The 71,456-nt window shown below is 41.9% G+C and overlaps 3 protein-coding genes and 1 long non-coding RNA gene across 6 annotated transcripts; all 4 read left to right on the top strand.

Moving 5' to 3' along the window:
- Positions 1-13,096: 13,096 nt before the first annotated feature.
- LOC111079104 lies at positions 13,097-52,091 on the top strand. Of its 3 annotated transcripts, none has more exons than XM_022374122.2 (5): positions 13,097-13,358; positions 13,419-13,953; positions 50,631-51,451; positions 51,514-51,731; positions 51,788-52,091. In XM_022374122.2, exons 2-5 carry the CDS (start codon positions 13,644-13,646, stop codon positions 52,005-52,007), a joined length of 1,569 nt encoding a protein of 522 aa, XP_022229814.2. In that variant the 5' UTR covers positions 13,097-13,358; positions 13,419-13,643; the 3' UTR covers positions 52,008-52,091. The 3 variants fall into 3 exon arrangements, with proteins under 3 accessions (XP_022229814.2, XP_041450224.1, XP_041450225.1); XM_041594290.1 differs by lacking the exons at positions 13,097-13,358; positions 13,419-13,953 and adding exons at positions 21,207-21,284; positions 21,367-21,654; XM_041594291.1 differs by lacking the exons at positions 13,097-13,358; positions 13,419-13,953 and adding exons at positions 21,269-21,284; positions 21,355-21,654.
- LOC121404589 lies at positions 14,987-15,723 on the top strand. The gene is made up of 3 exons (XR_005968089.1): positions 14,987-15,120; positions 15,271-15,322; positions 15,389-15,723. It is a non-coding gene; the product is annotated as an uncharacterized LOC121404589 (long non-coding RNA).
- Positions 52,092-56,093: 4,002 nt separating the features above from the next.
- On the top strand, positions 56,094-57,043 carry LOC121404608. The gene is made up of 4 exons (XM_041594336.1): positions 56,094-56,197; positions 56,334-56,465; positions 56,590-56,783; positions 56,854-57,043. Exons 1-4 carry the CDS (start codon positions 56,094-56,096, stop codon positions 56,901-56,903), a joined length of 480 nt encoding a protein of 159 aa, XP_041450270.1. The 3' UTR covers positions 56,904-57,043.
- Positions 57,044-57,393: 350 nt separating this feature from the next.
- LOC121404607 lies at positions 57,394-58,612 on the top strand. The gene is made up of 5 exons (XM_041594335.1): positions 57,394-57,494; positions 57,588-57,791; positions 57,873-57,919; positions 57,985-58,393; positions 58,488-58,612. Exons 1-5 carry the CDS (start codon positions 57,394-57,396, stop codon positions 58,570-58,572), a joined length of 846 nt encoding a protein of 281 aa, XP_041450269.1. The 3' UTR covers positions 58,573-58,612.
- The last annotated feature ends 12,844 nt before the right edge of the window (positions 58,613-71,456 follow it).

Below are 71,456 nucleotides of genomic sequence, written 5' to 3'. Positions count from 1 at the left end.
ATGATATATATTTTTTTTTCTATGGCAGAACTTTTTTTTGAAGAATTTTTGAAGTCTGGTATTTTTTTTTAAATCCTTTTTTCAGAGGTATCGCGTGTTTTTTTCACATAAATCTAGTATCTTACGTCTGGTTGTAAAGAACTTTGCTATTTTGAAAAGATAATTAAAACAGCTAGAAGTTAAGCCTAAACACTTTGTGATTACAGCTTACCGTCTGGGAAATATAAAACATTGAAATGCAAAAATGATGATTTTTGTGCGGTATTTTTTACGAAATTTTGACTTTAAAAACTCAGGAAAAGTCGAAAAAATCGAAATTATATCCTGTGTCCTCTATTTTTTTGTGTATAGGTGCATTAATTTGGCGTCGTTTAAGGTAACGCTCATTGAAGTCTATGGAGAGACTTTGGAGCTAAAATTCGTTAACTAAACCTAAAATATGGAAAAAATGAACAAAAAATACCTTTTGGAAGGTTGCGAGCTCAACTGCCCATTGGGAATCGGGATCGCGATCAGGTACCAAATGTACAACCCTTTTTCGTTTGCTTTGTTCCCAATTGGGCCCGCAACCTTCGAAAAGGGGTTTTTCGGTCTTTTTATACCCGTACTCAAAAAAAGAGTTAAGGGGTATATTAGATTTGTGGTAAAAGTGGATGTGTGTAACGCAGAGAAGGAAACGTTTCCGACCCCATAAAGTATATATATTCTAGATCAGCATCAATAGCCGAGTCGATATAGTCATGTCTGTCTGTCCGTCTGTCTGTCTGTCTGTCTGTCTGTCTCGATGAGCGCCTAGATCTCAGAGACTATAAGAGCTCGGGCAACCAAATTTGGTTTCCAGACTCATGTGATATCCCACTGCTACAAGTGTATTCAAAATTTCGCCCCGCCCCCTTCCGCCCACACAAAGGACGAAAATCTGTGGCAGGCACAATTTTAAAGATACGATAAAACTAAAAACACAGTATTGTAGAAAATTATCATATCTACCAGATTGCCGAATCTGAAACAGATCGGATCATAGTTATAGCCAGAATGAAGAAATTAATTTTCAGTTGCTTCCCCTGTCCACCCTCCAGCAAACGACAACGCAACTCATTTTCCTTCTCGCTCGCACTCTGCCGCGTTCAGTGCGCGACAACCCCTAGCGGAGGAGATGAAGAATCTAAATGGTACTTGTATAATCTACATGTTAGATGTATAATATACATAATATATGTAGATGTAGATAACAGATGTAGCAAAAAAATGTAAAATGTAAAATTTTTTTTTTTAATTCTAAAATTCTAAAAAATCATATGCTCAAAAATGTATATACAGACTGAGTACGGGTATAATAGAGAGTCGCGTCCCCAGAAGCGACTCGCATGTTCCTTCTCGTTTTGGATTGGATTTTGAATTTTTTAAATCTGGTATTTTTTTGTAAACCTTTTTTCAGAGGTAGCGCTTCTTTTTTTCACGTAACTCTAATATCTTACGTCTGGTTGTAAAGAACTTTGTTATTTTGGAAGCAACTTTGGAAGGTTGCGGGCCCAACTGCCAATTGGGAATTGGGATCGCGATGAGGTACCAAATGTACAACCCTTTTTCGTTTGCTTTGTTCCCAATTGGGCCCGCAACCTTCGAAAAGGGGTTTTTTTGTCTTTTTTTTATTTTTTAGGTTTGGTTAACGAATTTTAGCACCAAAGTTTCTCAATAGATTTGAATGAGCAATACCTTTAAAGACGCCTAATTAGTGCACCCCTAAAAAAAAATTAACGTCACAGAATATAATTTTTATTCGACTTTTCTGAGTTTTTAAATTAAAAATTTCGTTAAAAATAACACACAAAAATAATCATTTTTGCAATTCAATGCTTTATTTCCTATTTCCCCGAGGCTAAGCTAAAATCACAAAGTGTTTCGGCTTACCTTGTAGCTGTTTTAATTATCTTTTCAAAATAGCAAAGTTCTTTACAACCCGTACTCAAAAAGAGTTAAGGGGTATATTAGATTTGTGGTAAAAGTGGATGTGTGTAACGCAGAGAAGGAAACGTTTCCGACCCCATAAAGTATATATATTCTTGATCAGCATCAATAGCCGAGTCGATAGAGCCATGTCTGTCTGTCCGTCTGTCTGTCTTGTTGAGCGCCTAGATCTCAGAGACTGTAAAAGCTAGGGCAACCAAATTTGGTTTCCAGACTCATGTGATATCCCACTGCTACAAGTGTATTTCAAAATTTCGCCCCGCCCCTTTCCGCCCCCACAAAGAACGAAAATCTGTGCCAGGCACATTTTTAAAGATACGATAAAACTAAAAACGCATTATCGTAGAGTATGATCATATCTACCAGATTGCCGAATCTGAATGAGATCGGATCATAATTATAGCCAGAATGAAGAAATTAATTTTCAGATGCTTCCCCTGCCCATTCCAGACGACGACAACACAACTCATTTTCCATCTCGCTCGCACACTCTGCTGCGTTCAGTGCGCGTAGCTACCCCTAGCGGAGGAGATGTAGAATATAAATGGTACATGTATAATCTACATGTTAGATGTAGAATATACATAATATATGTAGATGTTGATAACAGATGTAGCAAAAAAATGTAAAATGTAAAATTTTTTTTTAATGCTAAAATTCTAAAAAATCATATGTTCAAAAATCTAAATACTGACTGAGTAGAGTCGCGTCTTTAGAAGCGACTCACACGTTCCTTCTCGTTTATAACCAGTTTTATGCTTGATGGCACGGAATCTATTACATTATTACATATCTTCATTCCACACTTTTTCAATTATCTTATCCAATTCTGACAATGTTTTGGGTCTCTGCTTCGTAATGAAAACCTTCATAGCGTGCCAAAGGTCTTCGATCGGTTTGAGATCAGGACTATTTCCTGGCCACTCCAACGACGAAATTCCCACTTCTTTTAATTAATTTTTTATCTAAAAAAAACCAATTGGTGAAAAATTAAACTTTTTTTATAAATCAATAGACAATTGAATAACAAAGTTAAAACAAATATTACTTATCAATTTTGCACGGTGGCAAGGAGCAGATTCATCCTGAAAGATGACACAGTCGGTATGAGAAAATTGTTCCTCAATTGAGGGTATGAGGTTTTCTTCCAAAATGGCTTTGTATTAAACCGCGTTTACAGATCCGTTAACACTAGTCAACACGATTTTTCCTCAAGGAACAAAACGAACTTTTTCTTAAAGATTTGGGGCTTAGAAATGGTTTGATGATATATATTTTTTTTTCTATGGCAGAACTTTTTTTTGAAGAATTTTTGAAGTCTGGTATTTTTTTTTAAATCTTTTTTCAGAGGTAGCGCGTGTTTTTTTCACATAAATCTAGTATCTTACGTCTGGTTGTAAAGAACTTTGCTATTTTGAAAAGATAATTAAAACAGTTAAGCCTAAACACTTTGTGATTACAGCTTACCGTCTGGGAAATATAAAACATTGAAATGCAAAAATGATGATTTTTGTGCGGTATTTTTTACGAAATTTTGACTTTAAAATCTCAGGAAAAGTCGAAAAAGTCGAAATTATATCCTGTGTCCTCTATTTTTTTGTGTATAGGTGCATTAATTTGGCGTCGTTTAAGGTAACGCTCATTGAAGTCTATGGAGAGACTTTGGAGCTAAAATTCGTTAACTAAACCTAAAATATGGAAAAAATGAACAAAGAATACCTTTTGGAAGGTTGCGAGCTCAACTGCCCATTGGGAATCGGGATCGCGATCAGGTACCAAATGTACAACCCTTTTTCGTTTGCTTTGTTCCCAATTGGGCCCGCAACCTTCGAAAAGGGGTTTTTCGGTCTTTTTATACCCGTACTCAAAAAAGAGTTAAGGGGTATATTAGATTTGTGGTAAAAGTGGATGTGTGTAACGCAGAGAAGGAAACGTTTCCGACCCCATAAAGTATATATATTCTAGATCAGCATCAATAGCCGAGTCGATATAGTCATGTCTGTCTGTCCGTCTGTCTGTCTGTCTGTCTGTCTGTCTCGATGAGCGCCTAGATCTCAGAGACTATAAGAGCTCGGGCAACCAAATTTGGTTTCCAGACTCATGTGATATCCCACTGCTACAAGTGTATTCAAAATTTCGCCCCGCCCCCTTCCGCCCACACAAAGGACGAAAATCTGTGGCAGGCACAATTTTAAAGATACGATAAAACTAAAAACACAGTATTGTAGAAAATTATCATATCTACCAGATTGCCGAATCTGAAACAGATCGGATCATAGTTATAGCCAGAATGAAGAAATTAATTTTCAGTTGCTTCCCCTGTCCACCCTCCAGCAAACGACAACGCAACTCATTTTCCTTCTCGCTCGCACACTCTGCCGCGTTCAGTGCGCGAGCAACCCCTAGCGGAGGAGATGAAGAATCTAAATGGTACTTGTATAATCTACATGTTAGATGTATAATATACTTAATATATGTAGATGTAGATAACAGATGTAGCAAAAAAATGTAAAATGTAAAATTTTTTTTTTTAATTCTAAAATTCTAAAAAATCATATGCTCAAAAATGTATATACAGACTGAGTACGGGTATAAGTAGAGTCGCGTCCCCAGAAGCGACTCGCACGTTCCTTCTCGTTTTGGATTGGATTTTGAATTTTTTAAATCTGGTATTTTTTTGTAAACCTTTTTTCAGAGGTAGCGCTTCTTTTTTTCACGTAACTCTTATATCTTACGTCTGGTTGTAAAGAACTTTGTTATTTTGGAAGCAACTTTGGAAGGTTGCGGGCCCAACTGCCAATTGGGAATTGGGATCGCGATGAGGTACCAAATGTACAACCCTTTTTCGTTTGCTTTGTTCCCAATTGGGCCCGCAACCTTCGAAAAGGGGTTTTTTTGTCTTTTTTTTATTTTTTAGGTTTGGTTAACGAATTTTAGCACCAAAGTTTCTCAATAGATTTGAATGAGCAATACCTTTAAAGACGCCTAATTAGTGCACCTATAAAAAAAAATTAACGTCACAGAATATAATTTTTATTCGACTTTTCCTGAGTTTTTAAATTAAAAATTTCGTTAAAAATAACACACAAAAATAATCATTTTTGCAATTCAATGCTTTATATTTCCCAGAGGCTAAGCTAAAATCACAAAGTGTTTCGGCTTACCTTGTAGCTGTTTTAATTATCTTTTCAAAATAGCAAAGTTCTTTACAACCCGTACTCAAAAAGAGTTAAGGGGTATATTAGATTTGTGGTAAAAGTGGATGTGTGTAACGCAGAGAAGGAAACGTTTCCGACCCCATAAAGTATATATATTCTTGATCAGCATCAATAGCCGAGTCGATAGAGCCATGTCTGTCTGTCCGTCTGTCTGTCTTGTTGAGCGCCTAGATCTCAGAGACTGTAAAAGCTAGGGCAACCAAATTTGGTTTCCAGACTCATGTGATATCCCACTGCTACAAGTGTATTTCAAAATTTCGCCCCGCCCCTTTCCGCCCCCACAAAGAACGAAAATCTGTGCCAGGCACATTTTTAAAGATACGATAAAACTAAAAACGCATTATCGTAGAGAATGATCATATCTACCAGATTGCCGAATCTGAATGAGATCGGATCATAATTATAGCCAGAATGAAGAAATTAATTTTCAGATGCTTCCCCTGCCCATTCCAGACGACGACAACACAACTCATTTTCCATCTCGCTCGCACACTCTGCTGCGTTCAGTGCGCGAGCAACCCCTAGCGGAGGAGATGTAGAATATAAATGGTACATGTATAATCTACATGTTAGATGTAGAATATACATAATATATGTAGATGTTGATAACAGATGTAGCAAAAAAATGTAAAATGTAAAATTTTTTTTAATGCTAAAATTCTAAAAAATCATATGTTCAAAAATCTAAATACTGACTGAGTAGAGTCGCGTCTTTAGAAGCGACTCACACGTTCCTTCTCGTTTATAACCAGTTTTATGCTTGATGGCACGGAATCTATTACATTATTACATATCTTCATTCCACACTTTTTCAATTATCTTATCCAATTCTGACAATGTTTTGGGTCTCTGCTTCGTAATGAAAACCTTCATAGCGTGCCAAAGGTCTTCGATCGGTTTGAGATCAGGACTATTTCCTGGCCACTCCAACGACGAAATTCCCACTTCTTTTAATTAATTTTTTATCTAAAAAAAACCAATTGGTGAAAAATTAAACTTTTTTTATAAATCAATAGACAATTGAATAACAAAGTTAAAACAAATATTACTTATCAATTTTGCACGGTGGCAAGGAGCAGATTCATCCTGAAAGATGACACAGTCGGTATGAGAAAATTGTTCCTCAATTGAGGGTATGAGGTTTTCTTCCAAAATGGCTTTGTATTAAACCGCGTTTACAGATCCGTTAACACTAGTCAACACGATTTTTCCTCAAGGAACAAAACGAACTTTTTCTTAAAGATTTGGGGCTTAGAAATGGTTTGATGATATATATTTTTTTTCTATGGCAGAACTTTTTTTTGAAGAATTTTTGAAGTCTGGTATTTTTTTTTAAATCTTTTTTCAGAGGTAGCGCGTGTTTTTTTCACATAAATCTAGTATCTTACGTCTGGTTGTAAAGAACTTTGCTATTTTGAAAAGATAATTAAAACAGCTAGAAGTTAAGCCTAAACACTTTGTGATTACAGCTTACCGTCTGGGAAATATAAAACATTGAAATGCAAAAATGATGATTTTTGTGCGGATTTTTTTTACGAATTTTGACTTTAAAAATCCAGGAAAAGTCGAAAAAGTCGAAATTATATCCTGTGTCCTCTATTTTTTTGTGTATAGGTGCATTAATTTGGCGTCGTTTAAGGTAACGCTCATTGAAGTCTATGGAGAGACTTTGGAGCTAAAATTCGTTAACTAAACCTAAAATATGGAAAAAATGAACAAAAAATACCTTTTGGAAGGTTGCGAGCTCAACTGCCCATTGGGAATCGGGATCGCGATCAGGTACCAAATGTACAACCCTTTTTCGTTTGCTTTGTTCCCAATTGGGCCCGCAACCTTCGAAAAGGGGTTTTTGCTTTTATACCCGTACTCAAAAAAGAGTTAAGGGGTATATTAGATTTGTGGTAAAAGTGGATTTGTGTAACGCAGAGAAGGAAACGTTTCCGACCCCAGAAAGTATATATATTCTAGATCAGCATCAATAGCCGAGTCGATATAGTCATGTCTGTCTGTCCGTCTGTCTGTCTGTCTGTCTGTCTGTCTGTCTCGATGAGCGCCTAGATCTCAGAGACTATAAGAGCTCGGGCAACCAAATTTGGTTTCCAGACTCATGTGATATCCCACTGCTACAAGTGTATTTCAAAATTTCGCCCCGCCCCCTTCCGCCCACACAAAGGACGAAAATCTGTGGCAGGCACAATTTTAAAGATACGATAAAACTAAAAACACAGTATTGTAGAAAATTATCATATCTACCAGATTGCCGAATCTGAAACAGATCGGATCATAGTTATAGCCAGAATGAAGAAATTAATTTTCAGTTGCTTCCCCTGTCCCCCCTCCAGCAAACGACAACGCAACTCATTTTCCTTCTCGCTCGCACACTCTGCCGCGTTCAGTGCGCGAGCAACCCCTAGCGGAGGAGATGAAGAATCTAAATGGTACTTGTATAATCTACATGTTAGATGTATAATATACATAATATATGTAGATGTAGATAACAGATGTAGCAAAAAAATGTAAAATGTAAAATTTTTTTTTTTTAATTCTAAAATTCTAAAAAATCATATGCTCAAAAATGTATATACAGACTGAGTACGGGTATAAGTAGAGTCGCGTCCCCAGAAGCGACTCGCACGTTCCTTCTCGTTTTGGATTGGATTTTGAATTTTTTAAATCTGGTATTTTTTTGTAAACCTTTTTTCAGAGGTAGCGCTTCTTTTTTTCACGTAACTCTAATATCTTACGTCTGGTTGTAAAGAACTTTGTTATTTTGGAAGCAACTTTGGAAGGTTGCGGGCCCAACTGCCAATTGGGAATTGGGATCGCGATGAGGTACCAAATGTACAACCCTTTTTCGTTTGCTTTGTTCCCAATTGGGCCCGCAACCTTCGAAAAGGGGTTTTTTTGTCTTTTTTTTATTTTTTAGGTTTGGTTAACGAATTTTAGCACCAAAGTTTCTCAATAGATTTGAATGAGCAATACCTGTAAAGACGCCTAATTAGTGCACCTATAAAAAAAATTAACGTCACAGAATATAATTTTTATTCGACTTTTCCTGAGTTTTTAAATTAAAAATTTCGTTAAAAATAACACACAAAAATAATCATTTTTGCAATTCAATGCTTTATATTTCCCAGAGGCTAAGCTAAAATCACAAAGTGTTTCGGCTTACCTTGTAGCTGTTTTAATTATCTTTTCAAAATAGCAAAGTTCTTTACAACCAGACGTAAGATACTAGAGCTACTAGCGCTACCTCTGAAAAAAGCTTTAAAAAAAATACCAGTTTTCAAAAATTCTTTAAAAAAAGTTCTGCCATAGAAAAAAAAAATATCATCAAACCATTTCTATGCCCCAAATCTTTAAGAAAAAGTTCGTTCTGTTCCTTGAGGAAAAATCGTGTTGACTAGTGTTATCCACAAACAGTTGCGAGGGTGGAGCTTGCTGGTTCGAGGGCATTTCCTGCTGACCTCCTCCTAGACTGGTGCTATGTGAGCCCAGATTTCTCCTATCCACATCACTGGGCGTTCGCTCCACTTTTAGAGAGCCTACCACCGCATTTATCTGCTTCATAAATTCTAGCATGTCGGCTTGCATCGAGGCTCTGAGCGCTTCCATCTGTTGGCCCAAAGAAGCTCGGTATGTTTCCTGAGCCTGCGCTATCGCTATACTTACACCTGTTCTCAACTCGCTGGGTAGCTCGCGGTCCACCCGAATTGCATGGCCGTCTACTGCCCCGACCTCTGGGTCATCCAGGCCCATAAGCATAGCGTTGTCGTGTCCTGGCACCTGCGACGCTCGTTCCGGCCCACTGCCAACTTTCCCGTCCTGGGACCTAGTCGTCGGCACTCCGTATGGCTGGTACCTCCTCTGCACTTCAGGGCTTCTCCTAGTTTTTCCCGACCCTTTAAACACTTCCGGGTCACTCATCAACCAATATATGTTTCCTTTACCTACTACCTAGTCACCTATGCATCAATATATGTATGTAAACTCAATCTACGTGTATATGTGTTGGTGCTAACTCAATTATCCTACCAAAAACCTAAATACATTAATGGACGACGAGAGAATAAATAAATAAACAGTATAATATATTAATACACGAACACTCACACAAATGTTTAAATAAATAAACACCTACGTAAATAACACTACTCGACAAAATCCAACTTTTTTTCTTCAAGGATCCAAACCGACTTTTTCTGATAGATATGGGACTTTGAATTCTTTTAAAGAATTATGGTTTTTTTTCTATGGCACCACTTTTTTTTTAAGAATTTTTGAATTCTGGTAATTTTTTGTAAAGCTTTTTTCAGAGGAAGCGCTTTTTTCACAAGACTCTAATATCTTACGTCTGGTTGTAAAGAACTTTGATAATTTGAAAAGATAATTAAAACAGCTACAAGGTAAGCCGAAACACTTTGTGATTTTAGCTTAGCGTCTGGGAAATATAAAGCATTGAATTGCAAAAATGATTATTTTTGTGTGATATTTTTAACGAAATTTTTACTTTAAAAACTCAGGAAAAGTCGAATAAAAATTATATCCTGTGACGTTAATTTTTTTTTATAGGTGCACTAATTAGGCGTCGTTTAAGGTATTGCTCATTCAAATCTATTGAGAAACTTTGGTGCTAAAATTCGTTAACCAAACCTAAAAAATGAAAAAAAAGACAAAGAACCCCTTTTCGAAGGTTGCGGGCCCAATTGGGAACATAGCAAACGAAAAAGGGTTGTACATTTGGTACCTGATCGCGATCCCAATTCCCTATTGGGCAGTTGGGCCCGCAACCTTCCAAAAAGTTATTTTTTGTTCATTTTTTCCATTTTTGGTTTGGTTAACGAATTTTAGCTCTAAAGTCTCTCCATAGATTTTAATGAGCGTTACCTTAAACGACGCCAAATTAATGCACCTATACACAAAAAAATAGAGGACACAGGATATAATTTTTTTTCGACTTTTCCTGAGTTTTTAAAGTCAAAATATCGTAAGAAATACCGCACAAAAATCATCATTTTTAAATTTCAATGCTTTATATTTCCCAGACGGTAAGCTGTAATCACAAAGTGTTTAGGCTTAACTTCTAGCTGTTTTAATTATCTTTTCAAAATAGCAAAGTTCTTTACAACCAGACGTAAGATACTAGATTTATGTGAAAAAAACACGCGCTACCTCTGAAAAAAGATTTTAAAAAAAATACCAGACTTCAAAAATTCTTAAAAAAAAGTTCTGCCACAGAAAAAAACCATAATTCTTTAAAAAATTTTAAAGCCCCATATCTATTAGAAAAAGTCGGTTTGGATCCTTGAGGAAAAAAAAAGTTCGATTTTGTCGAGTAGTGTAATTAATGGCCCATTTGATCCTTTTTTTTTTTCGCATTTTTAGTGTTAATAGTGGTCATATTGCTGGCCCAGGACCGTTAAGTCATGTCTCCTGAAGACGCCGCCGTTTATCTTTGGTGCTAAAATCGATACCTACCGATTCAAAAAACTCTCTTCTAATATCTTATATCATTTTGAACCGATCTTCGACGCCCAATCGTTTACGAATATGATCCTACTTTGAAGGTCCTTTGGGGTGGTCTTCCTCTTACTTCCTGAGGCGGGTAGTCGTGTTACCGAACAGAATTTTTAGAAATCCTTTAGGAAATTGTGTCTTGAGGACTTACTCATAGTAAATTTAGTGCTAATAGCGCCAAAACTAAAATTATTTGACCGCAAAAATGGCTGCCTTCTCAGTTTCAGTTTTTGAATGTATCTATGCAATTAAAATATTTCCCGACTGACTTAGATGTTTTTGAATTCTCGCCATCGGCTTAAAGTTAACTAACATGAGTGTCCACATTTCAATGTCCGCTACTGTATATATATTCTTGATCAGCATCTATAGCCGAGTCTATGTCTGTCTGTCCGTCTTGATGAGCGCCTAGATCTCAGAGACTACAAGAGCTAGAGAATAAAGAATAGCCAGAATAAAGAAATTAATTTTTTAACCTTTGCGGAGAAGATGTATAATCTATATTGTGTATGTATAATTTGCATTTTATATGTGAAATCGACATTGTAGATGTAGATAACAGATGCAGCAAAAAAATGTAAAATGTAAACTTTTTTTAAATTCTACATAAATCATAAGCTCACATATTTATATACTGACTGAGTACGGGTATAAAAGTGCGACTCTCCACAGAAGCGACTCACACGTTCCTTCTCGTTTACATTGGCAATGTATGGTGCTTCATCAATAAAAGTTTGATCTCTGCATGTGGTAGGTGAAAGAAAAGGATCTCCTGATTCAAGTATAAGGCGACACGAGTAAGGTGGCAAAAGTAGGGTTTCATCTTTTTTAGTCTTACTTACAGATTTCGGGAATGTAGTGATCACAGGCTCGGCCACGAGGTCTTCCTTCAGGGTCTTCGGCCCGTACGTGGCTACTCGATGCGTGCTGGTCGATGGGGTCCGTCTTGGGATACGGTATCGGAGGATAGTGCGCTCCGATAGACGTAAACGATGCGGTGGACAAGGGCGTACCCAGGGAATGACAGGGGGCATTCTCTCACATACTGTTGCTCGTATAGACTGCGTAGGGAACGTGCCCTAACGGCTGGTGTTGGCATAAAGGGAGAGAGAGAGAGAGACAGATGGAAACAAAAAAATATATTAATATAATAAGGATAATTAAGGATAAACTATATTTTATAGGATTCATAAATCACTGACGCCAAATCGACCTTGACATGAGCTTTTTGCAAAAACAACAAATTAACTTTAAAAGTTTGCATGAGGAAAAGAAGAGAGAAGAATAGAGAATAGAATAGAATAGAAGAATAGAAGAATGGAATAGGTATAGCAGTTTCCCAATGCATGCAAGAATTAGATCTATGGATCTTTTGACGAGAACACTATGCAAGGATAAACAAAAAATGAGGGTGAACGATTTGAGGCGCGGCTTCTTCTCTCTTCTTTTCCTCATCCAAACTTTTATACCCGGTACTCTGTCAGTATATATAAATATGATATTGATTTATGTAAGCTATACAATATATTTAAGACATAATTTTAAGTAAGCGACGGAATTTGAATCGGAGCCGATGCACTCCGTGTATGCTCTTTTAATTAACATGAGAAAGTTTGTCGAATATTCCTCGAAGACTATACAGCTGTTATTGGAAAAATATCCTGAAAATAAGCTCCCTTTCCCGACTCATAATATTTTTGCACACTTTAAAATTGTAATTGTAATTGAAGAGATATAAAAAATAACGAGAAGGAACGTGTGAGTCGCTTCTGGGGACGCGACTCTACATATACCCGTACTCAGTCAGTATATACATTTTTGAGCATATGATTTTTTAGAATTTTAGAATTACAACATTTTTTTGCTACATCTGTTATCTATTATCTATTAGATTCTACATCTCCTTCGCTAGGGGTTGCTCGTGCACTGAACGCGGCAGAGTGTGCGAGCGAGAAGGAAAATGAGTTGCATGGTCGTAGACAGGAGGGGGCAGGGGAAGCAACTGAAAATTAATTTCTTCATTCTGGCTATAATTCTGATCCGATCTAATTCATATTCGGCAATCTGGTAGATATGGGCATTCTCTACGTTCTTAATTTTATCGTATCTTTAAAAATGTGCCTGCCACAGATTTTCGGGGTTTTATGGGGTCGGAAACGTTTCCTTCTCTGCGTTTCACACATCCACTTTTACCACAAATCTAATATACCCCTTAACTATTTTTTTGAGTACGGGTATAATAATACAGGTACATAGTGGTACAGCATACAAGAAAACATGGAAGATACAATCCTTGCCACTTGTATAGTACACCCCATAAAGTCAGATTTCTAACACAAGCTAAGATGATTTTTATTTCAAATTTAATTTACCTAATAAAAATATATTTATTCATTTATAAGTTTTGATCATTGTAATCTGAAATGACCAAAGCCATTTCGACTGGTTATATTTTATGCACAATTTAAAATAATATCTAAATGGAGTTCCGAATAAGTAAAACATCTTTCTTTGTGTGACAGGGAATATATAGGAGCTTCCTTTAACAAATTACCATCGCATTGCTTGAAGGTTCAATGTCGCTACACTTGCTTTAACGGACGACAGAAAGAAATTGTCAACGATATTCAGTACGCCATTTCTAACTCTAATCAGGTGAGTAGTCGATATTCCAAAATAATAACTAAATACTCATAGCCCTTGTTCTTTTTTCAGTCGGAAGCTTGTGATGTAATTGACGAGCTCCGTCTTTACAACTATGAATTTATCAATGCAACGGTGGGAGTCGGATTCTTATCAACTATTGGTGATAAAGTCAAAAATATCTATATAGCTATCTCAAATGTTACAGTCATTGAGAGCGGTGCTTTTGGTGGAGGTATCTTCAATAACATTGTTCTTGAGGATCTTCAGTTGAAAGACATTACAAATGGATTTTTTATGAATATCTCTGAAGATTTAAAGGGAATTTCTATTACGCAGCGAGAAGAACCAGTACAATGTATATATCCGAATTTTCTGGACAATGTAAAATTTCAAATTGAGCACTTAGTAGTACGAGTAGGCCTTGAATGTGTAAGGAATGTGACAGCTCATGACCCTGTAATGGGATTACTCGCCTTTGTTGACTTCAGCTATAACAACTTCAGTACACAATTGCTTGAAGACACGTTCAGTAAACTAACCATGGTTGAGCGATTAGTTTTATCGAATTCAAATATCATGTACCTACCACAATATATTTTCCAAGGTATGATACAAAAAAATGTCTATATAAGTATATGTATCGCAAGTAATAATTATCTCAACATAACGGATATGCTTTAATTTTTTAAAGTTTCATATACTAATACTAGGGGGCAAGCCCCCTGCTCACTCGTTTCGCTCGTTGCCAACCCCCATCCATGTCTTCTATATCATTTTATAGATATATATATATTTGTTTTTTTTTTGTATTTAAATCATTTTATTCATAACCATGAAAAATATACAGGGGTGCCACAGAAATCTCTAGTGAAATGGGAAACCGCGCAGAGGATTTCCGATTCAAAATTTCCGCCGTGCCACAGAATTCCGAGCGATTTCATTTTTCTTTTTTTTTTTTTTGGTATTTAATCGCTAAAGCGAATTGAGTGGTCGCACGACGATGAATCTGCAATGACCAGATACTTCAGTTGGTATGGTGCTATCGATGATTTGTTGTGGAGGGCATGCACGGTGTTGCTTTTCGATGATTCCAAGGTTTTGTTGATGAGGGCATGCACGGTGTTTCATTAGATGATGTTCTCGGTGATATTAATTTTACAAAGTAATGTTAGGTGTATTGATTTTAACAAAGTACATTAGATTGGTGTTAACGGTGTAGGTAATTATACAGTATAATATTTAGTTTAAAAGTGTATTCGTGTGCGTGAGTTTTACAAGGAAATTAATAATAAAATGTCAATTATACAATGTAAGGGTTAGAAAGTGTAGTGTGTATGTTTTAATGTTTACGTTTTACAGGTATTCTAAGATTAAAGTGATATGTTTGCTTGAGATTAGTTTGTATGAAAATTATCACAGAAAAAAAGCAACAGAAGGTTGCTCCAGAGAGTAGGCCCAACAGAAGGCTGCTCCTCAAAGTGACTTCCGATAGCACCGAGTTGCCTGACCTGAATTGATCCCATGTGCTTTGATTCAAAACTCCAAATTGGCCTCATCAATATATTTCGCCAATTCTCTAAAGAAAAGAGGCTCTTTTGTGAGTAATAACTCCTTGATGTTATTAAATAGCTTGAAAATCTTGTACTTTTTTCTAATACTGGCATGTCTCTGGCAGTAGAAAATTTCGTGTTCCGCATCATCGAGAACACTGCAAACTTCACAGATGTTGGAATTTCTGGCTTTGATCCTATGTAAAAAGACGTGATCATAGGTACGTCCAATAAGTAGTCTGTTTATGACCTTTATATTTTTGGCACGCCAGTCAAGAGCCCAGTGCCACGGTTTGACTGGAATCTCGCTATAAATTGAAGCAAAATACGCCCCTTTAATTTTTGATATTTCTTTATACTCATTATTCCAGTCGATCTGGACTCTAATCTTAACTGTTCTAATTACTTCATCGAAGCTGAGAGGTATGTTAACTATTCTACCCACGCTAGTGGCTGATTTGGCTAGTAAGTCAGTCTTTTCGTTAATAGCAATGTTCTTATGACCGGGTATCCAGTGCAAAATAAAGTTGCTAGTGAAGGAATTGTCTATATTGAGGTGTATTTCGTCTGTTAAGTATGAATTTGATTCATTGCTTTTCAGAGCCTTTAAGGCCCCTTGACTATCACAGAGAATAACAGTTTTATTATATCTTTTTTTACTTGATATCTTTACTGCTGTTAGTATTCCTACAAGTTCTGCAAAAACAGAAGAGGAATTATTTTCAATCTTAAATTTATAGCTGTTGTTACTAGGGTAATCCAAGATACCTATACCTATCCTATCACCATTGATGGAGGCATCAGTGGAAAGAATGTTCCACCCATCTAACACCCACTCTTCAAGCTTGGCTTGAAATATGGCATTACATTCTTCGTTTGAGATGTCTTTTTTTTCCTGTCAAAGACTGAGAAACAAATTGCAGCTTTAGGACTGTGTTTGTATTTTTTATTTTCAGTATAATTGTCGAAAAGGTCCCTAAATTCTTGGTACACGGCTGTGTAAGCAGTCCTTGCGTTAGACAGAGTGACATTATCATAAAGAGTCGGATTTAGCACTTTAACCTTAAGCAGTTCTCTGACTGTAAGAATCTTAGCTCTGTGTTTAGGCGGTAAAATACCAGCCAGAGCAAAAATCAGGTGCGTAGATGTTTTTGGAGGGACACCCACACATCGGCGAAGGCAGTCCGTCTGTGCAGTATTAAGAGATTTGCTATTGCCAATGTTTAGATTTGAAAAACTGGTAATGGCGTGCTCCTGCTGAGATCTGATGAAAGATTTGAAGATGTTGCAAGAGATTTTGGGTTTGAGACCTGATTTAATGGTGGTTACAGCATGTAGCAGAAGCTGACTTTTGTCTGACTTGTCCCTGATTTTTGCAATGTGCAATTTGTCTGACATATTGGCACTAAGGACTCTGCCTAAAAAGGTGATGGATTCCTTTATCGGAAAACTGCTATTATTGCATGTTACCGAGATGTTGTTACGTCTTCCCCTCCCAGCAACCATAACTGCAGATTTGCTGGGATTGAAATTAAGACCTAGATCCTGACAGAGCAAATGAAAGTTATCGACCTTTACCTGTAAGTTGTTCCTAGCTTCAGTTATGTTGTACCCAGTTGAGATGATGGCAAAATCATCAGCAAACTGAATTACAGTCGTATGGCAATCATTGATTTGATGCAGCCTTTTGGTGTACAGATTGAAAAGTATAGGCGAGAGGCAGGAGCCTTGAGGCAAACCACCATTGACTTCTTTAATGGAGTCACCAAGTTTTAAGAATCTTGATGAGAAGAAATTAACAATCCAATCTGTATATTGCGTAGGAATGTGTTCATGATCCATTAACATTTGTAGGGTTTGTAGATTAACACAGTTATATGCATTATTTATGTCTACAACGACAGTTACAACCGATTTTCCCCGTTTTTTCTCATGGGCCATGGTATTGATAAGATCATTTATACACATGGCTGCTGATTTGCCTTTTTGGTAGGCATAAGTCCGTCTGGGCATGGTATTGTGTTCTTCTAAGAACATATCGAGGCGATTCTTAATCATTAGATTTAGAGTTTTAGCCAACACAGAGATGAGCGAGATAGGGCGATAGTTTTGATAAATGCTGAGATCCTTACCGCGCTTTGGGATGGGAATGACTTTGATGGAACGCCATTGATCAGGGACTCTACACTTTGTAAATAGCTTGTTGTATTCTTGTATAAGATTGTTCTGTGCTGGACTACTGAGTGCTTTTACCATATCATATGTAATTCCGTCTATACCTCCCGCAGTGTTTCTGCCTCTGTTGAGAACAGCAGACAGGTCACTCAAGTCAAAAGAATCAATGTTCAGAGAAGTTTTTCTAGGAAAATATGTTTGAACTTTCGCTGATACAGAGACTTGTCTTCTAAGAAACTCAAGGTACGGAGAAGACCATTCTGAACTAAAGCTTGATTTTAAAGGATCATTGAAGGACTTGATGTTCCTCAAGAAAAGCCAGGCTTTCCTTGAGTTTGGCTGTTGATTGAGTAGATCAATTTTGTTGGCATACGAGTTCTTTTTTGCAAGCTTTACTGCCTTTTTCCATTCTGTTTTCAGGTTAACCACTCTTATTTAGTTGTTCAGACTTGGAGCTCTCTGTGCCAGGATTTGTGATTCTGTATATTTGGAGTGCAGCAGCTGTAATTCTGGATTCCACCAAGCTTTGGGGCATCTAATGTTGCTTAAGGCATAAGTTGAGACCCTAATACTGTTTGTGAGGCTATTCGTGATGTTTGATATATTTCCTGCTAGCGTAGCACCTGCAAGTCTTCTAAGGAGTCTGTTTTTGGCAAGAAAGAGCCTCGGCTTCTCTTTGGTTTCTGGTATTATTATTGAGATAGGGTGATGGTGGCTGCCTCCAACAAAAGTGGAATTACAGCTCCAAGTGATATTTTCACAGCAGTTTGTGAATGTTAGATCCAAAACAGAACCGCTTTGACTGTCGATATGACGTCTAAAGGTGCAGTTTCCATCATTTAAACACTTATAGCCAGAATTACTCATATAGTCTTCCAGAAATCTACCCTTGGCATTCGTGACGTAGTCACCAAAGCAGGTGTTTTTTGCATTGAAATCTCCAGCAAAAATCACGTTGCTCCTGCCATCAAGCTTTTCAACAATGTCTTGAATTACATTTTTAAAAGTATCTGTCTTCATTGAAGGTTCAAAGTAGACTGAGACAATGGTAAAGTTTTTGTTTAAGTTGCATGTTTTGGCGATGAGAACATCGTGATCTGAGTTGTAGACTTCTTTTTTAAGTTTTATACCGTTTTTAAAAGCAATGGCTACTGCACCGTAACCATCATCTCTATGTTTTTCAATAAGATCATAATTGATCAGTTTTCTATAGGTAGTATCATGAGAAAAAACTTCGGAGAAAATAGCAATGCTATATTCACCAGAGTTAAGGGTATATTCTATGTCATTTTTATCGTTTTTAAGAGATTGGACATTGAGCTGTAAGATTTTAACAGTCATTATTATGTAAAAGGTCTATATTCTTCCCTACATGCTGTTTGCTGTGATGCGAGCTACCCTGTAGGACTTTTCCTCTGATGTTTTGAAGAATATTAGTGCCGTTAGCTGACAAGAGCAGTACAGGAGTGATAAGTTCAAGAATTTCTTGAACTATAGTGCTGTTGACACTACTTAGAGTGTCCCCATTTTCCTTGTTGGGAAATTTATAGGCATGATCACTGGAGTCATTAGTGTATGAATCTAGTGAGAAGTGCGGTTTTTGTTTCGCAAAGCCTACTGTTCGTTGAACAAGTCTGCTGCTATAGGAGTGCTTTTTTAAAACATGGTTAGCTTCTTCATTCTTGTTGATGACTTGGGAGATTTGATCATTTGATTTGGTATTATTTTGATTGAACTGATTTTTGTGGATAATCTGAGGAAATTCTTTGTCGTAGTCAAGATTGCGATCATAGTTTTGTTGGAAAGAAAATTGCTTTAAGGCTTCTTTCCTGGCTAATTTTTTAATGGTCATAATTTTATTTATGTCGACTTCTTTGGTCCATACCTGACATTTGTTTCTCTCAAAAGCATTGTGCCCATCACACTGACACAAGATGCACTTGTTAATGTTGCAACTTTCATTGCAAGTATTGCTACCACATTTTTTGCAACGCTTTTGTGACTTACAACGTGAGGCTGTATGTCCTAAGCGACCACAATTGTAACACTGTCTAACCGCAGGAATATAATAACTGACTTTTAGCGAGCATATGTCATAAATTTGAACAGACGATGGGATTTCTGTGCCTGCAAAAGAAATTTTTACAGTCTCAGTTGGTTCAAGAACTACTTCATTCGCTTCATTTTTAGATTTTCTTAAAATGCATTCAACACTGTTTATTTTAATTATCGAGGAAAGATTGTCAAGAAGTTTTATGTCAGATATGTTTGTAGGAATGCCCCTAATGACACCTACGGTTTCAGTGAAGTTCTTGGAATAAAAATATCGATATTTAATTTTTTTAATTCATCGTTAAGCACAAAAGCATTCGCATCATAAGGGGTATTAAAGTACAGTTTGTATAGAGTCGCTGCACTAACCGTAGGCTACAACGAAATGGGGCGAGGGCCGCCCCCCTTCGCGGGGGGCGGGGCGGGCGTCGGCATTTGTGCGGAGGGCGGGGTTAGTTGAGTTGTTGGTTAGGGGGGGGTTTTTTGGGCCGGGGCGGTTTGGCTAATTATTTTGGGTTGTTTTCACATTTTTCGGGGGGCCGCACTGGGGCGACGAGGGGGCTGAGAGCCGAGCGGCGGCACCGGGGACCAGCGCGCACAACAAACGATGCGGCCCGCCACCCACCCGGCGAGCGGCGCCCACGAATGGACGACGGGAGGCCCCGCCCCGGGGCCCCCCCCCGGAAAAAACAAAAAAATTTTGTTGAAAAACAAAACCCAAATAGAATATATGCCACTGGAGGGGGCCCCGATTGTGGTGTTGGCCCGGTGGGATAGGTCGCTACATCACATCAGCCCAACATGACCAATAGCGGCCAACAGAGGCCCACACACAGCCAGGGGCTATACCTGGCGAACCAAACGGTTGGAGGGCGGCGTGGGTGTTCTGGCGGGCCAGCGGCACCCGGCCCCGCGCGGGGGTGGGCGGCTGCCGGCCCGGGCACTGCTACCCGGGCAAGTATGCGTAAATTGTGTTTTTTACTTTTATTATACTTTGTATTTGCTACCTAAATCATGCGTTCTTAGTGGAGTTAGTTTGCGGATTTTGGGCCACTATGGCACCTCCAAAGTTGGTTCTAACGGTTTATTTTTGTTGTACCTTTCGTTTCCGCAGCCTGGCGATTGGGGCCGCTTGGGGTTTGGTTCCATGCTTCTCCCTTTAAGCTGATTTAGGTGTTAAATTTTTTTTGTACACCCGCCTGGCTGCTCCCAAGTCATACATTGTGGGCGGGTGATGGGTTATGTTACCGCTTCGCCGGTGGTGGGGTGCTGGAGGGTGCGCGACCCATTCCTGCACACCTTAACGCGGCGTTTGTCTTATACTATCGTTACCTTCTAATATGTTACCATGGGGGTTGCCGGGGCCTTTAGCCCGCGAGGGTGCGCCCAGGTACGGTAATGTGTTCCACAGTTTATTTTTGGCCATCATTATTTAGGTGGGGTGGGGGTGGGGGGTGGCCGCCGGCCCCAGGGCCACTGGGCTGGTGGGGTGGGGTTTGGGCTAGCCGGGGGGTGGGAGCATTGGTTTTTGGTTTGGGGGGCGGCGGGGGTACGCGCAACTTTGCGTTCTACCAGACAACGACCCGGCACCCGGCGGGTTTGGTTATCATCGCCCCGGGCCGCACGCCCGTGTTGCCTGGGCAGCGGCGGGGTCTTCACGCTAATGCTTGGGCTTAGTAGGCATGGCTGGCCCCAAGTAGCGTTGGTGCAATCCATCCAAACGCTGCAGGCGTCTGGCGGGCGACTTAATTCACGTTGTATTTTTCCAAACTTTTTGGAGGTGTCCGATTATTCGTTGAGTCTCCAAAATGACTTTTTTGCTTGTTCTCGCCACTGTGTTTTGTGTTGGTGTCTTTCGTTTGTCTACGTCTTTTTACATCGTACTGGGTAAGCGGTCCGATTAGCGATGGAGCCACTGTTTGGTTAGTGGTCGCTGGGGGTTTATGTTTTTTTCAAAGAGATAAAGGTCACTTTTTATATTTTTTTTTCAAAAATACTGCTACGTTTAGTTGCAAGAAGAACACAGGCTTCTCCTTTAAAAGAGAGCTCATACAGATTTATGTCATGTTGTTTGATTTTACTGTCATTTGGAGACACGCTAACGGCAGCAAATGTATTACTATCTTTGTTTGTATTGGTGCTATTTTCCATTTCGCTTGTATGTACGTTTTTATTTTCCCGATTGAAATCCTGCCTCGACCCTGCTATAAACTTTTTGATATCCATAGTCTTGTTTGCAGCGCTCTCAGATGCACGCTTTACTCCTGACGCCACTATGGTGGCGTCAGCCATCTTCGCTGGTGGTTTCACCAGCCTGCCAGGGACTTACCAGCTTCTATAAATGAAAAGCACTATTAGGACCGACAAAGTATAATAATTAGTTGAAGCTCTTTGATTCAAGAGGTTTTTAGATCTTAAAATCAGCAGAAAACAGTCGACGATTGCACATTAAAACAAGATTGAACAAAGGGAGTTAAGAAAAAACACCGGAAAAAAAAACACGTCAGTCACACACGGCTGCCAAAACGGTAAGCTGAAATCACAAACACGGGTGCCACAGAAACCACTAGTGAAATGGGAAACCGCGCAGAAGATTTCCGCTTCAAAATTTCCGCCGTGCCACAGAATTCCGACAGCTGCCAATTCGAAATAAGGCTAGGGTTGACGCCTTTCAAGATTCAATTCGAATAGGGTTCATTTTGCAGTTTTATTTATTTTATCATATCAAAACAACATGTTTTTCTTGTTTTCTTTTATGACATAAATAATTGATTTTTCAAAGCTGTACTTTTATAATTTCAAAGCAAAAAAAAAATCCCATATCGTGCGAGTTTTCACGTTCAGACGATACGTATGTGGATTTTGTGATTGTCTTCTCAAACTACTGCTAATTTAGTTCATTACAATTACCAGTTGTCATGGGTCTGCGCTTAGCCGAACAGGGGTTTTTGACATAAATGCAATGGCAATAATGTGTAGAAATGGTTTGTTAGTTTTGTTTTGGCATTTTGAAGCGATGCCACCTGGTAGAACTACAAATGACTACAAATGTTTTCACAATTTGCACAAAAAGTATGCACACGTTTGACGTAAAGGAAGTTTTACTACAATGAGCTTTTTTTTGTAATGCTTAATTAAAGAAAAACAGAATGCTTTCAATAAAATTAATATTAAATATATTGCTCCGAATTCGACTTTAAAAAGGTGGCATTACTGTATTAACTTCGAAAATCCGAATCGCCCTAGGTGGCGTTAAATTATGTTAAATTATTTGAATGAGGGTTAACCACCAATTGAAAAACTTTTATGGGAAAGTAAGATTTGAATCGTTTTAGGTGTGTTTTATGGGTGTATTTAATCAAATCGCTGGATAAATTGTGAGCGATTTAGATACATAAAGTATATATATTCTTGATCAGCATCAATAGCCGTGCGATATAGCCATGCCTGTCTGTCCGTCTGTCTCGATTAGCCCTTAGATCTCAGAGACTATAAGAGCTAAGGCAACCAAATTTTCCAGGCTCATGTGATATCACACTGCTACAAGTGTATTTCGAAATTTCGCCCCGCCCCCTTCCGACCACACAAAGAACGAAAATCTGTGGCAGGCACAATTTTAAAGATACGATAAAACTAAAAACGCAGTATCGTAGAGAATGCCCATATCTACCAGATTGCCGAATCTGAATAAGATCGGATCATAATTATAGCCAGAATGAAATGTAATGAATGTAAATACTGACTGAATACGCGTATAAGTTGAGTCGCGTCCCCAGAAGCGACTCACACGTCCCTTCTCGTTTTTTTTTTATGTATTGGATATGCATGGACGTTTTTGCCATTAAACTGAATACATCCAGCATTTTGTTTGACTGAATATGGGTAAGTTTGTAATGAATCTCATTAAAGACTTTTTGCTTGATAAATAATTTCAATAATTCTTTGTGGTGATTCGTCCACCACTCCAACTATGCGCCTGGCTTTTGCCGAGCTGAGGTTATGGTAACCGCAACGTGCATCTACGCGATTGGTGAGTGCGTGATTTATGTCCTCACCACCCATGAAGTATATTTGTAAAAACTCATGTGCTTCGTTTGGCATTGGCAGCAATGAGCCTACTTTGTGGTACACTTGTCCACTGATTTTAAATGTGGATTTGTATTGTTCACCATTTGCCGCAGTATTGTTGACTATTTCTGTTGCTCCGAACGATGTCATTTGGAAGTATGAATTGAATTTTCGAATTAACTCCATGAAGATGTTTGAATCTAGATCTGTGCCTATGAGCAAGCTGTTCAATGGTTCCGGTGGTGTCTTAATTTCAGATAGTTTTACTTTTTCTGATGCGCAACACATACCACTTGACTCATGTTTATTCTTGACAATGGGGAAATTTTTTTCTTGTACTGTACTTTATTGAATCTTCTCTAGATTAGAGCCTGACGACAAGTATGAAAATCTGAACCTAATATATTTAATTAATTACACTTAATTACTTAGAGTACGTCCCTATCTAAGTATTATTGCTGGGTGGGGAGGTCTTTTCACCAGAGTCGTGTATGGCTAGTGTGCCAAGTTAAAGACTTCGCAAGTTTAATAGGATGGGCCTGAAGCTTGGCCTGATACTTTGCTTTCACCTTGAAAATTTCATCTTTAACTGATCCTACATTTAAGTGTTTATGGATATTTTCATTCCGTAATTACCATGGTGCCCCAGTGATAGTTGTTAGTATCTTCGATTGAGCTCTCTGGATTATTTCTAAATTACTAACGCAAGCGTTTCCCCATAGCTAGGAGCCGTATGTCCAGATGCGTTTGATAGCGTTTTTACTAGCTTTAAATTTAAATAGATTTCTTTTCGCTTCGATGTGTTTGCGACAAGTAAGCCTGCTATCCAGATTAACACCAAGGTATGTTACTTCGGTGGTTTGTGGAATGTTGATGTTGTTCAGATATAATGGAGGGCGAGTTTGTCTGTTTAGGGTAAATATGATCCTTTTGCTCCTTTACGTGCATTGGGGTACACCAGATTCAATTGGATGATATTCAGAGAGCAAATCTTTGCATCTTACTGCGAAACTTCTTTGATGTAGGTACTCCAATATTCCATGGATGTTCTGTGGAAGTAATATTTTGATTTTGTGGGTTAAGCCATCTAACCAAACGCGGTCGAAAGCCTGGGCGACATCGAGAATAACAGCGGAACAATACTCCCGTCTTTCAAATGCATTTCGTATCTTAGAGGTTATACGAGGTGTTTTTCGCGAAATTCTGGACTTAAGATGTCCAGTTACCACAATTTTTCCATCCGAAGATCGTATTAAAAACATTACTTATCGGAGTACTGAGCAAATGTTTGCTTTCTATGATAATACAGGTATGTACGAGTGTAAATTCAAAGTTAGATATATGTCTTATTTTTATACCCGGTACTCGAAGAGTTTAGGGATATATTAGTTTTGTGGTCGAAGTGGATGAGTGTAACGCACAGAAGGAAACGTTTTCAATAGCCAAGTCGATATAGCCTTTCCCTCCCACCCGATGAGCGCCTAGACCCGACACTATAAAAGCGAGAGCTACCATATTTTGTATCCAGACTCTTGTGATATCACACTGCTGCTGGACGTTGATTGCAATGACTGCACCATCAAGTGGCCCATGCGACACCAAGCCGAATTCTGTTACGCGTGAAACCCAGGCAGAAACGCAGCCCCTCCTCCGCCCAACTGACCGAGGGGCGCAGCCGCATCGGGCGCGTGTTACCGAACCGATCACGAGCATGCAGGAAAGATAGGTGTTAGACTAGGTTAGGTGGGGTTAAAGCGGTAGTTGGAAAACCCCCACCCTAACTCACTTGGTCCTGCTCGGACCGTTGAGATGCCGCATGTGTGTGTACCCCTTCTCCCCTACACCGTAGTGAGCAATCTGATTGCGGAGTTAAGGGCAGCCCCATCCGGTGGCTTGGACGTATTTGGACAATATCCCTGGTCTGATTTGGACAGGTCCAAATGTCGGTGAGTAGGGAGCCCCAAGAAGCCGTAGCCTACGGTTTCCCTGGCCGGACAGTGACAGAAGATTTGGGGGACCGACCTCCTCCTCCTCTTCCCTGCAGCTTCTACAGAACTCGTTATGAGGGATTGACAGCTGGCAGCGTGTGTGCCGACTGCCAGTGTCCCGTGATGGCTCTGATGACGGTAGAGCACTGTACTGGTTTGGGGAGCTCTTTCTAGCGTTTTTCGATGGACTTGGTCAGATCGACCTGGAAGTTTTACAGGTGATGGTTTGCGCTACATCTGTCGGAATTAGCTCGAAGGCGTCGTGCGTTAGTAGCCTACACGTAGCCAAAGGCATTGCTACCTGCTTCTTCTCCGGTAGGAGAGGTGTGGTAGTTCCATGCCTGGCTAGTGCGTCGGCAGCATTCCCGTGGATATCCCTGTGTCCAGGAACCCATATTAGGGCGAGATCTAAATGCTGCGGTCTCATTAAAGACCTGAGGCATAGTTGACAGTCGTTGAGTTCGACAATATTAAGCCAAGTGCTCTGAGAGCTGCTTGGCTGCTGAGAGACGCACACTGAGTGTCTCTAAAGACAGTTTGGGACGATAAAAATAGCCTCGTTAATTGCTTCAACCTCCGCTTGGAACACACTACAGTGATCCGGGAGTCTGAAACAATGATTAATGTTGAGCTCGTTACAGTAGACGCCACCAACCACACGGCCGACTAACTTAAAGCCATCAGTGTATATGTGGACGCAATTGCGGGTCCAGGTTCACCCTCTCCCAGTCCCTGAGGGGATTGATAACTGGAAGGGCGTCGAGAGGTGACACTGTATACAGTAACTGTCCCCCCTATAGTTGGGGAGCTCGCGATTCCCGAGTGTCCAAACGTGGATGCTTTCCAGAGTTTGGATTCTCTCATTTTTTTTTTATTATTATTATTACGGGATTTTATTTATCGAATCTTCCCATTAGAGACTTACGACAAGTATACAAATCTTAGTCTAATATATTTTTTAATTAATTACACTTAATTACTTGAGTACGTCCCTAGCTAAGTATTATTCTGGGTAGGAAGGTCTTTCGCCGGAGTCGTGTATGGCTAGTGTGCCAAGTTAAAGACTGCGCAAGTCTATTAGGATGGGCTTGAAGCTTGGCCTGGTACTTTGCTTTCACTCTGGCAATTTCATCTTTAACTGATCCTACATTTAAGTCTTTATGGATATTTTCATTCCGTATGTACCATGGTGCCCCAGTGATAGTTCTTAGTATCTTCGATTGAGCTCTCTGGATTATTTCTAAATTACTAACGCAAGCATTTCCCCATAGCTCGGAGCCGTATGTCCAGGTGGGTTTGAGAGCTGCATTGTACAAAAGTACTTTGTCCTCCAGGTTTAGGGTGAGGGGTTTATTAGCCAATGTAGATTAATAGCTTTAAATTTAAGTAGATTTCTCTTCGCTTCGATGTGCTTACGCCAAGTAAGCGGTTTGTCGGTAGATCTGCTGTGAATATGATATACAGTGTCGGTCCAAGCACGCTGCCTTGCGGTACACCAGCTTCAATTGGATGATATTCAGAGAGGAAATCTTTGCATCGTACTGCGAAACGTCTTTGCTGTAGGTATGACTCCAATATTCCATGGATGTTCTGTGGAAGTAATATTTTGATTTTGTGGATTAAGCCATCTAATCAAACGCGGTCGAAAGCCTTTCAAATGAATTTCGTATCTCAGAGGTTATACGGTTTACTTGTTCAATGGTTCCGTGTTTTTCTCGAAATCCAAATTGGTGCATCGGGATTGCACCGTTGATGTGTAGGTGTTGTTTGATACGATTCAGGACCAGCTTTTCAAATATCTTTGATAGGCATATTCATTCTTGAGGATAATAGCCCCATTTCATCATGCTGTTGATGATCATTTTAGGCACCCGGAGCTTTCTTTTGCTTTGAGATTTGCTCTTTATGACTTATGACATCTTCTGATTGGAATATGATAGGCGGAGTAGCTTCGGGATGGTTGGTTGGTGGGAGCACAAAGCTGTTTGTTGCTGGGTGTGGTTTGAAGACGTTTTCTAGATGGACGGCAAAGGTGATTCTCTCTCGATTGGTGGGCATATGCCTGATTTTGCTTTCCACAGTGGGAATCGTTTGCTAGTTGGGGAGAGTTGCTCCATATAGGATATTTGAGCTCGGTTTTTTTCATCTTCTAGGGCTCTGCGTAGTAGGTGGTTGGCTATTTTTAGCAGCTCTTTCGAGACAGGTGAACTGTGTGCTTGCCACTCTCGGCGAAGCCTTCTTTTATCGCGTAGCAGCACTTCACTGTGCCTAGAAATACGACTGCTGTTGGAATGTTTATTTGATAATAATATTGGTGTTTAGTGTTTTGCCACCAGTGACATTGAGGATACCAATGCTTTGACTGACCTATCAATGTCATCTTTAAAATTAATGTTTGGGCAGCTATCAATATGAGAGCTTATGTACTTCCTGTATTTGAGCCAATCTGTTTTGCTAGAAGTTAGAAAGTGTGGGCGTTCCGAAAGCTGTGGATGGTCGTAAATGTGAAGTAGAATGGGCGAGTGATCCGATGATAGATCTGTTAAGTGATCTACATTAATCTGAGCTTGCAGCACCCTTCGTGTAACTGCAAAATCAATCAAGTCGGGTTGCTTGTTTGGATCTGTGGGCCAATATGTAGGCTTGTCCGGAGATATAAAGTCTAGCTTTTTTTCGTGGGGTTATTATAGCGTTATATAGTTGTCTTCCTTTCGGGTTGGTAAGTCTAGATCCCCAATGGGTGTGCTTGGCATTGTAGTCACCAGCTGCTATAAATCGGTCACCTAGTGGGTCGAAGAATGTTACAAATTCTGTTTCGGAAATGCAGAAGCGTGGTGGGCAGTATACTGCGGCTAGGTTTAGGTAGCCGCTCTGAATTTCACTATGAATTGCTGTTGCCTGTAGATAAGGTGTAGAAAATGAAGGCAATGGGGAATGCCTAATGCGATTCTTGATCAGAACGCCAGTACCTCCATGTGCCTTACCATCGGGATGATTTGTCGCATAGAAGTTATAGCCATCGAGGTGAAAATAGTTTTTATTTGTTAGGTGAGTCTCTGATATGAGCATGGCGTCAATGTCGTGTTGAGCGAGGAACTGTAAGAGCTCGCATTTGTGCTGCGAAATGCCATTTGCATTCCAGAAACATATATTTAGGCAGGCCATTTAAACATATTTCTATTTGATTATGAGCTCCAGGTGGAGATTTTGGTTGCGCATAAGCTCCTGCATCGTTTGTTGTATTGCTATTATTGCGTTTGTTATAGTTACCAGCATTGACTCAATTCCACTAGGCAATTGGGATGGATTAGCAGGGGTATGTTGGGCAGAGATTTCTGGGATCTGATTTGATACCTGATACTGCATTATTCCAGCTGTGGTTGGTTGAAGTGTCGGCTTAGAGACTGAGGCGTACGACCCGTTGTTGTAGCTTAACGACTGACCAAAGAAACTCCTGGAGTCGTAGTTGATGGTATATATGTTAAGTTTTGTCGGACGACCGGGTTTCGAGCTGCAGGTATTTGTTGGTTTAGGCGATTTTTCAATTCTTTATAGACAGGACAACCTCTATAGTTGGCAGTATGGTTTCCCCCACAGTTGCTACATTTTTTGGCAGATGGGTCCTCCTTATTTACGGGGCAGGCCTCAGTGAGATGAACATCACCACAGGCAACGCAGACTGCCCGTAGAGTGCAATAGGTTTTCGTGTGTCCATATTCCTGGCAATTTGTGCATTAGACCGGTCCATTTCGTTTGTGTGGTTCCTCAACGGTGATCCTACGGTGCAGTAGGTATTGAAGCTTGTATATTGGGTGAACTTCATTTTTACTTATATGCATACTTTCAGGTGTCAGTTCAACTTTGAACATTGGCTGGGGAATTTTATTTCTGTTTATTATGTTCATAGCCATTTTGACTTAGAAGCACTTGTAATCCTTTGCTACTTTTAAGTTGGTAGGTGTAGTAATTCATTTTTTCATTTTCGAGGTATTTCGCAACTGATCGATAGTTTTGTTCGTCATTGACTTTTATTTTTGTTTCACTTATGTTACCCCTTTTTATGGACGTGACATAGAATGTGTTTACGCCAATTGTTATTTATTTGACCAGTTCAGCACAATTTGCCTGACGAACATAAAAAGTTGGCGGCCTTGTTGGCCTTGGGTGTTTGGGCGATCTCATCTTCATTTGGGACACTTGGGACACATTTGGGACAATCTATTGTTTGCTAGTGCCCTATGTGGCACAGTGTTCTCGGTTATTTTATTTATTTAAGTTGCATTATTATTCTTCGCAGTTTGTGGGCTCAATTTTCTTTTGATTTGCACATAGCGATCGAGCCCAGTCTGAATTAACGCTCCGTTAGCGCTTTTGAACTTATTGGTTGGGAGAGGTGGGGCTTGTCGCAGTGGGTCGACATTATCGGGCGCTGAGAAATTGCAGTGGTTGTTGTTGTGGTTTTTGTCGTTGTTGTGGTCGAAGACACAGTTTTGAGCGAGGGCATTGTACTAGTTGTTGTCGATATTAGCAAGTCACTGGTTAGGCAGTACGAGTCGGGGGATGGTCACTGAGCACTCCATGAACCACTTTGCAATGCAGGGGTGAGAGAGCGTGCTCCCTCCTCGTTCAATTGCAGTGATGCAGTTTTTGTTGGTACTGCTGCCTTTGGCGAGCGTATAGAGAAGTACACGTTGTTTTTTGCTGGTGAGAGTTGACGCTCGTTTTGTTGCTGTTGCCGGGCTTGGCTCATTTTGATTTTGGTTACAGTGCTTGGGCTCTTTACCGAGCTGGTGCTTTTTAACGTTTACATTCGTTTTTTTTTTGTTTTTTATGTTATGTTATGAGCGTTTAGAATTATATGTAAGGAAGGACACTGTGGCAGACAGCAAAACTTTTAACTACGGTGATGATCGATCGTGAAGTGTCCTCTGCTTTCTCTGACGAGCCTTGGTAGAGATACGACTCGAGCAGTTTTTGGGTGTTTTGTGGCAGCAGCTTTGAGGAAAGTCCAGGAAAGCGGCATTCAGATGCCGCGAAATGTCCTGCAGCTGATCCTGCAGCTCCCGCTTTGCCGCGTCCTCGTCAATGTCCCTCAAAAAAGCCACCTCCTCGCCACGCAGTGGCGATCGGCTACGAGGACGCTGAAATATTCCCGTTGCTCAAATGCAATACGTATCTCTGACGTGATGCGGTTGACCTGCTTGGTCGTTCCGTGCTTTTTTCGAAAGCCGAATTGGTGCGATGGTAATATGTTGCTAGTTTGAATGGAAGGAGTGATGCTTAGCAGGATGAGCTTTTAAAATAGCTTTGAAAGAAAAGTAAGCAGGCTTATTGGTCTCTACGACGATGCCTGCATTTCGTCTTTTCCTGGCTTAGGAATCATCATTATTATCGACTTCTTCCATTTTTGGGGAAGGTACCCAATTCTTGTGATTGCATTGAAGAGCTGGCAGATGTGTATAACATGGGGAATTCAATGATTATTCTCGGAGCAATTAGGTCAAAACCAGCTGATTTTTGGGGCTTTAGTTTCTCTTCGATGACTTTAAGGATTTCGCTTGGCCGTAGTTCAATGGGTTCTTGAGGCTGCGTTGCAATTTCTTGGTGAGATTTCGTATAGCATATTTTACCCGTTGCTTTGAAGAACTTATATATTTTTTGTATTTAAGCCAGTTGGTTAATTCGTTGTAAGCCTGTAAAATGTAGTCAGTGCAAAGGTAGAATTTTTATTGCGCGCTTGTACATTTACAGTTTTTTCTTGCAAATAATTTGCTGCAAACCTTTATAATATTATGGCACGGCTTGGTTATCTACAGCCTTGGCAGGAAAGGGTATAAAATACCCGAATCTCAAAATACTCAATTCGCTACTAAAACAAAACAGCCCTCTTAGGCCACTTCGATTCGTCGCTGACTCAGCGGTATTGATGTACAGTTGAATTTGCTTAAGGCTTATAGGGCCTTCACTATGGGATAAAAAGTCAGCCGTACAACTGAAACTGATTTCGAAACGCCCAAAAGTAAGACACTGGAGGTTGCCGGTTGGTTAGGGTTTAGACACTGTATGTTTACATAAAAATTTCACTATTGTCCAGAGAACAACTGTAGGGTTTGCCGAGAAAAATGCAATTGATCAGCGTGGCCATCCTCTTCTTCGCTTAAACGGCACAGACGAGCTTTAACGGGACCCTGCCATTGAAGGTCCTTCTCGAGAGACGAAACATAATATTCGAGAGGGAGCAACCCAAAACTTCCTATTCGAAACAGCGGCTTCTAAAGCGATTTTGTTCGAACTACTCTGCTTTGGCGCTTGTTTTGAATCTGGGGAAATTATTAGGGAATTCATTTTTGTGCCTATTCACTGGCCCCTACACCTTTTATGAAAATGGTTTCTAATTAGGACGCCTGTTCCACCGTGTGCTTTTCCATCTGGTTGATCTGAATCATATTTGTATTTTTTGTTGTGAGGTGCGTCTCTGAAAGAAGCATTATATCAATTTGTCTGTCATACAGGAATTGGGTTAGCTCAAGTTTGTGATTTGGGACGTCATTGGCATTCGCATTATTTATATGTGTCTGTCATACAGGAATTTGGTAAGCTCAAGTTTTTGATGTGGGGCGCCATTGGCATTGGCATTTTTATGAATGAAGTCCATCATACTTTGTTGCAAAGTAAACATCATCTGTTAAAAAAAAAAAATTGTATAAAATAAATAAACAGTTGTTGTGAACGGTCGTAAAATTCTCTTGCTCCTAGTCTTTATCTATTCGTGCTATCACCAAAATTCAACAAACTAATTTTAAACTGTTCAGTATTGAAAACCTGACAATCAGGGGTGCCACAGAAATTACTTCCGCTGAAAAATCACCTCAATTCCATTCCGCCGTGCCACACACCGATTTTTCAGCGGAATCAAAATCGCTCACAATTTATCCAGCGATTTGATTAAATACACCCATAAAACACACCTAAAACGATTCAAATCTTACTTTCCCATAAAAGTTTTTCAATTGGTGGTTAACCCTCATTCAAATAATTTAACATAATTTAACGCCACCTAGGGCGATTCGGATTTTCGAAGTTAATACAGTAATGCCACCTTTTTAAAGTCGAATTCGGAGCAATATATTTAATATTAATTTTATTGAAAGCATTCTGTTTTTCTTTAATTAAGCATTACAAAAAATAGCTCATTGTAGTAAAACTTCCTTTATTTCCTTTGTAGTCATTTGTAGTTCTACCAGGTGGCATCGCTTCAAAATGCCAAAAAAAAACTAACAAACAATTTCTACACTTTCTACATTTCTTTTAACAGCTGATTGCTGCCATGCACGGAGAGTTGCCAGACAACTGCTAGAGTAGCCGAGTACATTGTTTTGTTTGACTCGCACGATATGGGATTTTTTTTTGCTTTGAAATTATAAAAGTATAGCTCTGAAAAATCAATTATTTTATATCATAAAAGAAAAAAAAGAAAAACAAATTGTTTTGATATGATAAAATAAATAAAACTGCAAAATGAACACTATTCGAATTGAATCTTGAAGGGTGTCAACCTTTCGAATTTTGTTTGTGACAATGCTAAGAAACATGAAATCGCTCGGAATTCTGTGGCACGGCGGAAATTTTGAAGAGGAAATCCTCTGCGCGGTTTCCCATTTCACTAGTGATTAGTGTGGCAGCCCTGAATTTCGAACAAACTACGAATAAATATAGTGAATTTTACCATATCAATATTAATAAATATAATCGACGTCAATAAACTACACAAAACGAGAAGGAACGTGTGAGTCGCTTCTGGGGACGCGACTCTACTTATACCCGTACTCAGTCAGTATATACATTTTTGAGCTTATGATTTTTAAGAATCTTACAAAAAAAAAAAATTTACATTTTTTTGCTACATATGCTATCTACGTCTACATATACAATGTATATTCTACATCTTACATGTAGATTGTACATGTTCCAATTAGATTCTACATCTCCTCCGCTAGGGCACTAACCATACAGTATACAGTATACATACATACACTGCCGATCAATGGGTAGACTCAATGCATTTTCTCTTCCCTCATTTACGAGTAAGCTTTCGCTGCTTTTTGCTGTGTTTGTTAGAGCAGTACAGGGGCAGAGTAGGAGGAGCGGGCTGAGAAATTTACAGTATGATTTATTCTATTTTGCTTACCTCAAAATGAGTTTTTAGGCGACATCGAATGACTCAGAGGCTGCAATTTTAGTTACTGTAAGGTGGGTAAAGGTGCATTTAATTACCTCTTGCGACTTCCCATTTTTATACAAAATGGGTGGGAGTTAGCGGGGAAAAAGCAAAATATTGGCATATATGGACAGCAACCTTACAACCAGGCAGTAGCCACAAAAATTTCCAGAAGCCAGACTGTTGGTCTCATTTTGCGAATCCATCAAATTATGGAAAAAATATAAAAACTCCTAATGAGAAAGCACTCACGACTACCGAAACGCGAAGAACAAAGCCCAAATTCGATCAAACTTGGGAGTTACAGCTGGGAGTGTAGATAAGGAACGCCAAACTCTAAGGTAAAATAAAAAAACCACCGCTCACTGAAGCCGTAGCAGGCTCGCCTTTGCACGAAGCACATGCATGGGCCGAGGGTATGAACCGTTTTTGGTGAAAAACGTTTTAATTTTGATGGACGCGGCTTTAATTATTTTTTCACGATTTAGGAAGAAGAGCATTTGACTTCTGCGTTAGGAGGGGAATAAGGGGGTGGAGTGCCATCTCTTACTATGGCACATTTGAGATCATGTTCATGCAGATGAATGCAACTTGCTCAAAGAGCTACTACAAAAGTCATTCCCGACTTTTTTACATTTCGGGTCATTACATTGGACTTTCCAGCAGTAATGCCCCATCCATACTGCCGAGCGTAAGGCTGGTTAAAGACCAAAAGTTGTTAATGGGTGGCCACCTTACCTCCAGACTAAATATATGGCGTATGGGGTGGCTTTCGCGTAAGTTTATGGTGGGGACAATTTGAGAGTGTTGAAGCAAAAACGCCTGGAGCGAAATATCCTTGAACTATTTGAGTCCCTTTATGTTCAAGTCAGTCGACTTTACGAGCATTTCCATAAAGGTGGCTACACTCATTATTAATACTTTAAATATCCTATAAACATTTTAATACTAGTTTTAGAGTTTGTCATTTATATTAATTTAGCACTTGAGTCTTGTTGATCGATAAAATATCATTTTTCAAGGTTTAAAACAAATAAAATATTAAAAGAACCATTTGCCCTAAAACGCAAATTTTTTATTTTTGTGTGGTCAGTATACGATTAATTTTTTCCACGTTCATGAGTTTTGTTGAAATTTCATACGGAAAATCTGAGTATCCAGCGGCAGTGTATATACATACAGTAAACAAAGTCAAAACGGTTTCGGAAAATAAGAATTCATAAATATTTGGTCGTGTCTGCGTACACACATACATTTGCAATTCTCGGCTTGCTTTCGCATCTCGTCATGAATCGAACATGTCGAAAAAATGCCGAACGTCTCAGGCCCACGACCCGAACGTCCCAGCACCCTAGCCGAAGACCTGGGGGTGCTGGGACAGAAACCTCAGCTGCGCCCCTTTCGTTGTATGAACTGGCACATCTATATACTGTATGGTTAGTGGCTAGGGGTTGCTCGCGCACTGAACGCGGCAGAGTGTGCGAGCGAGAAGGAAAATGAGTTGCGTTGTCGTTGGCGGGAGGGGGAGGGGAAGCAACTGAAAATTATTTTCTTCATTCTGGCTATAATTATGATCCGATCTGATTCAGATTCGGCAATCTGGTAGATGTGAACATTCTCTACGATACTGCGTTTTTAGTTTTATCGTATCTTTAAAACTGTGCCTGCCACAGATTTTCGTCCTTTGTTGTGGGCGGAAGGGGGCGGGCGAAATTTTGAAATACACTTGTAGCAGTGTGATATCACATGAGTCTGGAAACCAAATTTGGTTTCTCTAGCTCTTATAGTCTCTGAGATCTAGGCGCTCATCAAGACGGACGGACGGACAGACGGACATGGCTATATAGACTCGGCTATTGATGCTGATCAAGAATATATATACTTTATGGGGTCGGAAACGTTTCCTTCTCTGCGTTGCACACATCCACTTTTACCACAAATCCAATATACCCCTTAACTCTTTTTTGAGTAGTGGTATAAAAATTGTCTGCCTTTGCTGAGTTTCGTTTCGTGCTAGAACGCGTTTGTTGTGGTTTGCATCCGACACTCCGAGTACACCGCTCCAAAGCAAACTCTGCTTAGTTCCTAGTCTCTTATCAGCCTACAGGAACTCTACTCAGCTGTGCTCTATAATCTTTAAACTTTTTGTCTGATTGCATCGTCGCTGCGCTCCCTGACTTGCACCCACGCTCGGTCTTGCCGCTCTCTCACCCACACTCGTTTTTGGATGTAAACAATAACAATATGCCACCACCAACTAAACGCCAGCAAAAGAACACCGCCGCGGACCTAAGAACCGACCGAGTTTCAGACGTTCCTTCACCGAAGCTCTTGGATCTACTGAATCTGCGTTTTAGGGAGCAAGGAGAGCTCATCTCCTTCAGCATGCGTACAGTGGAGGTGCGGATGCTCGACCTACTAAATGAGCGCAAAAGCCAAATTTGTGGTGAGATGAAGCAGCTAGCTGGAGGTAGGAGAGGTTCGAGCTCTGAAGACAAAAGTTGGTGAACTCTAGGCAAAGCTTGAAGGAAATCAAGTAGCGCATGCCAATGCCGAACTAGCCTCTGAGCTTAGAATGAACGGGGTTTCATTAATTGAGGACGAACAACTGAAGGCAGCTTTTTACATATATGCTTCCCACTCAAATTAACAACAGCACCGAAATTAAAAGCATATTTCGGGAAAAGCCGTGCAAACCGTAGTCGACAAAATCATAAAAATTAAGCTCGAACATGTGGGCGAAAATATTGTTGCGATTGTGGGAAGTTTTGGCGTTAGCAAAAACGGCAACCAAGCCTACACGTGTTGGGCTTTGACTCTGCCGCTCCTTTCTACGTAAACGACAAGCTGACAAAAGCTAACTATGTAATTTTCAAGCAAGTAATGCACATGAAAAAGCGAAGGCCTTTAGCACCTGTCTTCACCCGATGAGCTTTCGTCTACGTCTATAGCGACTCAAGAGGATTTTCTATCGCTGCAAGCGGTGGCTGGGAAAAAAGGGATGGCTAATTCTTTTCGTAATTAAATCGTCTGGACGTTGATATGCAATGACTGCACCATCAAGTGGCCCATGCGACACCAAGCCGAAGCCTGTTACGCGCGGAACCCAGGCAGAAACGCAGCCCTCCTCCCGCACAACCGACCGAGGGGCGCTGCCGCATGACGCGCGACGCGTGTTACCGAACCGATCGCGAGCATGCAGGAAAGATAGGTGTTAGACTAAAATTCGAGGAAAATTAGAGCTAAACACAACTCAAAGAGCTAAACATGCTAAGATAGCTAAAAAATATAACTAATTACGGGAAAGGTATGTTAGTATTAGTGATTTAAGAAGAGGAAGGGAATTAGTAGATGATATTATGTGGTAGAGGGAATTGAAGTCCGAGCAAAGTACCCTAAATGGTTCGTGCAAGGAATAATTAGATCTACAAAGCGGAAGGAACAAAGGAATGAAGTTTCTAGTAGATCTAATAGGAATCGTAAAGTTTATGCGGCTCAACAAGTCAGGGCTATCTACGTCACCCTTGATCAGGTTGTGCATAAAAATCACACCAAGCATTTTTCTACGACTAACTAAGGTTGGAAGGTTTATTAAAAGCAATCTACGAGGATAAGATGGCAGTCTCACACCGGCATCCCAGTTAAGGCCACGCAGAGCAAAAAGTAAAAAGTTTTTCTGCACTGATTCTATACGGTCCTGGTGTACTTTGTACTGGGGGCACCATACACAAGAGCCGTATTCTAAAATCGGACGAACAAGCGAGATATAGAGAGTCTTCGTTATATAGGGGTCGTCAAATTCCTTTGACCACCTCTTTATAAACCCAAGCACACCCATGGCCTTATTTACCATGGTAGAAATGTGTTCAGAAAACTTTAACTTTGGGTCTAATTTAACACCAAGATCATCATCCAAGGTAATTCTCTCAAGAGAACCACCTCAGAGGCTATAAGGAGCCAAAAGGGGGCTGGAGCGATGAAATGTCATTACTTTGCATTTCGAGGCATTTAGGTGTAACATATTTGCACAACACCATGATTGAAAGTTATTGAGATCGGATTGCAAGCGAGAGTGAAATGAAATGTCCTTATACTGGACACAAAGTTTAACATCATCCGCATACATGAACTCTCGAGAGTTTGTTAATACTGAAGGCAGATCATTAATAAAGAGTGTGAATAGTAGGGGGCCTAGATGGCTGGCCTGTGGTACTCCAGAAGTAACCTTAACAGGTGAAGAGAAGGAGTTTTTGAAGAGGACTCTTTGAGACCTAGAACGAAGGTAGCTAGAAATCCATCTCAAAAGATTAAGCGGAAACCCTAAAAGGTCAAGTTTTTGTGCTAAAAGAGAATGGTTTACAGAATCGAATGATATACTAAAATCAGTGTAAATGACATCCGTCTGCAAGTTACCTTGAAAGCCTTTAATGATAAAAGAGGTAAACTCTAATAAATTTGTGGTTGTTGATCGTCGCCTTATAAATCCGTGGTGAGACGGAGATATAAGTGATTTGCAGAGATGTTGCAAGTGCGGAGTTAAAATTTTTTCAAACATTTTAGGAATAGCGGATAACTTAGATATACCTCTATAATTATTTGCATCAGACTTGCTACCTTTCTTATGGAGCGGAATAATAAAAGATTCCTTCCAGATGGGGGGGAAGCATGAAGAGTTAATGGATAGGGTGAAAAGCTTAAGCAAGGGTCCATACAGAGCGTCGGCACAGTACCTAAGTACACAGCCGGGAACTCCGTCGGGACCTGGTGAAAACACCGGCTTAACTAGTCGAAGATCATGAAGCAGTGAGCTTTCATTTAACAAAGGGCTGAAGATGCCATTCGACCTTGGTAAACTGTATGGATACGGCTGACCAGAGTAGCTTTCATGAGAATAGGTTGTTTGAAAAAATTTCGCAATAAGATCGGCAATTGCCTGATCATTGTTTGCTGACATATTGAGAAAAGATAACGAGGATGGATGTGCGGACGTTCTACGCTTACTATTTACGAAGCTGTAAAACTGTTTAGGGTCCTGTGAAAACCGTATCCTGCATCGAGATAGGTAGTTTTTATAGCATTGAGCGTTAAGAACGGAGAAATTTGACCGAGCTATTACATAGTGAGAAAGAGAAGAGGGAGAACCAACTTCTCGAAATTTTTTATAAAGTCTTGATTTAAAATTTTTTAGACTGGATAACTCTTTGGTAAACCAAGGAGGCTTTCCAGATCTAACCGGACAAGAAAGTGGGACAAAAGAATCAAAAAATGTGTCAAGTACATTGTAAGCGAGAAGGAACGTGTGAGTCGCTTCTGGGGACGCGACTCTACTTATACCCGTACTCAGTCAGTATATACATTTTTGAGCTTATGATTTTTTAGAATTTAAAAATTAAAAAAAAATTTTACAATTTACATATTTTTGCTACATCTGTTATCTACATCTACATCTACAATGTATATTCCACATCTAACATGTAGATTGTACATGTACCATTTATATTCTACATCTCCTCCGTTAGGGGTTGCTCGCGCACTGAACGCGGCAGAGTGTGCGAGCGAGAAAGAGAATCAGTAGCGACAGCATCGCTGGAGAAGGAGAGGGAACCAACAGAAAATTAATTTCTTCATTCTGGCTATAATTATAATCCGATTTAGTTCAGCAATCAGCAATCAGCAAAATTCGGCAATCTGGTAGATATGGGCATTCTCTACGATACTGCGTTTTTAGTTTATCGTATCTTTAAAAATGTGCCTGCCACAGATTTTCGTTCTTTGTGCGGGCGGAAGGGGGCGGGGCGAAATTTTGAAATACACTTGTAGCAGTGTGATATCACATGAGTCTGGAAACCAAATTTGGTTTCTCTAGCTCTTATAGTCTCTCAGATCTAGGCGCTCATCAAGACGGACAGACGGACAGACGGACGGACATACGGACATGGCTATATCGACTCGGCTATTGATGCTGATCAAGAATATATATACTTTATGGGGTCGGAAACGTTTCCTTCTCTGCGTTGCACACATCCACTTTTACCACAAATCTAATATACCCCTTAACTCTTTTTTGAGTACGGGTATAAAAATGTTTGTGCCTTTCATAACGTCAGTGCACAAGTACAGGTCGGACCAATCAAAATCCCTAATAAGGTTATTAAGCTTTGTAAACTCGGCTTTAATAAAGCAGCGGACACGTTCAGATAGCCTATCCATTCGATCCAATACAGTAGGGCCAATATCGACTGACACTTCGAATGTAGGATGGTAGGAGTCTTCAGGTATACTGAGCGGAAGGGCTCGGGTTAACAACGCTATGGTCGGATCCGAGACAAAGCACAGATCAAGCAATCGACCCAAGGAATTTTCCACATGGTTGACTTGAGACAGGGATAGGTCTAGCAAGCCGTCGATAAAGTCATGTCGTGACATGGGCACAAGGTTATTAGACTCGTTTACCGAAGACCAAACAGTACCTGGCAAATTGAAATCACCAAGAACTATCATATGGTCTTTATCTGATAGCGGGGAAGAAACAGTTTTTAAAGCGGACAGGTGATGCTCGTATATTAAGATATCCGAGGAAGGTGGAATATACGAGCAAGTAATGAAAATGGAAAGCCTGGGAGAATCAGTTTTACGCAAGGGAATTCCAGGTCTTGTTGAACCTGGACAATGAAATGTTCCGACGTGAAGTTTGAGTCCACTGCAATGAGAACCCCACCTCCACGTCGAGACGAACGGTCAATTGTAAAAATTGTGTACCGACTTGCCAAAACTTCGGAACTAAGAATGTCCGGCTTTAACCAGGTCTCGGTGAACACAATAACGTGGGACGAGAATGCGAGACTCTCAAGGAAAAGAGTGCTGAGCTTACTACGCAAGCCTCTAGCATTCTGGTAGGTAACTACAAGAAAGAAAGTTAGTTTTTTGGATGGGTGGAAGTAGATGTGGAAGATGAGGATGGAGATGGAGCACTGAATGCTAGGAAGAGTAATGGGGGGCCCATTCTTTTTCTTAGCCTTAAACTCTTTAACCACCAAATGCTCCGGCCAAAACTTGGCGGAACAAATGGTTTCACATTGAGTTGGCGAGACGCTTATCTTGAAGGAAGATATCTCCCTGGCGTAAGAAAAGTTAAATTTTTCCACCTTTAAGCCGACGGCCTTTATTTTGCTTTGTATAAAAGCTGTCACATCATTGGATGTGAGGTCAGGGGCTAGCCGCGAAACAAAAACTTGTCGCTTTGGTGGGACTCCCACCAGTGGTTTTGGCACCACAGGCCTAGTACCTGTGATGGCAGTATCCGGTGGTCCTGGACATCTATTAGCTGGTGGGAGCAAAACTGAGGGAATAGTTAAGGGGTTGGACACGGACTCTACAGACATTTCTAACTGCATACTCTCCGAAGTGACGCATTCGGCTCCCGAATCTGCATCACCAGCAGCGATCGTTGCCCTTGGAGTAGCAAACGTAATCAACTGCTGCACTAAAGGAGTGGTCGGAGTAAGTTTTTCAGATGCCGGTGGACATGAGGCAGTCGGCACTTGCAAGTCCCGCGGAGTCGACTTCTTGCGCCTCGGAGACTCAGCCAGCAGCTGTAAACTGCTGAACTGAGTGTTCATGGCCAAGAGCCGATCATATTGCTGTTTAAAGCCTACGATCAGCTCTTTGAAGCCACTCCGCGTCTGCCTCATGAACGAACGCATGTCGTTTTCCACAGCACGGCATTCCTCACAACTATAATGTAGGCTGTTGTTTTGGGAAATGGCGTCTCCTACACGGCCCGAGATCCCTACACATTTTGCGTGCACTACGCTTTCGCAAAGCCAGCAGGGGATATTGGGCTGGTCATGGGTGATCTGCTTCTTGCAGGTTTTTTTGGCACAGATGACAGAAAATTCCATATTTATGTCTTTTATTTTTTTTTTACTTTGGGAAAAAAAAGTTCAAAACAAATAGCAATCAGACCACTGTGCAGAGCAAATGCTTAGAGCAATGCTTAAAGCGAAATCGGTAAAAGATGAGAGAGGAGAGTGGTTGCAGCAACAGCTTATAGGTGAGAGCGTTACTGCACTAAAAGTTACAATAGCGAGAGCGAAAGAACAGTTATTGAGAGTTAGGTGATAGAGAGAGTGATAGACGGCAATAACTACGACAAAGAGCGGCTAAATGTAATGAGAGGGCGTACTTACGAAAAGCAACAACACAAACACACGACTAACCGACGCACAACATTTATTAAATAAGTTGTGTTTTACACAATTATCAGGCATGCACCCGCGGTAAAAGTATGATTTTAATGTAAGTTATTTAGAGAGTTAAATTATAGATAAAAACACCGGCTGTTTAAGTTCAACAAAAGGAAAATGCGGAGCGCAAAACAAAAACACGTCTGGTCACTACGAAAGAGAACGAACGATGTTTAATAGTAGCCTTAAGAACAATGAAACCCAATTTATTAATATTCTTCTCATATACCTATATTTTGTTGTCAAATCAACTTCTATTTGTATAGTGTTTTGAGCCACTGAGCTTTTTAGGTAGCGTGGTCTTGCGAAGTTATTCAAGAGAAGATGATTTTTCAGTTAATATATTCACAGTTTATTGTAGTGTAGTTCATTATGTATGTAGTGTCCAAAAATAGCGAAAGGTGATAGATTTGATAGAGAGTTCACGATGGGTTGATTGTTCAATTCAAGACGGGGTCGATTGAGGACGCGGGGCCGGTTCAAGACTGTGTCGGATTGAAGATCCGACGATATGCGAGAAGTGAGTGCTAGGTCCAAGGGCAGGCGGGCAGAATTGCCCGTGACCTAATACGAGCGATACAGCGACAGATAGAGAGAGAGATGGCAAAGCAAAGATAGGAACGATATTCGCAAGATGAAGAGGCGAAAGAAAAGGGCTACATAGGCTGCTGGCGTGCGGGAGCATGAAATGTACATGTGTATTTAGATTGCAAAGTTGAGCAGTGGGCAGTATAAATGACGAACAGTAAGAGATATTTACTCTACTGCTGCACCTCTGACTATGATCTACGGATTATTTGGCTGCGTAACCAAATATATTGTGGTGTTTTAAAAATGTATGAAAATGAAAAATGCGTGCGTATTTTTCTTTCCCGTTTCAATATTTAATGTTATATGTTATATTGATGTTATATTGGCAAGTGACTTCAATAAAACCGTATTGAGAAACTGATCTTGCAAACAATCTGGGGGTACTTGGTCTAGGGCTTGTTAAAACAGCCCAACCCACTGACTTCAGCAATACAAGCAACACTTTGTTGGAAATATTCTTTATAAACAACTATATGATCAACTTTCCGAACCCGTTTTCTCCAAACATGGCCTGATATTTTTAATATATGACACCCCCCGTGAAACAGACGAATATATGATAAGATACAGAGACTTTAAAAACATTGACAATGACCTGCTGGCTGACGAGTAATCGGCTGAGCTAAAATTGGTTGACCAACCATCTGAAAATCACAGTTTTTATTGCTAAAACTATTAGCTTTTGGTTCTTTGAGGAAAAATCGTGACGGGTAGTGTAATTAATCACATTACTTATATTTTTAACAACGCTTTTACTCAGTGAAAGAAGCCAAAAATCATACCCGTTCCGAAGACTGGAAATGAATATAGACCATACTAAAAAAAAAAACGGGCTAGGCCTAAGTCCGGTAAAGTTGAAATTCTTAGTAATCTATAAAAAAATCCTTAGACAGCATTTGAAAAGCTCAAATTGGACAATACACCTATTGAATACGTCAATAAAACGATTCGACAGTACGTTAAGTTGGAATGATCATATCCGCAAGGCGGTAGAGAAGACACATGGACTACTCAGGCAATTATACCACACAATTATACCAAAGACTTTCTTTCGTATAATTTAAAACTAATAATATCTAAAACTTATCTGTCCACATCCCATTTATATGGAATCGAAGTTGCACAGATGATATCAGTAAAAAAAGGCTAAATGTGATGTTCAAAGATATTGCCCGTTGTGTTTTCGGAGGGTTGAACCACCAATTTCAGATCCGCCGTCTCTCCATAGATTTTAATGAGCAAAACCTTAAACGATACCAAATTAATGCACCAACACACAAAAGGACGCGCCTTTTCCTGAACCTGCAGTGGACGATTTTATCTTTCGAAGCTGAAGCTGATTGGCAAAGCTGGACGTTATTAAATCTAGCAGCGCCCGAATGCCCCATACCGATCAATGACTAGGACAGTGGCCGTGCGTATGGATATCAGCAAATCATTAAATATAAACCGATGCCCTGTTTTAATATAATAATGCACAGGGAAAGCTTCTTGGCTTCTTTAAAGCGATTTTCAGGGGACAGAGTTTTAAGCTTTAGACAGATCTCGTAGATCTCGTCAGCGCTGTCATTGCACATTATTCAGTATACTAAGGGGTTGTAAGGTTCCTATTTCAGGCTGGGATATGCATCAGTCTGTCGAGGGTCCGCTACAAGAAAATTTTTAGATTGCTGGAACTGTTAGGTTCGGGGCGGCCTTGTCTGACCGAAAGAGAGGTAGGTGACAGGAGGAGCGTTGTGTTGCTGACGAAAATACTTAAAGAAATCGTGGTTTGTGTTTATGCTGGCGTTATTATTTTTATTACTTAATTCTTCGTGGATTTGTTTACAATGGATTACCCGCTGATCTTGTTACTTGGCCTGTGAGCCGGTAGACTGCTTAGTCAGTGTCTCGTGTTTGGGCTGATGGACTGCCTAGTGCAGTGTGTTGTGTTCTTGGCCTCTTGTGTTTGGTCTGATGCACTGCCTAGTGCAGTGTCTTGGGTGTGTGACTGTCTAGTGCAGTGTCTTGTGTTCGGGCTGATGGACTGCCTAGTACAGTGTCTTGTGTTCGGGCTGATGGACTGCCTGCTTTTTCGGCCGATCTTGGCCCTTTTATGCAGCTGGCGATCGCACTTGTCTTTGACCCGGAAATAATTAATTATTGCTAACTTATGATTATTGGTTAAAGCTGGGTGCTTCGTTAACAATTTGCTAGTGAGTCAGAAGTGTTCAGGAAAAGCTTTGCTGAGACTGCATCGCAGTAGGTGCGGGCTGCAGTTGGGAATTGGGTTTAGGATTGATTTTGCTAACTCGGCATCGCGGAAGGTGAAAGCTGAATTTGGGCCTTAGGGCGCGTATAGAGAAATACGCATTGTTTCTCAGTGACGAGAGCCGACGTTCGCATTGTTTTTGTTGCCGTTTCCGTTTTGTTTCTTTGTTTACAGACATTGTGCTCTCACACGTTGGAATTTGCTTTATTTGCTCGTTTTTATTAGTTGTTATATCACGATTTGATAATTCTTAAGGGCAAGATGAGCATAAGTACCCATGCATACCCTGAACGCTTAAAGTCCGGTTTTTTATTTTGAAATTAACTACCTAACTAATCTTTAACTGAAAATCTATCCTTAACAGCGGTTGCTTGACTAATAATTGTGTAAAAACACAACTCGGGTGGGGCTCGCTCAACGGGGCAACGGAGAGAGAGCCGCGATCAGAGGGCGCTACCAGGGAGAATAGAGGAGCGCGGATGAGAGGCGGGATAATGGGATCGGGTCGGCAGTGGTCCAGCGCATGACCATGTTTGGCCATGCGATCACGCCACCGGCTTGGTCCCGTTACGAAGCTGTTGGAAAACAGCAGAGAGGCGGGATGATGGGATCGGGCCGGCAGTGGTCCAGCGCATGACCATTTATGGCCATGCGATCACGCCACCGGCTTGGTCCCGTTACGAAGCAGATGGAGAGCATCAGACTGGCCAATGGAAAATTACAGCCGACGCCTGGAGGAAAGTCCCGTTGTTGCTAGGCAGCAACGGCCGCGGCCGTGCGCCAACAAAGGGATAAAAGGAGGCACGCGACAGTGGCTCGAGACAGTCAAGTGCGGAGAGTGCAAGTGCGTGTGGAAAGGAAAGTCGTTTAAAAGTGTCAAAAGACGTGTCCTGTGCGAGCTGAGTACGGCGGATTTGGGCCTAACGCTAGGAATCGTAGTCGTACTTAGAGCCGACAGTGCCACGCTTGGGGATTCCGAGGGGCGGCGAGTAGTCGAGAAGGACCGATAGTGATAGTGACCGTAGTGATAATCCAAAGAATAGGCTAAGTCGTCGTCCTTAAGCATACTTCCTAAGATACCAATAAAGAACTCGTGTGTAAAAAAGCCACAACCAAGTCTTTCTATTTGTTCACCAGGCAAGCGCACATAAGGCGGACAAAACGGTTCGTTACAGTAGGTCGGTACACAATCTTTCGAAATGACAGTTCGTCGCGACGTGGAGGTGGGGTGCTCATTGCAGTGGACTCAAACTTCACGTCGGAATATTTCATAGTCTAGGTTTGTTCAAAAAGACCTGGAATTCCTGTGCGTAAAACTGATTCTCCCAGGCTTCTCCATTTTCATTACTTGTTCGTATATTCCACCTTTCTCGGATATCTTAATAAACGAGCACCACCTGTCCGCTTTAAAAACTGTTTCTTCCTCGCTATTAGATAAAGACCATGTGATAGCTCTTGCTGATTTCAATTTTCCAGATACTGTTTGGTCTTCGGTAAACGAGTCTAAATACCCTTTAATTTTTGGGTGTGTGACTGCGACAGAGATGTCATGCTCTTTTCTGGCTCTCTTTTGAGCCTTGGCCACCAATTCAAAAATTTTGGACGCCAATAAAATTAAAAATTACAAAAATTACTCACGATAGACCTACATCGACGAAGCGCTTTCGATTTAGTCACTGTAATTAAATCACTAAACAAAAAAAAAGCGAGATGGAACGTGTGAGTCGCTTCTGGGGACGCGACTCTACTTATACCCGTACTCAGTCAGTATATACATTTTTGAGCTTATGATTTTTTAGAATTTAAAAATTAAAAACAAAATTTTACATTTTACATTTTTTTGCTACATCTGTTATCTACATCTACAATGTATATTCCAAATCTAACATGTAGATTGTACATGTACCATTTATATTCTACATCTCCTCCGCTAGGGGTTGCTCGCGCACTGAACGCGGCAGAGTGTGAGAGCGAGAAAGAGAATCAGTAGCGTCAGCATCGTTGGAGAAGGAGAGGGAACCAACAGAAAATTAATTTCTTCATTCTGGCTATAATTATGATCCGATCTAATTCAGATTCAGCAATCTGGTAGATATGGGCTTTCCCTACGATACTGCGTTTTTAGTTTTATCGTATCTTTAAAATTGTGCCTGCCACAGATTTTCGTCCTTTGTGTTGGCGGAAGGGGGCGGGGCGAAATTTTGAAATACACTTGTAGCAGTGTGATATCACATGAGTCTGGAAAGCAAATTTGGTTTCTCTAGCTCTTATAGTCTCTCAGATCTAGGCGCTCATCAAGACGGACAGACGGTATATTCTTGATCAGCATCAATAGCCGAGTCGATAGAGCCATGTCTGTCTGTCCGTCTGTCCGTCTTGTTTGACGCCTGGATCTCAGAGACTATAAAAGCTATAGGAACCAAATTTTGTTTCCAGACTCATGTGATATCACACTGCTATAAGTGTATTTCAAAATTTCGCCCCGCCCCTTTCCGCCCCCACAAAGAACAAAATCTGTGGCAGGCACAATTTTAAAGATACGATAAAACTAAAAACGCAGTATCGTAGGGAAAGCCCATATCTACCAGATTGCTGAATCTGAATTAGATCGGATCATAATTATAGCCAGAATGAAGAAATTAATTTTCTGTTGGTTCTTCCGCCCCCTTCTGACAGAGACCCGCTACCTATCTCTTTCTCCCTCGCACACTCTGCCACGTTCAGTGCACGAGCAACCCCTAGCGGAGGAGATGTAAAATCTAAATGGTACATCTATAATCTACATGTTAGATGTATAATATACATTGTAGATGTAGATAACAGATGTAGCAAAAAAATGTAACATATAAATTTTTTTTTTTTATTTTAAAATTCTAAAAAATCATTCGTTCAAAAATTTATATACTGACTGTATCTCCGTGCATTCTCTTCTCTTTCTTGCCACCCACCGTCAACTAACAAAGAGAATTATTTCAGTATCGTTCGACAGGCAGCCTAATTTTCGGAAGCCGAAGAACAATAGCACTATATTTTTGTATCACAAGACGGAGCCATGTTTTCCAGCCATGCTCCGGTTATCGCAAATCACGAAAAATTGCTTATGTCTTCGAAAATGGTAAGATTCTTACGATATAAAACCGGTACCTAATGAGGATAGCAATTTCAACAATGAATTTTACTAGCACATATGTAGGTACATAAATACAAATTGGTATAAGCGGGAAAAAAATATTAACAAATTGCAGATGTTTTAAGTTATTATATTTATTAAAATTTATTTATAATCACACCTAAAATTTTATCTCACACTAAACCAAAACAAGAACGAATGCCAACTCCCGTTGACAGATAAAATATCAATCAATATCAATGGACGCGTTCACCAGGACAACAATTTCTTCCAATAGTGTTGGTGAACGCACATAATTTAATGTTTTTGATGCAAAAATTTATGGATAAGATATGAGAAATGAATCGTGAAAATGGTGCGATCCATTGGTCTCGTGTATGATGGATTGCCATTGCCTTACATTAAATAAATAAAAAAAAGCCAAATTAATAAAATATCATGATTTTAGCTCAATACTTTTACGAAGAAATATTCAAATTTTACGTGACTGTTTTTTGTTGCGAGTCGCGAATTTTCGAAGTCAATATCGATAGACTCTAAGGCGATTGTATTGACAACGTCGCGATTGTATGGATCATACGCGTTCACCCGAACTAAAAACATAATAGATCAAATCCATCACTGATCGCTGAACAAGTTGTCCTGGTGAATGCGCCCAATAGTTGGATTGGGTTTAAAAGTTTCGTTTGATTCTTAATTCACTAGTTTTTGTTTTTGTTTTGGTATTACATATACGAGGGTCGTCCGATAAAATGTCGGCCTATCTAATAGGCTGTTTACATTGGGACTGCGTCATGCTTCTTTGCGTCTTGGCGGAGACGCAGTTTTTTTTACATAGGTTAAGAAAACAAGACTTTTTTGAATTATTCTTTATACCCGTACTCATAAATAGTTAAGGGGTATATTAGATTTGTGGTAAAAGTGGATGTGCGCAAAGCAGAGGAGGAAACGTTTCCGACCCCATAAAGTATATATATTCTTGATCAGCATCAATAGCCGAGTCGATATAGCCATGTCCGTCTTCTTTGTCCAGACTCCAGACTCATATGATATCACAATGCTTCAAGTGTATTTCAAAATTTCGCCCGCCCCCTTCCTCCTCAACAAAGGACGAAAATCTGTGCCAGCCAAAATTTTTAAGATACGAGAAAACTCAAAACGAAGTATAGTAGAGAATGACCAATCTACCATATCAGATCAATATTATAGCCAGAATAAAAAAATTAATTTTCAGTTGCTTCCTCCACCTCCTCCGGCGCTCTTTCTCGTTCGCACAAACTCTGCCCTGTGCAATGCGCGACCTTTGTGGATAGATGTAGGATCGTCATTGTGTATGTATAATCTGCATTTTAGATGTGTAATCGACATTGTAGATGTAGATAACAGATGTAGCAAAAAAATGTAATACATAAAATATTTAAAAATTCTACATAAATCATGAGCTCACAAATTTATATACTGACTGAGTACGGGTATACAAGTAGAGTCGCGTCCAAAGAAACGACTCACACGTTCGTTCTCGTTTTTATTTGTCTACATAATCTTTTTTAAGCTCAATATACATGTCCCAGAATTTCTCTAATTTTTTGATCATTTCCAAATAAAATAGGATTAGTCGATGTCGTTAAAATATGTATTTTTTGTGAGATGACTTCATCGTTAGACTCAAATCTTTTTCCAAAGAGCCATTTGTTGAAAAAAAAAAAATAGTCACTAGTGGACTAAATCCAGAGAATAGGGTGGGTGAGGGACCAATTCGTGGCTTAATTAATGGATTTTTGAAATGAAACTGCACATGTCTGCAATCTTGCATTGTGCTGTTGGAAAATAACTTATTTCTTAGCCAAAAGCCGTCGTTTCATTTTCAAATCATCATTAAATCGATCCAATATGTGGATTCCTAGGGCTTCCAGATTCTGGAATCCAGAATATCTTGCAAATTCAATCGCCGATCGGCCAACACCATTTTGTGAATTTTGTTCAATTTCTTCGGCTATATGACCATAACTAGGAGTGCAGCACAGCGATAATGTGAAACACTATCGATATCAAAAAGATTCGAAAACCAGAGCATGGCTGATAGAAATTGCGAACTTTGCAGAAAGTTGTACCAATAATTTATATAATGTATATACATACATACATATATGGTTACCTAAACATAATCAGAGGTGGTTTAGGTGGGTGGAATAGGGTTTATTTTGCATTTTAATCATTTTATCATATCAGAACAATTGGTTTTTAATTTTTTTCTCAGATGATATAAAATATCATTCTCAGATGTGCATTGGACTCGTTTTCGAGTTCAGACGATACGTATGTGGTTTTTGTGATTGTCTTCTCACACTACTGCTAATTTAGTTCATTACAATTACCAGTTTTTGGTATAATGATCGCTATGCTTCTATGTGTGCTGCCATTGGTCTGCACTTGGCCTAACAGGGGTTTTTGACATAAATGCAATGCAACTAATGGGTAGAAATGGTTTGCTAGTTTTATTTTGGTATTTTGAAGTGATGCCACCTGGTAGAACTTCAAATGACTACAAATGTTTCCACAATTTGCACAAAAAGTGTGCACACTTTTGATGTAAAGGGAGTTTTATAAAATGCTTTTAATATGATCAATATTAAATATCTTGCTCCGAATTCCGCTTAAAACAGGTGGCCACCTCGGACGCCAGCAGATTGAGCGCGGAATCGTTAAATGAAAATTCAGTCAGCGGATTATATAGTGATTTACTAAAATGCTTATTTTATTAACTTAACATGTATAATGTTAAAATTTTTGGATGAGGATTAATCAACAATTGAACAACCTTTATGGAAAAATAAGATTTAGATCGTTCTCAGTATGTTTTATGGGTGTATTTAATCAAATCGCGGAGTTGTTTCTAAAATTCATTTTCGGAAGAGGATAAACCTTTTACGAATAATGTTCATATTTCTAATCACAGCTGCTAAAAATCTTTAAAAAGCTAATCTATTTATTGATCTTTTTATAATTTTGTAGGAATGGAATACTTAGAGTTCTTGGATATATCACATAATAAGCTGAAAACTATTTCTAAGAACATATTTGGTATTCGTAACGTCGCACAAAATGTTCGGATTCTAGCCAACGCTAATTTATGGCACTGCGACTGTACACTACAAAATGAAATGAATGAAATTTTTGCATACCATTCATCAACATTGCCAATGTATTGTTGGTCTCCAGAGGTATTCAAGAACTACTCGGTATTTGATGAACGGTTTTGCGATAGCAAGGATACCGAAGAATCATTAGAAGCTGACAGCACAACGATGACAGCACCAACAATCACCTCACAAAGCTCCACCATGAAAACAACGGAAAGTCCAATATACGTACCAACACTACCGACACCAGCCACAGTACCTCCTAACGAAGTTATAGCACTGGAGTGTCTTGCACAAAATCAGACTGGTACAAAGACGCAGGAAAATATTAGACAAAATTTATGGTGGCCCCAAATAAATTTTATTCCGAAAACACATGGATCACTCACAGTTCAAATTACAGTGCAATTGGAAGAAATAAACGGTTTCACATTTGGCATATTTTGGTTTTCTAAGACAACAAAAGAGTACTATATGATGGAGCTTTTTCCTGACGAGTACGGTTTGGGTTGTTATTTTACAATGCCACTTAAAACAATTGTTACGGACTTAGTTCCTAACGTTGCTTATACCTTCTGCCTGATCGACTCGAGTCAAAATAGCGTATCACCGTTTAGTTGTAAATCTGTGCACATAAGCGGAAACATAGAAGTTTATTATAATTCTTGGATTTCAGAACATATTCGCTCAAATGTAATTTAAAAAAAACCGTTTTATTTGATTTAAAATAAATTTATATATTTTTCATTTTTAAGGGCATGTCGTGGATGATCTTGGGAATCGTGGCATTTATATTTCTGGGCATAATATTTATGTTTCTAGTACTGAAGCGAAAGCCCGTTTTGTTAAGAGGCAGCAAACGTGTAATGAAACCGAAGTGCAGCTCTGGTAATATAGTCGTATTGCCTCGTGGCAATACTGTTCAAAACCTAGAGAGACAAGAAGCTTTAATTTCGGGAAGTAAGCCAGAAAGGTATGTGATATATATTCTTACTCACTGTTATTAATATATGCATTCCATTTACAAAGGCTACTTTCCTGTATTTCGAGGCACAACTCTTCTGATAGTATTTCCAGTACTCAAAGCTATATGATCGCGAACCTCTACGAAAGCGTACCAGCCTACATGACATTGGACGAAATTTCTATAACGATTGATAAAGGATCTTTCTTCGTAAAAGATACACAAATATCAAAACTTTCAAAACGACTTTCGAGTGACCCTCTCCCAGCCGTACCAAAAAAGTAAACGTAGAGGCATAGTTACTTCTTTATTGTAAAATTATCGATTATATACATATATACAATATAAAAATGACTCTTGTGAACTACATATATCGAAATGTTTAATTTTTAAAAATCCTTTAAACTATATGTTTTTGAATACGAAATTTTCTGCCAGAGATTTAGTTTGTTGTCGCTTGCACCACTTGATGGTGCAGTCATTTTGCGAGAAATCGATGACTGGATTGAGAGTATTATTTTGGATAGCAAAAAGGGGCGTGTGAAAGAATTATTTTTGCACAATTACACAGCTATATAGTCCTCATTCAGGAGCCTTCTATGCCGACTCAGCGCCTAGTGGTGCCGAAGTATGGGACTCTAACCCACTAACACCTTCAGTGATTTGGTGCTCCCGTGTCCCCTTATCTGTCTCGAATATGAGCACTCGGTCTCTGAGATAGTCAGCGATGATTATCTGAAAATACGGCGGTACTTGGAAGTTTTTCAATGCTTCTAGTATGTGGTCCCAACTGGCAGAGTTAAACTCATTTTGGACGTCGAGTGTTGTCACTATGCAGTACTCTTTGCTCCCATACATTCATCGGGTGCCATCTATAGCTCCCTTTGCTATCTCACATACCTCGCCGATTGCGTCCACCGTGGAGCTACCTTTGCGGAACCCTTACTGTCTCGGTGAGAGTTGACGCGTTACAGCTTCCTCCAGCCTTGTGTGGATTATGCGCTCGAGAATCTAGCATTCAGAGTTGTCTGTAGGATGATGGCTCCTCGGTCGGCTTGTTTCCTTTGGGTATAAGGACAAGCCGCTGTCGCTTCCATGGTCTGGGGAATATTCCTTCGGACATGCACGCGTTGAAGAGTCCCACATAGGTTTTGTGGATTTGTCTCCATCGCAGTGCGGAGTACGGCATTTGGGACTCCATCAGGTCCCGGTGCTTTGCCGTCCTTGCTCCGAGTTAGAGCTTCGAGGATTTCTGCTTCTGAATTGGGTTCTATTTCAAGTGGGGGAATTCCTTCCGTCACTCTCTGGGCTGACACTGAAATAGAGTTCCCACTATGTTTGTCAGCAGATCTGCACACATTGGCGGCGGGGAACTGAACACTCGCAGTTTCTTCATCACCAGCCTGTATGCGTAGCCCCAAGGGCGTTACCCAGCCCTCCGCTCGCTCCTTGGGGACTGCCGCTGGTCCCTGGCGGGCTACAGCATCCCTCATTGGGGCTTCTTGAGGCTTCTTTGCCTTCTGTGGCTTTTTGTGCCCATGCTTTGCCTTCTTTGGGGTTGGGGACGGGTGGGTGGTGCTTCGGGCCTCTGGACGTGAACTCTTTCCCACCCGCTACGTACCTTCCGGCTCCGCTTGCTCTTCCGGATGGCTGGCCTTGGCTGCAGCCTGCTCCGCACTGACCGCCTGCTTCGCGCTGGCCACCTTCCAGTACGATTCCACGTCTCGCTGCAGGTAGGGGCGCTGCAACGCCGGGGGAGACGACGTTCCTCCACTGCCTGTATTGGCTGCGTTGGAGATCTGGCGATCGTTGCCCTTCCTCTAAAGGGATTTTCGTCATCCCATGCGAATGAGCTTGTAAGCGGAGTCCTGCAAGCTGTCGCTGGTTCAGGTTCCGGTTGCATCTGGTCGCTCATCTCTGATGAGCTCCTATTTCCACCGGTCTGGCAACCCTGCGTTATGGCAACGTTCTGCGCTCCGATCGTTTCACCGCACTTTTTGGTGGGTGTGATCTGGCAACGCCCTGCCATCTGATCGGCCGTCGCTTCCTAACACCACTTGCAGAGTGTTTGGCCAAAAATAGCACAAACGAGAAGGAACGTGTGAGTGGTTTCTGGGGTTACGACTCTACTTATACCCGTACTCAGTCAGTATATACATTTTTGAGCTTATAATTTTTTAGAATTTTAGAAAAAAAAAAAGTTTTACATTTTAAATTTTTTTGCTACATCTGCTATCTACATCTACATATACAATGTCTATTCTACATCTAACATGTAGATTATACATGTACCATTTAGATTCTACACCTCCTCCGCTAGGGGTTGCTCGCGCACTGAACGCGGCAGAGTGTGCGAGCGACAAGGAAAATGAGTTGTGATGTCCTTGGCAGGAGGGGGCAGGGGTAGCAACTTAAAATTAATTTCTTCATTCTGGCTATAATTATGATCCGATCTGATTCAAATTCGGCAATCTGGTAGATATGGTCATTCTCTACGATACTGCGCTTAGTTTTATCGTATCTTTAAAATTGTGGCTGCCACAGATTTTCGTCCTTTGTGTTGGCGGAAAGGGGCGGGGCGAAATTTTGAAATACACTTATAGCAGTGTGATATCACATGAGTCTGGAAACAAAATTTGGTTCCTATAGCTTTTATAGTCTCTGAGATCCAGGCGTCAAACAAGACGGACAGACGGACAGACAGACATGGCTCTATCGACTCGGCTATTGATGCTGATCAAGAATATATATACTTATATATATTATATTATATATTATTATATATACTGCGTTACACACATCCACTTTTACCACAAATCTAATATACCCCTTAACTCTTTTTTGAGTACGGGTATAAAAACACTTGACAAAGCAAGTGGCGACAATAAATAGAACAGGGAAAGGAAATCAGGCGCTTACCTGCGGTGCCTTGAGGTTCCTGCTTATATTTATGAATACGTATAATATAATACATTTTTTTTAGAAGGAGGAGGGAGTGATTTGCTTGTATACATGTTTTTGTATGCTCAGCATTTTTTCCGCCCAGGGGTGTTTCCGACCCGATAATCAGGGGACGGATCTATCAAAAATTTTACTTAAACATACAACAAAACACTAATCAAACGTTCTCCATGGTCTCGGCTTCGTTGGCACTTACCAAAAATCTGCGATCCCATTTTTTTATCTTGGTTTCGCCCTTCTCCCCGCTCTCGAAATCTATTCCAACCCAGTTGCCATTTCATCGACAACAAGTGACATGAACCAGCTGAAAATTTAAGTAAATAAACGATCTTAAACTAAAAAGAGTCTTCTTAGTGCAATAAATAAATAGGAGAGGGGTGTGTCGTTCGGGGGGGAAATAGTCACCGCTTACATTTTTTTTCAAACGAAAATATACTTTATTCTATATGTGCTTTTAACTCTTTCTTTTTTTGTCTTCCTTTTTTTTTGTAAATAACTGATATGTGCGTGTGACTGAATTTGGAATTTGGGATCGTTTGGGATTTTGTTAATGGATATGTGTCTGCTGCTGCCGTTGTCGTCACCGTTGTTTCCTCGTCGTGTCCGGTCTTCGTTCCCGTTGCCTTCGTGGTCACTGTGTTTTCTCCTTTTATTTTTTTGTTTTAAATTATTTTTTCTTTTTGGTCAACACACGTGTGCCTCGCTTAAACCTTTTCCCCTTTCATGGTCTCGTTTCCTCTTTCCTCCAGTGCAACCCTGCTCCAGCCTCCCAGGATTCACAACAGAGGTCACTATCTCTTCTCCTTCTCAAAACCTATCACCTATCGTGTTCATCCCAAGCCGTCCATAGAACCACAGTACAGTTTGCAAGTCTTGAAGTCGGGAGTGCAAAACCAAGGCGGCTTCTGGATTTTATAAGCCCAAACGTAGGCCATCGCCCACACCCTGAGATCGAGAGGCTCATGTTCCACCGACGGAGATGAATGGGCTATTGTTTGAGATCCTTCGCATGGAGCACTCCTAACCGGGCCCCTTGTAACGTCTCCAGCTCGTACAGGTTGTTTCCGATTCCACGGACCACTCTGCACTTAATATACTTTGAGCCGAACTTGGCTTTAACGTTGTTCTTGAAGCTGCTTAACATGAAATTTCGCTTGTATACTTCCTGTCCAGATAAGTACCGAATATCTCGTGCTCCGATCATACTGCTTCTTTGATCTCTCGTAGGCCATATGCGAGTTCTTGCGGACTTCCTTGCGGATGATCTCCTGCTGATCGTGTCTCGCCATCAGTAATATTTGCGCATCGTTCAACGCTCCCAGTCTCCGCGCCAATTTGTAGTCCCGCCCGCTGATGAACATATGCTGTCTGAACAGTACGAAGTACAGTGACGTCCCGATACTCGTATGTATGGTGCTTCTGGCCGCACACTATATCTCCGGCAGCTTCGCTGACATACGTGCGGATTGCTGCGAGGACAGTTTGATTAACGCGTTCCGCCACGCTCGCCTGAGGTGCATAGTTCCCCGACCTTATATGCGTTATGCTCCTTTTCCTAGGAATTTGGGTAAACTCGGCTGACACGAATTGTTTCTCATTGTCAGTGTGAACCGTTTCTGGAACGTTAAACTGAGGGAAGACCTCTTGCAGGAATCGGATCACGGCCGATGAAGTGGCTTTGGACAAGGCCTTCAACCTGACATACTTGGACATGTGGTCGAGGACTATTAGCATGACCACATTCTCACCTCGTGTCCTAGGATGTGGACCCAGAAAGTCGAGGTATATGTTATATATATATATATATATATATATATATATATATATATGCATTGGTCTCTCGGTAACGGTCTCGGCCCCCATCAATGGACGATTAACTTGCGCCGTGTGTTACGTCTCTTTACAGGTACCACACCCTGCGACATATGCCTTCACCTACACAGCCATCCGGGGCCAGTAATAATACTGCCACACCTCCGTGCATTGCCACATCGCTGTCGTGTGCCTGCTGGATCAACGTCTTCGTCAGGTCCTCTGGAATCCACAGTTTCCACTGGAACTCCTCCAGCTCTGGTCGGTTAAATTGCGTGCGCCTAAGCAGTAACTCATCCTCCACCTTCAGGTCTGGGAACATGTCTTGATCCTTCTGAACCGATTCTATCATCTTCAGATAAACCTCGTCCTCGAAGGCTGTGGTCTCGAACTCCAAGAAGTCTATAGCTTCTACGTCGAACGAAAGAGACAGCATATCCGCGACGACGTTATTCCCCTTTCGATGCTCTATTCCAAAGTCATAAGCCTGCAGAGCTAGAGACCACTTCGCTAGCCTACCATCCAGTACTTTAAACCTCATCAGCCACTGTAAGCTCGCGTGGTCTGCGATCACCGTGAATGGCATCAGCTCCACATATGCCCGGAATTTTTCTATGGCTCTCACTGCTACCAAGCACTCCTTCTCTGGCACGCTGTAGTTCAGCTGCGCGTCACTCATCTTCGCCGAAAAAATGCGATGGGGGGTTCGAACCTTCCTCATGCTTCTGGAAAAGAACCGCCCCAATCCCTACATGGCTTTCATCACACTGTATGAAGAAGTACCTTTTGAAGTCTGGGCGGTGTAACACTTAAGCGCCGGTAAGTGCTTGTTTTACATCTTCAAAAGACTCGCTTGCTTCGATCTGTAAGAGGAGCTGAGAGTACCGATAAATTACCGATGAACCGCCGATACCAGCCCGCTGTACCCAAAAATCTCCTGCTCTGCCTTACATTTTTCGGCATCGGTATCTGCGCGATCACCTGCACTTCTACGGATCGGTTCTCAGTGCGCCGTCGCCCACGACATATCCCAGGTACTTCAGGTACTTATAACAGAACTTTGACTTCTTCTTTCCTATTGTCTTATTCCAGTCTCCAGGCACGTTGCTACTTCCTGCAGCAGCTTCACATGCTCCTCAAATGTCCGGGAAATTACCAACAGGTCTTCCAAGTATACGAATACATGGCTTTGGAGTCGCTGTGGAATTACGCGGTCCATCAACCGACACAACCGCTGGGCTGCGTTGCACAAGCCGAAAGTCATCAATTTAAGCTGGTCGTGGCCTCCCTGGCACCGTAAATGCTGTATAAGTCCTACTCTCCGGCTACAGATCTATCTGCCAAAACGCATGCTTCAGATCGATGCTGCTGATGAAGACGGTGTCCTCTATGTGGCTCAGGATTGCCTCTGTACTCTGCAATTGGTAAGCATCCTTGACGGTCAAAGTATTTAGTTTCCTTGCATCTAAATATAGTCGATTTTTCCTAGGCTTCCGCACCAGAGTCACCCGAAGGCTCCACGGGCTTTCGCTCAGTTTGATAACCCCAAGACGCAACATTTCGTCGACTTCCGCAAACAACAGCTCCTGCACAGCCGGGGACACCGGGTATAAGCGTTCCTTCACGGGTACGGCTCCCTCGACGAGGCGTATCTCGTGCCTTTCAACGTCGTTCTTCGCAGTCCGTGCTTGTCAAAACACCGAAGCCTCTCTTTCACCTGGTCCAACCGAATCTGCTGTGCCTCTTCCCGACTATATGCGGAGGTTATCCGAACTGTCGCCAGAAATCGACCCACAGATAGAGTGCCTGCTTCAACGAGAGACACAGGAACAATTCCATTGTTTGCTTTTGGTCCTCATTTGTCATCACTGCCGTTACATGGCCCAGAATCTGATGAGGTGTGCCGCCCGCTGTTTGTACTGAGAAGGGTTTCTCGTCCTAAAGCTTCAGTTTTAATTCTTCGATTAACTCCAATCCACTTTTTCCCAGCAGGCTCACTGATGCCATTGTATCCAGCGTGTATCCCCGTGAGCTAGCTGGGAGCGATATACCAGGGCGGCAAAAAGGCGGATCATAACAAATGTCGCCCAATTTTAAAACGGAAGGTAGCGGTTTTGATCGAGGGATTTGAGATACTCATTTTAGGACTGAGCCTGCGAGAAAGGAAATTTAGCTGGTCCGTGAGCCGGGAATAAGCCCGAGCCAAAGTAGTCGTTGGGGGGAGAGGATAGAAGAAGTAGACGAGTGGATTTCGCGAGTTGTGGTACTTGCGGTGGCAGGTGGGCATTCGAAACATTGTTGTCCGACTCGAGGAGTCCACGGATAGAGTCTGTAGAAAGGAAGAGACATCGTGGGTCTGTCGAGTTGTTGTCCGTGTGATGCCGTGAAGGGCATCAGCATCGTTGCCCGGCTCGAGGGAACCAAGAGATCTGGAAAGGAACAGTAAGAGGAGTTGCCACTCCGGAGAGAAAAACAAAGAAAGCGGAAAATAATAGCAAGGGAAACGGATTGGTTCGCTCACCTGCTGCAACTGTGAGTTGCAGTTGTCTCTCGTCTCGCCAAATTAGTAAAGCCTGAAATAAAGATTTGTTTTGTTGACGTAATAGTTTTGGATTGGAATCAGTATTGTGAAAGTCATTCTCGGTGACTGAAGATCCTCGCTATCATTGTAAAGAAGCAATTTTAGGATTAGGTAGGAGAGCGAGGAAGGATTTATTTTTGGGATAGGAGTTATTTATTTATTTAGGGTATGAGTTTTCCTCAAGGAACAAAAAAAAACTTTTTCTTAAAGATTTAGGGCTAGAAATGGTTTGATGATATTTTTTTTTTCTATGCCAACACTTTTTTTTAAAGAATTATTTTAATCTGGTATTTTTTTGTAAACCTTTTTTCAGAGGTAGCGCTTCTTTTTTTCACGTAACTCTAATATCTTACGTCTGGTTGTAAAAAACTTTGCTATTTTGGAAGAAACTTTGGAAGGTTGCGGGCACAACTGCCAATTGGGAATTGGGACCGCGATGAGGTACCAAATGTACAACCCTTTTTCGTTTGCCTTGCTACCAATTGGGCCCGCAACCTTCGAAAAGGGGGTTTTTTGGTCGACGTTGTACATTTGGTACCTCATCGCGATCTCAATTCCCAATTGGCAGTTGGGCCCGCAACCTTCCACAGTTGCTTCCAAAATAACAAAGTTCTTTACAACCAGACGTAAGATATTATAGTTACGTGAAAAAAAGAAGCGCTACCTCTGAAAAAAGGTTTACAAAAAAATACCAGAATTCAAAAATTCTTCAAAAAAAAGTGCTGCCATAGAAAAAAACTATATTTCTTTAAAAGAATTCAAAGTCCCATATCTATCAGAAAAAGTCGGTTTGGATCCTTGAAGAAAAAAAGTTGGATTTTGTCGAGTAGTGTTATTTACGTAGGTGTTTATTTATTTAAACATTTGTGTGAGTGTTCGTGTATTAATATATTATACTGTTTATTTATTTATTCTCTCGTCGTCCATTAATGTATTTAGGTTTTTGGTAGGATAATTGAGTTAGCACCAACACATATACACGTAGATTGAGTTTACATACATATATTGATGCATAGGTGACTAGGTAGTAGGTAAAGGAAACATATATTGGTTGATGAGTGACCCGGAAGTGTTTAAAGGGTCGGGAAAAACTAGGAGAAGCCCTGAAGTGCAGAGGAGGTACCAGCCATACGGAGTGCCGACGACTAGGTCCCAGGACGGGAAAGTTGGCAGTGGGCCGGAACGAGCGTCGCAGGTGCCAGGACACGACAACGCTATGCTTATGGGCCTGGATGACCCAGAGGTCGGGGCAGTAGACGGCCATGCAATTCGGGTGGACCGCGAGCTACCCAGCGAGTTGAGAACAGGTGTAAGTATAGCGATAGCGCAGGCTCAGGAAACATACCGAGCTTCTTTGGGCCAACAGATGGAAGCGCTCAGAGCCTCGATGCAAGCTGACATGCTAGAATTTATGAAGCAGATAAATGCGGTGGTAGGCTCTCTAAAAGTGGATCGAACGCCCAGTGATGTGGATAGGAGAAATCTGGGCTCACATAGCACCAGTCTAGGAGGAGGTCAGCAGGAAATGCCCTCGAACCTAGCAAGCTCCACCCTCGCAGGACTGTTTGTGGATAGACACTAGTCAACACGATTTTTCCTCAAGGAACAAAACGAACTTTTTCTTAAAGATTTGGGGCATAGAAATGGTTTGATGATATTTTTTTTTTCTATGGCAGAACATTTTTTAAAGAATTTTTGAAAACTGGTATTTTTTTTAAGCTTTTTGGTGCGCGGCTCTAGTATTTTTTTGTAAACCCTTTTTTCAGGGTAGCGCTTCTTTTTTCACGTAACTCTAATATCTTACGTCTGGTTGTAAAAAACTTTGCTATTTTGGAAACTTTGGAAGGTTCGGGCACAACTGCCAATTGGGAATCGCGATGAGCTAAATGTACAACCCTTTTGCGTTTGCCTTGCTACCAATTGGGCCCGCAACCTTCGAAAAGGGGGTTTTTTGGACGACGTTGTACATTTGGTACCTCATCGCGATCCCAATTCCCAATTGGCAGTTGTGCCCGCAACCTTCCACAGTTGCTTCCAAAATAACAAAGTTCTTTACAACCAGACGTAAGAATTATAGTTACGTGAAAAAAAGAAGCGCTACCTCCTGAAAAAAGGTTTACAAAAAAATACCGAATTCAAAAATTCTTCAAAAAAAAGTGCTGCCATAGAAAAAAACTATATTTCTTTAAAAGAATTCAAAGTCCCATATCTATCAGAAAAAGTCGGTTTGGATCCTTGAAGAAAAAAAGTTGGATTTTGTCGAGTAGTGTTATTTACGTAGGTGTTTATTTATTTAAACATTTGTGTGAGTGTTCGTGTATTAATATATTATACTGTTTATTTATTTATTCTCTCGTCGTCCATTAATGTATTTAGGTTTTTGGTAGGATAATTGAGTTAGCACCAACACATATACACGTAGATTGAGTTTACATACATATATTGATGCATAGGTGACTAGGTAGTAGGTAAAGGAAATATATATTGGTTGATGAGTGACCCGGAAGTGTTTAAAGGGTCGGGAAAAACTAGGAGAAGCCCTGAAGTGCAGAGGAGGTACCAGCCATACGGAGTGCCGACGACTAGGGGTCCCAGGACGGGAAAGTTGGCAGTGGGCCGGAACGAGCGTCGCAGGTGCCAGGACACGACAACGCTATGCTTATGGGCCTGGATGACCCAGAGGTCGGGGCAGTAGACGGCCATGCAATTCGGGTGGACCGCGAGCTACCCAGCGAGTTGAGAACAGGTGTAAGTATAGCGATAGCGCAGGCTCAGGAAACATACCGAGCTTCTTTGGGCCAACAGATGGAAGCGCTCAGAGCCTCGATGCAAGCCGACATGCTAGAATTTATGAAGCAGATAAATGCGGTGGTAGGCTCTCTAAAAGTGGAGCGAACGCCCAGTGATGTGGATAGGAGAAATCTGGGCTCACATAGCACCAGTCTAGGAGGAGGTCAGCAGGAAATGCCCTCGAACCAGCAAGCTCCACCCTCGCAACTGTTTGTGGATAACACTAGTCAACACGATTTTTCCTCAAGGAACAGAACGAACTTTTTCTTAAAGATTTGGGGCATAGAAATGGTTTGATGATATTTTTTTTTTCTATGGCAGAACTTTTTTAAAAGAATTTTTGAAAACTGGTATTTTTTTTTAAGCTTTTTTCAGAGGTAGCGCTAGTAGCTCTAGTATCTTACGTCTGGTTGTAAATAACTTTGCTATTTTGAAAAGATAATTAAAACAGCTACAAGGTAAGCCGAAACACTTTGTGATTTTAGCTTAGCCTCTGGGAAATATAAAGCATTGAATTGCAAAAATGATTTTTTTTGTGTGGTATTTTTAACGAAATTTTTAATTTAAAAACTCAGGAAAAGTCGAATAAAAATTATATCATGTGACGTTAATTTTTTTTATAGGTGCACTAATTAGGCGTCTTTAAAGGTATTGCTCATTCAAATCTATTGCGAAACTTTGGTGCTAAAATTCGTTAACCAAACCTAAAAAATGAAAAAATAAAAAAGACAAAAAAACCCCTTTTCGAAGGTTGCGGGCCCAATTGGGAACAAAGCAAACGAAAAAGGGTTGTACATTTGGTACCTCATCGCGATCCCAATTCCCAATTGGCAGTTGGGCCCGCAACCTTCCAAAGTTGCTTCCAAAATAACAAAGTTCTTTACAACCAGACGTAAGATATTAGAGTTACGTGAAAAAAAGAAGCGCTACCTCTGAAAAAAGGCTTACAAAAAAATGCCAGATTTAAAAAATTCAAAATCTAATACAAAAAAGACCAAAAAACCCCCTTTTCGAAGGTTGCGGGCCCAATTGGGAACAAAGCAAACGAAAAAGGGTTGTACATTTGGTACCTCATCGCGATCCCAATTCCCAATTGGCAGTTGGGCCCGCAACCTTCCAAAGTTGCTTCCAAAATAGCAAAGTTTTTTACAACCAGACGTAAGATATTAGAGTTACGTGAAAAAAAGAAGCGCTACCTCTGAAAAAAGGTTTACAAAAAAAATACCAGATTAAAATAATTCTTTAAAAAAAAATTTTGGCATAGAAAAAAAAATATCATTAAACCATTTCTAGCCCTAAATCTTTAAGAAAAAGTTTTTTTTGTTCCTTGAGGAAAACTCATACCCTAAATAAATAAATAACTCCTATCCCAAAAATAAATCCTTCTTCGCTCTCCTACCTAATCCTAAAATTGCTTCTTTACAATGATAGCGAGGATCTTCAGTCACCGAGAATGACTTTCACAATACTGATTCCAATCCAAAACTATTACGTCAACAAAACAAATCTTTATTTCAGGCTTTACTAATTTGGCGAGACGAGAGACAACTGCAACTCACAGTTGCAGCAGGTGAGCGAACCAATCCGTTTCCCTCGCTATTATTTTCCGCTTTCTTTGTTTTTCTCTCCGGAGTGGCAACTCCTCTTACTGTTCCTTTCCAGATCTCTTGGTTCCCTCGAGCCGGGCAACGATGCTGATGCCCTTCACGGCATCACACGGACAACAACTCGACAGACCCACGATGTCTCTTCCTTTCTACAGACTCTATCCGTGGACTCCTCGAGTCGGACAACAATGTTTCGAATGCCCACCTGCCACCGCAAGTACCACAACTCGCGAAATCCACTCGTCTACTTCTTCTATCCTCTCCCCCCAACGACTACTTTGGCTCGGGCTTATTCCCGGCTCACGGACCAGCTTAATTTCCTTTCTCGCAGGCTCAGTCCTAAAATGAGTATCTCAAATCCCTCGATCAAAACCGCTACCTTCCGTTTTAAAATTGGGCGACATTTGTTATGATCCGCCTTTTTGCCGCCCTGGTATATCGCTCCCAGCTAGCTCACGGGGATACACGCTGGATACAATGGCATCAGTGAGCCTGTTGGGAAAAAGTGGATTGGAGTTAATCGAAGAATTAAAACTGAAGCTTTAGGACGAGAAACCCTTCTCAGTACAAACAGCGGGCGGCACACCTCATCAATCCGCTTGCCGACAAGCACTGCAAATGCACTTGTCGCGAAGACAAAAATAAGAATAGGATGGGTAATATGTCGCATAAAGCCAATCATATCACCAAAACGCTGCTTTAAGTGCCTGGAATTCGGACACATCTCGCTGAACTGCACCGGACGAAAGGACCTCCGAGGAGCATGCTTCAGATGTGGAGAAAAAGACCATGAGGCCAGAAACTGCAGAAACGACCCACACTGCTTACTCTGCGCACAAACAAAGGGAAGTCCTACCGTCCATGCGTCCGGAAGCTTCAAGTGCCCGGCGTACCGCGAGGCAGTAAAATCGTCAAAATGCTAAGGGTTTTCCAACTAAACCTAAACCACTGCAGGACCTCTTCGCCCAATCCCTAAAAGGGTTTAACATCGACCTGGCACTGCTGAGCGAGCCCTATAAAACCGTGAGATCCAACACGTGGGTCACGGATCAATCGGGGAAAGCGGCAATTTGGATGTGTGGCCAACCGGCCCAGCATCTAGACGGAGTAAGAAGCGCAAAAGGTTTCGTTAGAGCGAAGCTGAAAGACACATGGATATACAGCTGTTACTTGCCACCCAGCTGGCCACTCGAGGAGTTCAGCGCCGCAGTAGACAATCTGGCTAGCGACATCAGGGCACACTCGCCATCGCTTATAGCGGGCGACTTCAACGCCTGGGCTACGGAATGGGAGTCCACCATAACGAACGCCAGGGGTCGTGTCTTGGTGGAGGCTTTCGCCTCGCTGGATATAGTCCTCAAAAATGCTGGCACCACGCCTACATTTAGCAGAGCAGGGACCAAATCGATTATCGACCTCACCTACATAAGCTCCAGCCTGGCAGCGACCACGACATGGCAGATCAGCGATAAGTACACCGCGAGCGACCACAGTGCCATCCTTTGCACCACGCGGGCCCGAAGAGCCGCCCCAAAGACTGCCACGAGGGGACACTACAAGGAAGAAACTCTGGACATATCCGTTTTTCGGTCAGCCATAGCAGGACTAGCAGAAATGGAAAGTGAAGAAGACGCGGTGGGCTACATCATGGGCCAGCTTAAAGGGGCATGCGAAGCCAGCATGGAGCGCAGCAAACCGTTCAAGGGGCATAAGCCGATCTATTGGTGGAACCACTCAATTGAGGAGGCCCGCCGTAAATGCATAGGCGCCAGACGTGCATACCACAGATCCCGGGGAGCAGATAACTTCCAAGCCCTCAGGGAGGCATACACCCAAGAGAGGAAGAATCTAAAGAGGGAGATAAAAACAAGTAAAAAACGATGCTTCCTAGAACTCTGTGACGAAGCAGAAAATGATCTCTGGGGCAAGGCCTACAAAGTGGTCATGAAGAAGACAGGTGGATTCAAAAACCCGGCGCCAACAGATAGTGGAAGACTAGAAGTGATCGTCAGGCACCTATTCCCAGCGCAAGACAGAGAGATAGACAGGACTGCCGGTACGGGGCACCGAGTGCCGCCGGTGACAATACAAGAGGTGCTCAAGATAGCACAGTGCGTTCCAAATAGCAAAGCACCAGGACCTGACGGCATCCCAAATCGGGCTCTCAAACTGGCCATAAGTATGTTCCCAGACACTTTCGCGCAGGCATACACCAGGTGTCTCACAGACGGCTGCTTCCCTGGAAGATGGAAACAGCAAAAGCTGGTGCTGATCCCAAAACCAGGGAAAGACACAGAGGATCCATCGGCATACCGGCCCATCTGCCTCCTCGACAGTGCAGGCAAGGTGCTGGAGAGCATTATGAAGGGTAAATAAAGCAATAGAGGACTCTGGGGGACTATCCGACAGTCAGTACGGATTCAGGAAGGCTCGCTCAACCCTGGATGCACTGGACAAGGTGTGTAGCAAACGGCAAAAAAGGCTATAGAAGGCACGAGATGGCTCGTTGGTGCCAAAAAATATTGCTTGGTGGCCACATTGGACATCAAGAACAAATTTAATTCCCCTCCTTAGGAGACTTGGAATCCCAGATTATCTGCAAGCAGTCGTCAGCGATTACCTGGATGATAGTGTAATGTCCTATTTCAGGCTGAGGTATGCATCAGTCTGTCCAGGGTCCTGAATTACAAGATATTTATAATTCACGAGGACTTTACCGGGAAACCAGAAAATTTGCCAGAAAACTGAAATAGAAATCACAACACTTTTTGGTTCTTTTAATTTTAATAGTTTTCTTTATTTTCTTCCGAATTATTCTACCCGGTAGTGTTGTTTTTACACGACGGCGGAGGGGGTTTTTACTCCCCCGCGATGGCTGATTGACTGACTGCCCTTTTCTTCATGCAAGGCAGTGCCTTTTATAGATCGGCCGGCCTTCGATTTTCCCATGAATGTCTTACAGATATCTTATTTCTACTCCAGAATGTGGGAAGGGTTCTTACATAAATATATATTGCCGAATTATAGTCTGCGCGTGCAGACGGGCTGATCGGTAACAGAAGGTTACCTAATCATTAGCCCTGCAGTCAGTGTCCAATATCCCCCCCAGGGAGAGTCGGAGACTGCTGACTGGCTTGCGCATGTGGCGGTTTTGCCCGGTAATCGAGGGTTACCTAAGCAATCGCCTCCCAACAAGTGTCCAATGTCCCAGGTAAGGTGATCGGTGTGCACCGGTACCGTGGGAAAGGAATTTCGTTGGCACTTCGGGAATATATATTGTTAGGAATATTTATTTATTTAATATTATTTTAGGTACTTATTGCGTAAACCCCTTCTGCTGGTCTCCTGTCTTTTGGCGTGTGCTGAGTTTGCATTTTTGCTGGGTGTTCATCGCTTCACCTGGGAGTAGCGTTGGCTGCGTCATCTGCTTGTGACGAACCATGGGATCCATGGTTCGTTACACCCCCCTTTCTTCCGGGTGGGTGATGGAGAGATTTGTGGCGTCGCTTGGCGGGTGCTGAGGTTCGCCTTTTCCTCCGGGTTCCCTCTCCTTTGGCTTTTCTGTCTTTGGCCGCGCGTGTGCTGAGGTTGATATTTCCTTGCTTTGTCTCTCTCTTGCTGTGCATTGTGGTGGCGCATGTGCTGAGTTTTCATTTCTTTGGGTGTTGACCTCGTCATTTGAGAGCGTTCGTTACTTCCGTGGTAGTGGGGGTTGGTTACATATTCTGAGCCTGCGGGTTTTTTTTGGTTCTTGGCTGCGCGTGTGCTGCGTTCTCGTCTTTGGGTTCGTTGGCTTTGGCTGGTCAGCTGCCGATATATGGAAACCAGAGTCGGGGCTAGGGGGATTGCGGGGGGCTGGTGGTAGTATTTGCCTCGTCGGGGGCATCACTGTCCTCGTGGAATTCCTTCAGGTCGTTGATGTTAGCTACCTTCGCTTTTCGGCTGCCCGGATGCTGTAGTTTTACAATGTTCGGTGATGCAAAACCTTTGACTCGGTATGGTCCATCGTATTTCGGTGCCAGCTTAGCGGCGAATCCGTCGGCCGCGTTGGAGAGGTGGTGTTGTCGTAGAAGTACTAGGGATCCAATAGTGGGGCGCCATTGCCGGCGGCGGAGGTTGTAATGCCTTCCTTGTTCTTGGCTTGCCCTCTGGATGTTATTTCTGACAATGGTGAATACTTCGCTGAGTTTGGTTGCCTTGCCGAGAGCGGTCTCTGGGGGGCTTCCGGTGCCGGTCGTGACTTCGTCGTAGAGGGCTCCAGGCAAACGGGGCTCTCTTCCATGCAGTAGGAAAGCTGGGCTGAATCCCGTTGTCTCCGAAACGCTGGAATTTATTGCGAGGGATATTTCCGGTAGTAGCTCATCCCAGGTATTTTGACGATCCCCTACGAATTGGGCAATCATGGTCTTGACCGTCCGATTTGCCCGTTCCGTTGGATTTTCCTGGGGCAGTAGGGTGCGGTATGTTGCAGTTCTACTCCTGCTGTCTGTAGAAATGACCGAAACGATCGACTTGTGAATTGCGTGCCGTTGTCGCATACGAAGCGTTTGGGTATGCCGAAATGGCTCAGGATTCGTTCTCGGAAAGCCAGTTCCAGGGTAGCGGTGGTGGCCTTTTTGAGTGGTACCAATTCGACCCATTTCGTGAAAGTGTCAAAGAAGACGAGCAGCATCGTGTTTCCTTTCTTTGATCGAGGTAGTGGTCCAACGAAGTCAGCGCATAGTGTAGCGAATGGCTCTTCGGCTTTGCGAGACGCCCACCGGCTTGCGCTGTTGAGCTTTGAACTTCTGGCAGCTTACGCAGCCGCGGACATATTTCCTCACGTCTCGGTAGAAACCTGGCCAATAGTACCGTTGGGATATTCGGGTGATGGTTTTCCTGACCCCTAGGTGGCCGGCTGTGGGTTGGTCGTGGCATTCGTGAAGTATTCTGGCTCGTTGATCTTTTGCTACGCAGAGTTTCCATGCTATATGGTCGTCGTCGTCGGCGCCATGGCCCAGATGTCGATATAGTTCCCCGTTAGCATAGGTGTAGTCGGGGTATTTCTGAGGCTCGTCTTGGACTTGTTTTATCCGGTGCTGGAGCCAGGGGCAGGCTGTCTTCTCCTCTTCGATCCGTGCGAGTGTTCCTAATGGCTGCCTGGATAGTGCATCTGCGACTACGTTCTGTTTTCCCGCTCGATAATGCACGTCATATTGGTATTGCTGAAGTTCGAGGGCCCATCTCGCTACTCCACCGTATGGGCTGTCAAGCGTATTTAGCCATTTTAGCGCTAGATGATCGGTGATTACATCGAATCGGTACCCTTCCAGGTAGCAGCGTAGTTTCCGAATGGCCCAAATGACCGCTAGGCACTCCTTGTCAGTAGCGGAGTAGTTTTCTTCCGCCTGGTTCAGTCGTCGGCTGACATATGCTATGACTCGTTCTTTGCTTTCGATTTCTTGGGTGAGAACTGCACCAACTCCTAGATTGCTCGCATCTGTTTGCAGCGAGAACTTGACGTTGAAATCTGGGCACGCAAGGACGGGGGCGGTCGTGAGAAGTGTCTTCAGTAGGTCAAAAGCAGCCTGTTGTGCTTCGGACCATACCCATGGTTGGTCCTTCTTGAGTAGGCGAGACATCGGTTGGACGACCGTCGCGAAGTTTGGTACAAATCTTCGGTACCATCCCGATGCATTGGCGAAGCTCTTTTAGGTTGGTGGGCGGCCGGAGTTCTTTGACGGCAGCAATTTTGTCGGGGTCGGTGTGGATTCCCTCATTGCTGATCATATGGCCGAGATACTTGATTTGGGTTTGAAAGAATGCGCATTTTTCTGCATTTATCCTTAGGTTTGCTTTCCGGAGTCGGGACAAAACCACTTTCAAGTTGCGTAGATGTTCATTGAAATCTCGCCCCACGATGACAATGTCATCTAGGTACGCGAATGCATATGGCTCCATGTCTGTACCAATCACGGTGTCGAGAGCCCGCTGAAATGTTGCCGGTGCCGAGTGCAGACCAAAGGGCATAACCTTCCATTGGTAGAGGCCCCGGCCCGGTACGGTGAAAGCTGTTGCTTCTCTACTTCCGTCGGCCATGGGGATCTGCCAGTATCCGTTTTTCAGGTCGAGGGTGGTGATGAACCGCGCGTTTTGTAACCGTTCCAGAATATAGTTGATCCTCGGCAGCGGGTATGCGTCGGGGATGGAATGCGTGTTGAGTTGCCGGTAGTCCACGCACATGCGCCATTTCCCATTCTTTTTACGGACGAGTACAATTGGGGCACTGTGGGGGCTCCGGGAGGGCTCGATGAGGCCTTCCGAAATCAATTGGTCCACTTGCTCATCAATTATTCGCATCATTGCTGGGTTCTTAGGATAGTACCGCTGTTTTATGGGCCGGTTATCCCTCATGACAATAGTATGCTTGGCGATGTCCGACGTTCCGTGGAGGCCATCAAATTTTGGTAATTCCTCCTCTAGAAATGCTTGAATCTGCGGCGCTAAATCTGGCGGCCACGGCTTCGGGACTGGTTCAGGCTCATGTTCTGTTGGGTCGGCGGCTTCGGAGTCAAGTGGTTGGCGTGGGTCTTCGGGTAAGAGGGTTGTATCGAAGGCGCTGGGCGGTTCGATCCTCCGTTGGTAGTCGCTTATGTGGGCGACGATGGGTGTGGTGTCGACCATGGGTATGATGTTTTGGTACGCCGGGTGTAGTACTCGTGTTATACTACAGCCAGACTGGTACGTGAACAGGTGAGTCGCGATGACGCCTCTGGTATCACAACAACGACTTGTATGGGCGACGAAGATCTCGGACATGGCTCTAGGCATGGCTCGGTGCATGACGCTAAAAATCATGTCAGTACGCGGAAGGTACTCCATTGTGTGGGCGAGGATCGGTGTGGCGTCGGCCGTGGGTACGACAGGGCTGCGGTCGGTGTATCGTGGGGCCATCGTACTGGTTTCCGGGCCCGCGTTGAGGGGCTCTGTGGATATCAGTTCAATTATGGGCCCCGACCAGGGTGGGGTCAGCGTGGCTGTTTCCCTTGTTGCTGGGCTGTTGATCTGTTGCTGCCGTTGTCGGTGTCGATTTTGTTGTCTTGGTTCAGGGCTGATTGTCGTCTCTGAGGGTGTTTCTATGTTCACTTTCTCCTGGGAGGAGAGGGTACTTACATGCTCTGTTGCTGGACTTGGACCTGGGCTTCCTGTGTCGAGCGCCGGGTTCCAGTGCGTTAGTGCTTGTCTCGTGGGTGAGATTCTCGTAGTTTCTTTGGGGTATGTGTCCCCTGTGGTTGGCCTAGGACGCGGTTGCTCCGTAGTGACCGTGGGACTCGTTTTCCCGTTTGCTTGATTGTTGTTTCGTGTTGTTGGTTTCGGCTTCATGTTCGTGGGCCGGCGCTTTGCCTCTGCTGGGGCTGAGCTGGGTGTCGTGTTCTTCGTGGCGATCTGGGTCGTTTTGTTCATTGGGGTAGGTCGTGGTCGTGTGTTCGTTGAGGTTTGTATGGGTGTCATGTTGGCGTGGCTGGGTGCCGAAATTGTTGGGATAGGTTGCGGACGTATGACGGCCGCCGTTGGCTTCAGTTTCTGGTGTCGGGGTTCGTTGCCTTGTACTCTGTTGGTCGGAACGGTGTGGATATGTGGTGTGTGGCACTGATCTCGTAATTGTAGAAGTGTGGTACCGCACTGGATCGTTGTTTCAATGGCGCATAGGAAGTCCATGCCGACGATAACTTGATCCAACATGTTTGGTAGGACAAGGAGGGGTATTTGAACTTCTCTTTGATCCAGTCTGATGTGCGCCAGTAGAATCTGGGTGATCTCTCTGACCGAGCCGTCGGCCAGGCGTATGCGGACGCATGCATCTTGTAGATTGGTGTTGTTGTCTAGTTGTCGGGCGAGGTTTGCACTGATAAAGCTTCGGGATGCCCCTGTGTCGACGGTGGCTTCCGTTGCCTGTCCTCCTATTGTTACCATTGCCACTATCCGGTTCTCGTTCATGTGTAG

Source organism: Drosophila obscura, unplaced genomic scaffold (genome assembly GCF_018151105.1).
Source record: "Drosophila obscura isolate BZ-5 IFL unplaced genomic scaffold, ASM1815110v1 contig_25, whole genome shotgun sequence".
Classification (NCBI taxonomy): domain Eukaryota; kingdom Metazoa; phylum Arthropoda; class Insecta; order Diptera; family Drosophilidae; genus Drosophila; species Drosophila obscura.
Note: the sequence above shows the minus strand (reverse complement) of the source record. Positions and strands in the feature narration are given on the sequence as shown.

Bases quoted from the DNA above. Each gene is read 5' to 3' on its own strand.
- LOC111079104 (XM_022374122.2), top strand. From the start codon at position 13,644: ATGAATATCTCTGAAGATTTAAAGGGAATTTCTATTACGCAGCGAGAA. The intron at 51,452-51,513 runs GTAATTTAAAAA...TTCATTTTTAAG, and splicing joins CAGAACATATTCGCTCAAAT to GGCATGTCGTGGATGATCTT. The intron at 51,732-51,787 runs GTATGTGATATA...CCATTTACAAAG, and splicing joins TCGGGAAGTAAGCCAGAAAG to GCTACTTTCCTGTATTTCGA.
- LOC121404607 (XM_041594335.1), top strand. From the start codon at position 57,394: ATGAACCGCCGATACCAGCCCGCTGTACCCAAAAATCTCCTGCTCTGC. The intron at 57,495-57,587 runs GTTCTCAGTGCG...GTCTTATTCCAG, and splicing joins ACCTGCACTTCTACGGATCG to TCTCCAGGCACGTTGCTACT. The intron at 58,394-58,487 runs GTGTGCCGCCCG...TTTTCCCAGCAG, and splicing joins ATGGCCCAGAATCTGATGAG to GCTCACTGATGCCATTGTAT.
- LOC121404608 (XM_041594336.1), top strand. From the start codon at position 56,094: ATGGTGCTTCTGGCCGCACACTATATCTCCGGCAGCTTCGCTGACATA. The intron at 56,466-56,589 runs GTATATGTTATA...GTCTCTTTACAG, and splicing joins TGTGGACCCAGAAAGTCGAG to GTACCACACCCTGCGACATA. The intron at 56,784-56,853 runs GTAACTCATCCT...TATCATCTTCAG, and splicing joins AAATTGCGTGCGCCTAAGCA to ATAAACCTCGTCCTCGAAGG.